This window comes from Terrapene carolina, unplaced genomic scaffold (genome assembly GCF_002925995.2).
Source record: "Terrapene carolina triunguis isolate 2854851 unplaced genomic scaffold, T_m_triunguis-2.0 Scaffold53, whole genome shotgun sequence".
NCBI lineage: Eukaryota > Metazoa > Chordata > Testudines > Emydidae > Terrapene > Terrapene triunguis.
In genome coordinates, this window is record NW_020664404.1 from 4,072,928 (window position 1) to 4,144,208 (window position 71,281).

Here is a 71,281-nt window from a genome sequence, read left to right on the forward strand (position 1 = left end):
CTCTGCACTGCACCTTTTTAACTCCTGCTGGAGAATGTGGGATGATGTGCTCTAGGAATTACATTGAGGGAGTTCTGTGGCCCCTGTTATACAGTAGGTCAGAAGAGTTGATCACAACGGTCCCTTCTGGGCTTGGAATCTATGATGCTGTCCACATTAATTCCAGGAAAGTGGAGAGAGCCTCCGAGCCCACATCAGCAGAGTTTACCATTGAAGCGGCTGCATTTTTCCTTGGTGTGTTCCTCTGATTCTGACATCTGAGTGACAATAAAAGAGTCCTTAATAGAAGGCAGTGCCAGTTGCCCTTTCCCGCCATTGATTAAATCCCACTGAACAGAAGGGTTAGACTAGCTTGCTTATGAAAATTAATGACAATAATACATTTATGAGGGAAGACGCATGGCCTCTCGAGTAGTTAAAATGCAGGGCTGGGTGTCAGGAGGCCTGGCTTTTATTCCTTTGCCACTGACCCACTGAGTAACCATGGGAAAGTTATTTAGGGCTTGATTGTCAGAGGTGCTGAAGACAAAGGGAGCTGCTCATGCACATCTGAAAATCAGACATTTAATTTCCATTTCCAGGGAGAGACCTTCCCTTGGTTGCAGGGACTGAGCTAGCCACGGCTTGCACGGTGTCCGGTAAACACGCTGAGCCCTGCGGAGAGACGCTGCAAGGTACATCTACATACACAAAGCAGATCATCGTCGCCAGGGGCTCATTGGTTGTGTCTGCCTGTGACAATGGGGCAGCAAAGAGGAAGGGTGAAGGGAGTTTGCTACATGTCATGTACAGACCAGTGGTGCCCCCAATTCAGTGACAGTGTAAGTTGCTGGAAGAGCACCTGGCTCATTCCCATCAGTGCTGCAACACTTAAATGTGTAAGCAGATGATGGTGGTGCAACCTGGTTTCCCGAAACAGTAGCTGTTTTAGTGCGGAGGGGGCCCGAATGAATGCTAGAGACTTGAGTTGGTCATTCTGTTTCATGGAGGAGTTTGAAATTTGTTTTGGTTCGGAACAAAAATCAAAAATTTCAGAATTCTCTGAGAGAATTATTGTTCGCTCTACTGGGAGCCCTGGGTCTGGGGCAGCCTGCTCGGGGCACCGTGCTGGAGCAAGGAGCCCAGGCTGCCAGAGATCTGTGACCTTGGAAACTGGGCCTCCAGGTTCCCAACAGCCCACTGAGTGGGCTGCCAAGGATCCAGGCGGGTGAGCTGGCAGGAATCCAGGTAGAACGTCATCAAAATTGACTCAGTCCCACAGAACACTTTGATTCTGACAAACCAGCAACTCTGATGGGGTGAAAAAAAACCCGTAATCCAAACATCACCGTCCAGCGCTACTAGAGATCACAATGCTTGGCTGTTGGAGGTGGTTTAAAAAAAAAAAATCCTGAAACTTGTTTTTGGAAAATGTTCTGGGTTTTCTTTTTCGTTCTTTCTGCCTTTAAAAAAAAAATTCACACTTTTAGAAATAAAAAAATTTCATCCAAGTAGAGTTGGTTTTAAAAAAAAGTTATGTTGAGAATTTTATTGGCTTTTTCCAATTTTCTACAAAATGGTTTGGAAATTAAAAAAAAAATTACACTCATTGAGCGCAAAGCGCTTTACGAAGGAGCAGGAATCATTAGCCCCATTTTACAGCTGGGGAAACTGAACAATAGGAAGGCTAAGTGACTCGGATGAGGCTGCACCATGAGTCAGGAGTAAGGCCTGGAATAGAACCTGTGCTCCCTATGGTTGAAAATGGAGTGTCTCTTCTTCCTCATAGAGATTAAAAAAATGAACATTTGACTTCCTCATAGAAGATGCTTTATTTAATAGTGAGATTAAAGGGATTTGCTTGGAGATCTGTTGTAAGCTTCATTTTAATCAACACTCCCCCCGAATATTTTACTGGTATGGTCCTGCTGGTCAGTTTCCCCCAGTAGACAAGCCCTGAGTGTAAGGAGAGGATTTCTCTCTGTAGATGTCCACATCAAGAAATCAAATTGGCTCCTGTGGGTGTAAGCAGAGGCACTGCTGGATATTTTAACCTCCCATATTACTACAGCTGAGTGTCAGTGTCTGAACACAGCTTTGCTGATACATTCATTCAGTGACTGGTGATTTTGTGAGTGTGGTTTAGCTTTGCCCTCCGCTCCCGAAGCTGAAAAATACAAGAGAAACTCTTCTGAGTGACACAGCCTGGTACCAGCTTATACTGTTCACCACAGTTTAATCAGCTTTTCTGTTCATATTTAGAACCATAACACTAGAACCTTAATGCCCAAATACAGCATCAGCGATTATTTTAGTTTCATCCATAGCATTGACCATAATATATTGAGACATCGGCCCTGTGGGACAACAGGCCTAAGTTAATTTCCTAGTAATTAGATATTTGAGATGGCTGATGTCTCAATATATTATTGAGCTTTAATACTTTGAACTTATAGAACAGGTTTCATCTGACGCTCGCACAGTGTATTGCAAACATTAAGTTAACATAAACCCTTCTATGGTACTCTGTTAACAGATGCCGAAACTGAGAGACAGAGGTTAAAGCTAGGTACCCACATCCAGATAGAGGCATGTCAGGGTATGTCTACCCTGCACATTAAGCTTGGCGCTGTGGGACCCAGGCTTGTGGACTCAATGTTTCCAAGCCCGCGCTTGAGCGTCTACACCGCATTGTAAACCTGAGTTTACAATTGCCAGCCCTGGGTCTCCCACTGTGCACTATACAGACCTGCTGACTTGGGTCTGTGGCTTGAGCTGCATCCACACTGCAGCATGACAGGGCTTGAACCTGCATCACAGCGGGAATAGGGCTCTGGGCAGCATTGCCAACTCTTGCAATTGTATTGCAAGTCTCACATTATTCCGCCTTTCTCTTAAAGCCCCAGCTCCTGGAGGCAAGTGATAAACTGAGAATCTCAGCTTTCGTTAAAAAAGGGAATTTCTGGCACACATGGTTGAGATAAGCTTGAAAAGTGACCCGAGTGTAGCCCAGAAGGTTCAGAACCAGAAGGCAACTAAAAAGAACCCCAAATGCATGTATGATTAAAATTATTTTTAAAGGAGTCTGAGGGTTTTTGAATGCCTGGGGATGGCAATACTGCAGCTAGCAGGTGCCACTGAGGCTGAACTAACATTTCACCCCTTCAAAGCGAACCCTCCAGCTCAAGGTGGGATGGCTTGGGGGGGAGGTTTGCCCTGCTAAGACCCCTGCTGGTTCTGCTTTGTGGATGCATCCAGTACTACAGCTGTCAGGGCCCTCAATCTTGCATCTTCCACCAGGGCTGAATTGGCAGCTGGGGGGAGGGAGGGAACAACTCAACCTTCTGGTGGAGCCAATGGAAAGCTGAAAGGTGACTTGAGAGTAAAGTCAGCCTGGAAGTAAATACAGATGCTGTACAGCAACACTCCATCTCTCTGCTCAGCCTATAGCAGCCACCGTCTCCCCTGTCTGCACTTCCCCAAGGCCTGGATGTCAGCTCAGCTCAAGCTGCAGATTCCAGGGGAGTGTCAGCTAGTTCTGAACCAGCTGTTGGAGGGGAGGGGACAAGCACACCTGCACCTGGACTCCAGGGGCGGAGCTGTGAGCACGGTCCCGCTGCTCAGTGAAGCTTCGGTTTGGTCTCTCTGTGCAGCAAAAGAGCTGCGTGAAAGTATTTCCACAGGCGTTAGTGCCGGCCTCTGGCTTCCTGTTAGGACGGCAGTGACTCTGTCACAGCCCACAAAACCCCAGGAAACGAATACTAACCCCTCGCTCTTACGTAGCGCTTTGCAGCGGTAGATCTCAAGGCACTTTACAAAGAAGGGCAGAATCCAATATCCTTATTTAGATTGAGATTGGACATTAGGAAAAACTTCTAACTATAAGGCTGGTTAAGCACTGGAGCAGGTTACAGAGGGAGGTTTGTGTTATCCCCATCACTGGAGGTTTTAAGGACAGGTTGGACAAACGCCTGTCAGTGATGGTCTAGGTTTGCTTTGTCCTGCCTCAGTGCAGGGGGGCTGGACTTCATGACCTCTGGAGGTCCCTTTCAGCCTGACACTGCTATGTGCTTTTACGGGGCTGATTTTCAGCACGACAGGTATCCAAATGCCTCTTAGATATCAAGTATTTCAAAGGAGCAGCAACTCTCTCTCTCGTTCTCCCCCTTTGGTCCTGAATTTTCCCATTACTTCTGGGATTCTCAGGCCCCTTTTAAAAGAAATTGACCAGAAACACATCCACATTTAAAAAAAAAAAAAAAAGCTCATCAAAACAAGCAAATGTTCTCCACTGCACAAGATGGGGAAATGCAATTAGCCTTTTCCAATTGCATATAGAAAACTATGAACAACTGAAGAAAAAGACGGCTGTATTAAAATCAGAGAGCGAGCCAACCAAGCTGGCTTGGGGAAATGATAAAACTATATTATATTAGCATTGAGAGGACAAACTGAAGTCAACTAGAAAATGGACATACATATAGTAAGAGACAATACCTGACTCGACGAGCTAACAGGCTGCATAGACAAGCCAGGCATTTTTTTGTTTCAGAGTATGAGTGCTGCTATTCAACTGAGGGCATGTCATCACTAGCAACAGCGAAGAGGACCAGCAGGGAAAGAAAGATAGTTCTAATCCATCCAATTTAAGAAATTTTTTCCTATCCCGCAGAACAAGTTCAGGACACCAATGCTACACAAACACACCTCGGCACACAAAGCCCCCATTGCAAGAGGCAGCTTGGAACAAAGAGTCAGTTTATGAAAGGGATTATATGATTGGTTTGCCTGTCATAGCAGGGGTCTGGACTCAAAGATTCAGGAAGCCCAGTCCAGTCCTGTGTTCCTATGACTCCTACATTCTATTCCCAGCTCAGCACCAACCTGGGCAAGTTACTTAGGCCAGAACTTCTAGACACGTGCAAGGTGCTCAACACCGGGGTAGGTCAGCCCACTTAGGGTATGTTTACCCTGCACACTAAGCCCGGGCTCTGACTCAGGTTTGAGCCCAAGTGCCCATTCCATCCACACACATCAGCCTGACTTGGGTCAGCAAACGCTCAGGACACAGGACCTTGCTAGAGGAGTGGGTCAGAGCTAGAGATTCCTGCATTGAGCCCAATAGCTTGTGGTAGAAGCTAGCGTGACTAATCTACAGCAGTGGCTCGCAACTTTTCCAGACAACTGTACCCCCTTCAGGAGTCGGATTTGTCTTGTGTACCCCCAAGTTACACCTCATTTAAAAACTACTTGCTTACAAAACCAGACATCAAAATACAAGTGTCCCAGCACACTATTACTGAAAAATGGCTGACTTTCTCATCTTTACCATATAATTATGAAATAAATCAGTTGGAATATAAATATTGTATTTATATTTCAGTGTATAGTATACAGAGCAGTATAAACAAGTCATTGTCTGTATGACATTTTAGTTTGTACTGACTTCACTAGTGCTTTTTATGTTGTAAAACTAAGCAAATATCTAGATGAGCTGATGTACGCCCTGGAAGACCTCTGTGTACCCCAGGGGAACCCATACCCCTGGTTGAAAACCACTGACCTAAAGAAACGCCCAAGCTAGATGTAAGGACTCCAAGGATGGAGAACAGATGTCCCTTGGCAATCTGATCCCATGGTTAATTACCAGCACGGTTCAAATATTCCACTTTATTCCCAGTTTGAAAATTCTTCAGTTTCTAGTTTATGGAGTTTGGATCTGCCTATGCCTTCGACATGGATTAAGACTCCTGCTCGCTCATTCCAATGATGCATCAAACTGGCGATGACTCCTGATCCCTACAGACCCGTACTGTGTTTGATCTGGAGTGACAACTAGGGTGACCAGATATCCCGATTTTATAGGGACAGTCCCGATTTTTAGGTATTTTTCTTATATGGGCACCTATTGCCCCCCCATCCCAATTTTTCACACTTGCTGTCTGGTCACGCTAGTGACAACTGTGAGACGCAGGTGTGAGAACCCCCAGCCTGGGCAGATCCTTTGGCCCAGACCCTCAAACGTAGCCAGACCCCCTCAGGCCCGGGGCCTTTGTGACTTTCCACCAAGGATTTTCACAAAAGTTTTCTCTCTTTCCCATCACAGCCCCACGCCACCATCGCCAAATGATGTTAGTGCAGCTAGTGCCCCTCCAAACCCACTGCCCCCGTGCGCTGGGCTTTCCAAGACACCCCCGTCCCAGCTCTATCCTCTTTAGCCTCCCGAGGTTTGCAAGCCCAGCCTGGGGGAGGCTCTCCAAGCCAGCCAGCCACCCTCCTCCTCCTCCGTCCGAGGCTGATGACACTCCAAACTCTGGCAGCTGCTGAAGCCACTAACCAGCTGCGCATTGTCGGGGCGGGCCCCGAGGCTCCTCCTCCCTTGTCCCCACCGAGCAGGGGGGCTGGAGACACCAATGAGGCTGCGGAATTGCGCGGACGAGCCGCGGCTATTGGTGCGGGGGGCTCCTATCAGCCGAGGGGGCGTAGGGAGACGGGGAAGCGGGGGAGGGAGGCTGAGAGGAGCAGGCGGTGTCTGCCCTCGCCCCGCGGGCGGCTGATGGAGGCGCGGGGTGGGCGCCCGGAGCGGGCACCGAGCCGGAGCAGCGGGGCGGCTCCCCGGCGGGGCGGCTGCTGATTGCCCGGCCCAGCGCACGGTAAGCGCCGGCCGCTCGCTCTGCAGCCCTGCTAGGGGGGCGCCCGGGTGGGGTGCACGGGTTTGGGGCGGGGGGAGTTGGGTAACAAAGGCGGGCCCTTGTCAGGGGATCCCCGCCCCGGTCCCTGCTCATGGGCTGCAGCCTGCAAAGTTTAGCAGCCGCTTGCAGGGCTGCTCCCACGTTGCAAGAGGCATCCTAGAGCGGCCGGGGGGCTGCTCAAGGCGGATCTCCGTGCGGGAGCGATCGGGGGGATGGGGCGGTGTGGCCTGGAGCCGCGTGCCCGCTGCAGAGCCCTACAGCCCTGGCGCAGTGGATGGAGCAGCCGGCGGGGAGCCAGGATGCCTGGGTTCTGTTCCTGGCTCTGGGGGGCAGGGATGGATGCAGGGGGTCTAGGGATTACAGGAGCAGGCTGGGAGCAAGAGGTCTGGGGTTCTCGTCCCAGCTCAGGGAAGAAGTGGGGTTCAGAAGTCAGGACAAGGCGTGGAGACCCCTGGGGAGTCTTCTCCAACTTTGCTACTTAGTATCTGCTCTGAAGCAAATTGCATCATCTCGGTGCCCTTCTCCTTACCCAACCACCCATGCTGATGGCTAACTCTCCCCCCCCCCCCCCCCCAGCCTGCTTTTATTTACACAGACTCCCAATTCCATTTGGACTCTGCTCTGTGTAGGTCAGGGGGGGAGAAGGATGCTGAAAGAGGAAGAAACTGGTTCCTGGATTTCGAGCGTCTTGTTTTCAGTAGGCACCTAGCAAAGTTCACAAAGCTGTTCAGTGTGTCAGACTTTCTGTTCTAAATTCTGATTTATGGGGAGGTCAATGTGCAATGAGAGGCGTTGGAGGGAGATTAGATCAGGAGCTATTCAGTGGGTGTGCGTATATTGAACTTTTCAAGTATATTTTTCAAGTAAGTTTCCCTGGAGGAGGAAGAGAGGGAAGGACTTATGGGTTTTCACAGATGTGCTCCTCCATCCCAACCCAGTATGAATTCCAGCAGTTGGTTGGGCAAACATTACCACACGGGCCCTCTGAAAATAATAAAACTGCTACAATTGCCATCTTTGAAAGGGGGAGACAGCAGCGGTTTGGAACCTTTTTTTTAAACTATGGAGGGATCTTTATTGGCCCAAATGGTGTGTTTATGTGAAACATGTTCCAGTCGAGAGCCCCCTGAGCCCTGCGAACCTCCACATTTCCCCCTCTCCCCGTAAATAAATTTTTGCAAGTTTGAGACTTGTGTGGGTAAGACAGACTCAGGTGCCTTAACAAAATAAGTGTGACTAAGCACACAAACTGTAAAAAGTCGTTAACTTAATAATTCACAGCTTTTTTTTAAAGTCAGAAGGAGCCATTATGATCATTCAAAGCTCTTGGCTTCCTAACGAACTCCTTAAATGTATTTGTGATTGAGTAATGATAACATGGCTCAGAATAATGACCTGTGTAGTGAGACTGTTAACGAAGAAGCTGCTCAAGTGCTGATTTCACCAGGTCATCGGCACCACTTCAAGATGTAAGAGATGCGCAGGCCTCATGCTGACCCCTTGGACAGGGTTGACTCACCCGAATTGACCTGCGCGTGAGCTGGTTTTAGTGCTCGTGAAAGATGCCGTGTGGGCTGGAGTCCTGTGTTGATTTCCAGAGCAGCTGCTGCCTGGGGAGAAACAATGGGGAGGGGGGTACAGTGGAATGCTTCTCCCCGCTGGCTTGGTGACATCTTAGTTAGGGTGAAAGGGTAGTTCAGTCTGTAGTCCTGGACCTCTGCTGAGATCTCTCATGTGGATGTAGCCCAAGGGAGAGGACTGGACTCAAACCCACCAGCTCATTTCCTGTAGGCCACAAAGAGCCGTTTGATGGCAACTATTTCTAGTCGGGCTGGGTTTGAACCAGTGACCTAGGGGTGAAGAGTTCAATAGACCCTATTGCTCTGACCCATCCCACTTAATTTCCCTGGGTCTCATCTCGAGGCCTTCCTACCCTTTGCCTCTAACTTGTACCTGGCTTCTCTCCATTTCCCCTGAGCAGGATCTTTCTAGGCAATATCCACTTGGGCCTAAGCAGGGGTTTTTAGTGCCCAGTTTCATAACAGGTGGCATGCTTTTCCCTGTCCAGCCGCATTGCAGGGCACAGTACCAGGCTTCCAGTAGGACAGTGGCTTTAGCCTTCTCCCGCTAAATTGGATACTGGGCTCCCGTTATAGGAATTGCCCTGAGGACTTGGGTCAGCAGTGCTTACAACAGCCGGGCTAGAGATACCGCCATTGCCTAGGGCAGCAGTTCTCAAACTGGGGGTTGGGATCCCAAAGTGGGTCCCCCAGGCTTTGGCTCCTGGGCCCAGCAAATCTAAGCCAGCCCTGGTGACCCCATTAAAACCAGGTCGCGACCCACTGTCTGGGGCTGAAGCCTGAGGGCTTCAGCCTTGGGCAGTGGGGCTCAGATTACAGGACCCCCCCCGGGGGGGGGGCAATGGGGCTTTGGCTTTGACACCCCTCCCCAACACCCCAGGGTGGCAGGGCTCGGGTGGGCTCAGGCTTCGGTCCCCCCTCCTGGGGTCGGGTAACAATTTTTGTTGTCAGAAGGGGGTTGCGGTGTGATGGAGTTTGAGAACCCCTGGCCTAGGGCATGTGAGAATTGCTGGAGTGAGCACCTGTTTGTGAGTAAAGCAGCCTTATTTAGGACAAGGATGGAGAGGGCTCCATGTGACCATTTATGTTGCATGGGCCTAAGACCATTTGGGCAGATTGCCCTCACCGGGTTATGGGTCACGGGGTAGGGAGGGAGGTGGACTCAAAGCGCAGAAATATCTGTTGAGTGGGGCATGTGTGGGGATTCACACTCGGGCAGCTTTTAGTGGTGGGGATGTTGTTCTTCCACCCTAAGCTGCTATGCACACGTCTTTCAGACATGCCTGGCCCTCTCCGAAGATCAGAGTGATCTCCCCATAGCCAAGGGAGTACCTCTGGGTGCTTAGCTGTTGGGAACTGGTGCTGAATGTCCCAGCTTTGAGCCCCACTGATGACCCACAACGATGGCTCCTTTTTCACACCGAGACCCAACAGTTTAGGAAGTCAGTCCAGGGCTTCCAATGGTGTTTTGATGCTCTTTCCTGACTCTTAATATCCTGCTTTCCGGCCTGAGGGTGGCCTCTGATGTTTCTGGCTGTCTGCAGATGCAGGAGCATGACCTTGGGGTTAGTTTCACTAGGTTTGTGTTTGGAGGGTTTCCTGCATAGTCATTAGGGGATAGGAACTTTCATTTTAAATAAAAGCTTAGATCTGCACCTAGGAAGGTGTACTGTGTCTGCCCCGAGGAATCGCTCTGATCCAATTCTCCGTGCCCATCAATTAGCATAACTGCACTGGTGCTACACCCTACGTGTAGATGAGCAGGTGCCAGGTTAGCAAACTACAGCAATAGGGCAGTTTACACCAGTTCCCGGCCACTAATGAGAGCTGTTCCTGCCACAAGGGATGAAATCCCTTCTACAGGAAGGGATGAAAAACCCCCAGCTCTCCAGAGAAACGTCACTTCTCGCTGTTGCTCAAGGTTTCTGTCAAGTTCTGGGCTAACTCCCAGAAGCGTCCCCTGCCATCGCAGCCTGTTTCTCCTTTTCTGCCATCACTGTTGCAATGGCTTAGGGTGCCCTTCAGATGGGCAGGCCCAGCAAGAGGCTTACAGGAGCAGCTTTGTTTGAGAGTGGAGCACGTGTGTGTTGTGCTGCCCTGCCCGGGGGCACCCCGGTGCTGCGAGTGGGGAGGGTGTCGGATGAATCTGAACACTGCTGTCTGGGGGCATAGGCTGCCGGAGAGTATGCCATTCCACTGTTCGCCAGCACACAGGGGTGAGTCAAGTGGCTGTGAAGGAACCCAGCAGTCTGGGTTTTGGTAGGGGTGGCTTTGCAGAGCAGATGGGTTTGTCAGGACTTGGACAAAATGGTCTGAAAAAGATTTTTAGGGTAGATTGCATTTTGGTACAGTCAGCCCTGAAAGTGACTTTAGAAACAGATAATGTTGCATGACAAACCTGCTAAATCCTGATATTCCCAACCTTCTGTGTGTAAAGGAGGCATTGAGTTTTCGAATTGGTTCAGGAAACCTCATATAATTTTGCACTTCTATGTAGCCCCCTTCCACTAAAGCTTTGAAAGGACATTGCAAAGAGTAAGGGATTCTTCTAGTATGCATGCGGGCCAAATAGTAATTAAATAGGCTCCATTTTTAATGGTTGGGTATACTGAGGCACGGTGCAGTTACCTGACTTTGCCCAAGGTCACGTACAGACCTGCTGGCACCGTTGATGATAGAACGCTGGCAGCTGAAGATGGTAAAGTTCAAACTGGACAAAAGATTTACGTCTTTCACTGGAAGGGTTAGCCGCTGGTGTGACGGGTTGGATCACAGAAACCCCCTTGGGAGCTGCCACCCAATGTACCAAGACTACCCCTGCTTCTGTTTTCCCTGCCAGCTCAGGACTCCAGCACCCTGTCTTGCTGAACCAGACACTCCCGTCTGGCTCCAGACACAAACCCAGGGTCTGAATCACTTGTCCCAAAGCTGCAAGTTTACCTGAAAACAGCTCACAGAAGTGTGCTTGTCTTTAGCACTCAGATGCCCAACTCCCAATGGGGTCTAAACCCAGATAAATCCGTTTTGCCCTGCATAAAGCTTATGCAGGGCAAACTCATAAATTGTTCACCCTCTATAACACTGATAGAGAGATATGCACAGTTGTTTGCGCCCCCAGGTATTAATACATACTCTGAGTAAATTACTAAATAAAAAGTGATTTTATTAAATACAGACAGTAGGATTTAAGTGGTTCCAAGTAGTAACAGACAGAACAAAGTAAGTCACCAAGCAAAATAAAATAAAATGCGCAAATCTATGTCTAATCAAACTAAATACAGATAATCTCACCCTCAGAGATGCTTCAGTAAGTTTTTCTCAGACTGGACACCTTCCAGGCCTGGGCACAATTCTTTCCCCTGGCACAGCTCTTGTTCCAGCTCAGGTGATAGCTAGGGGATTCTTCATGATGGCTCCTCTCCCCCTCTCTTCTGTTCCACCCCTTTATATATCTTTTGCGTAAGGCGGGAACCCTTTGTCCCTCTGGGTTTCCACCCCCCCTCACTGGAAAAGCACCAGGTTAAAGATGGATTCCAGTTCAGGTGACATGATCACATGTCACTGCAAGACTTCATTACTCACTTGCCAGCACACACATATACAGGGAGACTCACAGGTAAACAGCCATCTGCAGACAATGGGAGTCATCAAGATTCCAAACCATCATTAATGGCCCACACTTTACATAATTACAATAGGCCCTCAGAGTTACATTTTATATTTCTAGGTTTAGATACAAGAGTGGTACATTTATACAAATCAGATGATCATACTCAGTAGATTATAAGCTTTGTAATGATACCTTACAAGAGACCTTTTGCATGAAGCATATCCCAGTTACGTTACATTCACTTGTTACCGTATTTTCTCTAAAACTATCCCAGTTACATTATATTGACTTATTATCAAGTTTTTATAAAACCATATAGACTGCACAACGTCACAGCTGGAACGGCTTAACAAGCGGTGTAACAAATGCTCTCTCTTGGACTCTTTAAATGAAGTTATGCTCTAGTTCAACCTTGACTTACACAGTTTTTACTGCAGGAATCGCTGGGGGAAATTCTGCAGTCTGTGTGGTCTGAGAGGTCAGAGTAGCTCATAATGGTCCCTTCAAGCTTTAAAGTCTATTTTTATGTGAAACCCAGGAGTCCTGACTCTGTCCTGTGCACTAGCCACTACATCCTGCTCCGTCCACAAATTTGTTGATCTCAGCCATCCCCTTGCCTAGATCAGAGGCATCTTGTTTAGCCAGCGTTTCTGAAAATAAAGGAATTGTTGCAGTAATGCAATTCTACCTATATGTATTGCTCGGTAGGGACAGCCTCCGGGATTCCTTGATCAGCTGGAGTTTTCTGTTAGCAGTGTCTGCTCAAAGCTTTAAGTATCAGATCTGACTCCCTTTTAATAATCCAAACTCATGGTATCTCTTGCTGCAATAGTCTTCATTGGTTCCTGTGTCTCCTTTGTCCCATCTACTCCTACACCATACAGGTTTTCTTTATACCTGCAAGTAAAGGCATGGCGTGTGTAACAGCGTGAAAGTGACCCATACTTGTCATCTTTGCGCACTTCAGTTGCTCGTTCAGAACGCTCCATGCTGCTCCGGTGCCATCCGGGTGGCCTGTCGAACTGTGTTAAAGGGAGATGAGCAGAATGGCCATTTGACTCGATGACGCAGCAGCCATAAAGTGATGGAGCAAATCAGGCTTCGTGTAGGGCGCCGAGCATTCTTTCTGGCCATCGGGACTAAAGTCAGGTTTAACATCTGATATGTGTGTGTAACTCTAGACTAGAGTGAAGCTCCTCATGTAGTAATTATATAGCATACGGGGAGGGGGGCATTTTTAACATGTGCCTTTGGGTGCTACAATTCTAGATGTTAATAAAATCATTCTTTATCAGGCTTTGTTCTTCATTGGCAGAAGGTTTGACTCCTTGACTTACTAGGTTTCTTCCTTAAGCTTCTGTGATCCTAAAATCTTGATAAGATAGAAGATCATCTGACTCATTCCAGGCGCCCGCCCCCCCCCCCCCCCCCCCCCCCCCCCCGCACTCCTCTCTCTCTCTCTGAGACCTACAGCAACACTCATTTCTATTGCTTTTGTTTGAATTCCCCAAATGCCACTGTAGTTACTATGGGCTTCTGCCACAAAAGGACTTCACATTCCCAAGTGCCACTTTGATTCCTAGGCCACAGGGTGAGACAGTACTTCTGACCAGGTCTAAATAAGAGCCTTTTTGCTGCACCTCTTGAGGGTTGTTTTGTGCACTGACTTGTCAGGTGTTTGATCTTGTTTACATTGAGCTGCTCAGACCATCTCTCCAAGAGAGTGGTGGCCTGTAAAAGATCTCATGTTTGTATTGTGAGGGCTGGAAGTACTGGTTCACATCTGTGGGTGAGCTCTGGTATTTATAATTTTTAAAAGGAGATCCTTACACATCAAGGAAAGTAAGTCTTGCCTTGGGTGTGAGGTTGTCAGCGTCAGACTGCCAAGCCCCTTTCTAGAAACCCTGCATGAGGAACCTTGAATCTGCACAGCAAACCCCAAAAAAGGAAGAACTGGCAGCTTTTTGTCTTGCTTAGGAAATGGAGATGGTGACAGAGATGAGGGTGTCAGAGAAGGCTTAAGCAGCTTGTCACTTCAGATCTAGCAGCCAGTCGATAAACAGGAAGTTGGAGCTCAATCAAAAGCAAATCTTCCGTCTGAGAAGCTGAAGACACCCTGGCAAGGCTTCTGCACCAGCTCTAAGTTGCTTTCACAAAGGGAGGGCTCTTCCCAGGCATCAACTTTTTTGAATCATAAGGCAGGCAAAATAAATAAGGGTAAGCCCATTTACCTTCTATAAATTCATCCATAATGTAACTTTCAAGAGAAACCATAGGTTTGGGCTCTCCCTCTCCCGTTGTAGATAAATTAAACACCATGTGGCTCAGCTTGGGGACCTTACTAAGCACGTCTGCAGTTAAGATCTCCACAACCTTTTTGCAAGAACCATTTTTTGTGAGGGTGTCCCTGGCCTTAATTTCTCTCCTTTACCCTGACTGCTGCACTCCACCCCAGAGACAGCTGCATTTTATTATTGCTGTTTTACGTATGGCTTCAAACCTTTTAAATTGCAACTACAGTAGCCACTGGGTGCTTCAGGCGCCTACTGCCTGAATTAAAACTTGCAACGTGAGCATAAACAAAGGACTATCCATAAATATATCCACTGCCCCCTATCCTCCTTAACACAGACAGCAGTGTGTGTGTGTGAGAGGGTGTACAGCATGTCAGAAATGCTAATAAATCTGGGCTCCACCGGACCATGATAGGTAGTTCCCAAATCAAAGACCGTTCTCTTTCACAGGTGCTGGAGCTGGGGGTGCTGTGCACCCCTTGGCTTGAAGTGGTTTCCATCATATGCAGGGTTTACAGTTTGGTTCGATGGCTCTCAGCACCCCCGCTATACAAATTGTTCCAGCCCCCCTGCTCTAGTTTATGTTGAGGTTGGTCCAGCTTGAGAGCCTTTGCTGATTTCAGCAGTGGCTGAGTGTTTGAAGGGTGCTGTATAAACTGCTCTAAGAGGCCCCCCCGGCACTTCTTGGCTTAGGCGTGCGGCTGCTAAGGAGCTTCAAGGATGCTCTTCATGTAGACTAGGAAAGATTAGATTTTAATCGTAAACATTGACCTCCCTGTGCACACACAATCCGACACACACCCATTTCCATCGATTAATAATCGACATTTACAGATAGGCCGAGGAAGGAAAATGCTATTTGAGAACTTAGCTGCATTTGATTTGAGGATATGTACTTTCTACATTTTGATGTGGTGTTGACTATCTGTGCTTCAATGGTTCTATAAAGCTTTAACTTTTTGAATCTCGGTGACTACTGTCATTCAATCTGTGAAAATTTAAATCCATGCAAATCTTAAAAGCCTGAAACCCATAATTTTGCACAACAGTGAGAATTTAAATCAGGGGGGAAAAGCTTAAAAATAAATATTATGTGTCAAAAATGACGATAACATAGAAATCGAATTCTGCCAAGCCTATCTATGAGTATATTAAGACAAGTAGACTGCTAAGGGGTGTAAATGGATAGAGGGAAATTCCCTGGCTGATGCAAATTGTCATTGCTGCATTGGTTAGTTCAAGGTAAAAACCTCTAAGTTCCCCAGTATTTTTATAAAGTATTGAGGGCCAACAGGCTTGTTATCTCCATAGAACAGAAACATCAGTCTGGTTGCTTCTTTGCAGCTGTTTGATGCAGCCAGTGCTTATCTCTGTAGCCTTTGGGTAACTCTGATCCTGAGGAGAAGCCCTGACAGGCATAATGCTGTGTGTGTTTTGAGATGGCAAAGGAGTCTAAGGCCTGGTCTACACTAGGCTTTTATGTCGACTTTAGCGCCGTTATATCGAATTAACCCTGCACCCGTCCACACCAGGAAGCCATTTAGTTCGACATAAAGCTCTCTTTAAATCGATTTCTGTAATCCTCCCCAACGAGAGGAGTAGCGCTAAATTCGACATGGCCATATCGAATTAGGCTAGGTGTGGATGGAAATCGACGGTAATAGCTCCGGGAGCTATCCCACAGTGCACCACTCTGTTGACGCTCTGGACAGCAGTCCGAGCTCGGATGCTCTGACCAGCCACTCCCCCGGGAAAATTTGAATTCCTTTTCCTGTCTGGGCAGTTTGAAGCGCAGTTTCTGTTTGGACACCGTGGTGAGCTCAGCAGCAGTGGCAACGATGCAGAGCTCTCCAGCAGAGATGGCCGTGCAATCCAATAGAAAGAGGGCCCCAGCATGGACGGATCGGGAAGTCTTGGATCTCATCGCAGTGTGGGGCGATGAGTCCGTGCTTTCAGAGCTGCACTCCAAAAGACGGAATGCAAAGATCTATGAGAAGATCTCTAAAGCCATGGCAGAGAGAGGCTACAGCCGGGATGCAACGCAGTGCCGCGTGAAAATCAAGGAGCTGAGACAAGGCTACCAGAAGACCAAAGAGGCAAACGGACGCTCTGGATCCCAGCCCCACACATCCCGTTTCTACGAGGCACTGCATTCCATCCTAGGTGCGGCCGCCACCACTACCCCACCAGTGACCGTGGACTCTGAGGATGGGATATTGTCCGCGACCGGTTCCTCAGCGGACGGGGAAGAGGAGGAAGGAGATGAGGAGGACGAGGCAGTAGACAGCGCTTACAACGCTGATTTGCCCGACAGCCAGGAGCTCTTCATCACCCTGACAGAGATCCCCTACCAACCCTCCCCAGCCGTTACCCCAGACACAGATTCAGGGGAAGGATCAAGCTGTAAGTGTTTTAAATATCTAAATATTTATTTACAACATAACTGGCGTATTTAAAATATTAACATTAGCTAAAGTGCTTTAAAACATGTAAACATTTATTTGCAACAAAACAGGAAGATTGAAAATATGAACAGTGGGTAAAGTGCTTCAAAACATGTAAACAGGAAAGTCAAACAAAAGGGGAATCAGTGCAAAGTGTATCATGATTTGTCTTTCTTTGGGCGCCTCAATATATAGTCCGAACCATTTTCAAAAAATTGCACAATGTCCGCTTCATGATTATAGTGCCCAAAACCCTGCAGTCATTTGTCCCTCCAAGGGCACCTAAGCCAGGAACTGGTCAATGTAACCGGGGATAGAGGCGAGATCCTCCGGGGAGAACTCCTCATACACCTCCTGCAGGTGTTTTTCCAGCCTCATCAGCAGGTTCCTGGGCAGGGAGAGCTTATTAGGCCCCCCGTGGTAGGACACGTTTCCCTGCCACAACGCCAGCAGGTACTCCGGGATCATGGCCTTGCACAGCAGTGCAGCAAATGGCCCCGGTTTCTGCAGGCTGTCCCGTAGCATCTTCTCCTTCTGGCTCTCGGAGACCTTCAGGAGGGTGATGTCAGGCATGACTCCCTGCTGTGAATTAGGTAGGGGAAAGTTAGTATTGGGACTGCTTGCCCGTCCCTTTACAGAACTGCAACCGCCGGTTTACAGCCACGCGGTTTACAGCCGCGAGGGGCTGGGACAGGGGCAGAGTTCATGCTTGCAGGATTGCTGCCAGCAGAGACTCGCATTGCTTTCTATGTGAAAGGAGGCCAGTGCCACTCTTAAAGTTTTAAGCGGCCACAAGTCTACGGCTTACCATGTTTGCCATCTAGACAAAGTCCGGTGTCCTGCCCTGCTCCTCAGCTCGCCACAGCAAGACCGCAGGCACTGTAGGCGAGGGCCGAAAATTCGACCTTGTCCTCAGTGCGCGTGTGATAGGTGCTCTGCATGGTCTTGTTCACGGAGCAAGACTATGTTCTCTGTTCACAGATACATTGCTCTGTCTCAGGAATTCACTCCCTTTTTCCAATTCCCACAGCCACATCTGCCCAGAGGCTAGCGCACATTAGGAGGAGGAAGAAGAGGACACGGGAAGACATGTTTGCTGAACTAATGGAATGCTCCCGAGCACAGGCAGCCCAGCAGACACAGTGGAGGGAGAACTTGTCCCAAATGCACCGGGCAAACATGGAACGGGAGGAGAGGTGGCGACAGGAGGACAGGCAGGCTACTCAAACGCTGCTTGGACTAATGAGGGAGCAAACGGACACGCTCCGCCGCCTTGTGGATGTTCTGCAGGACCGGAGGCAGGAGGAGAGAGCCCCGCTGCAGTCTCTCTGTAACTGCCCTGCCCCGCCACCAAGTCCCATACCCCCCTCACCCAAAGTCCAAACACGGAGGGGTGGAAGGGGCCGTGAAAAATTTCACTCCACCCCTGCGGACTGCTCTACCACTAGAAGGCTCTCATTCCCCAAAATTTGAAAAGTCCTTTCCTACCCGCCTCACACAAGACCCCGTCCAAGTTTCACCCCCCCGTTCCATGTGCGGTTGTTAATAAAGAATACGTTTCTGTTCATTTCTGTTTCCATCCTCTTCTTTTGGAGGGGAGTCTGTCTGAAGGGGGGGGAAGGGGCTTGGTCATTGGACAGGACAGTCACCTTTAGCAGGGGGCAGGTGCAGCAGCAGGGCACATATACAGTGCAGTGACTAGTTATCCTGGTTAGTCTGGGAGGTGGTTTTCATGTTTTGTGTGGTGGGGGCGGTGGTGTTGCTCTCTGACTTGGTGGCGGGGGAGGGCAGTTACAGATCTTATGCAGCGGTCCTTACCCTGCATCACAGAGCCGCGCAGCAGGGGATCTGTAACCCTCCTCCCCCTGCAAGACAGTCACATAGCCGACATATACACGCAGTCCCGGCCAGGAGGGCTGGCAGGCTCCGTTGAAACAACCAGTCCACCACCGCGGAGCCTGTCATTCCTGGAGTTTAGAAGCATCATTTGCATCACAACCCTAAACCCGCCCCCCCGCCACAGTCTGCGTCCCAGGTTTAAAACATTCCCGCGAAAACAGTAATAAAGACAACGGTGTCCATGAACAAAACAGAACAGATTTTATTTTTTGGGAAGGGGGCGAAGGGGGTATGTAAGTGGAGAGGATAGTCGACGGCAACTGGGTAAAGAAACGGGGGCAAGTTCTGCCTCTGTGTCCACAAACTTAAAAGTCACTGGGTACCCTGCTCAGCCTTGAAACTGGCTTTCAAAGCCTCCCGGATGCACAGCGCGTCCCGCTGGGCTCTTCTAATCGCCCGGCTGTCTGGCTGGGCGTAATCAGCAGCCAGGCTATTTGCCTCAACCTCCCACCCCGCCATAAAGGTCTCCCCCTTGCTCTCACAGAGATTGTGGAGCACACAGCAAGCTGCAATAACGATGGGGATATTGGTTTCGCTGAGATCACAGCGAGTGAGTAAGCTTCTCCATCTCCCTTTGAGACGGCCAAAAGCACACTCCACCACCATTCTGCACTTGCTCAGCCGGTAGTTGAAGAGTTCTTTTTCTGTGTCCAGGGCGCCAGTATAGGGCTTCATGAGCCAGGGCATTAGCGGGTAGGCTGGGTCCCCGAGGATGACTGTAGGCATCTCCACATCCCCAAGAGTTATTTTGTGGTCTGGGAAGTAAATACCTTCCTGCAGCCGTCTAAACAGACCAGAGTTCCTGAACACGCGAGCGTCATGAACCTTGCCCGGCCATCCGACGTAGATGTTTGTAAACCGTCCCCGATGGTCCACCAGTGCTTGCAGCACCATTGAAAAGTAGCCCTTTCGGTTGATGTACTGGCTGGCCTGGTGGTCCGGTCCCAGGATAGGGATGTGAGTCCCATCGATAGCCCCACCGCAGTTTGGGAATCCCATCGCGGCGAAGCCATCTATGATGGCCTGCGCGTTTCCCAGGGTCACTACCTTTGACAGCAGTACCTTGACGATTGCCTTGGCTACTTGCATGACAACAACCCCCACGGTAGATTTGCCCACACCAAAGTGGTTCGCGACTGACCGGTAGCTGTCCGGCGTTGCAAGCTTCCAGAGGGCTATGGCCACTCGCTTCTGGACAGTCAGGGCTGCTCGCATCCGGGTGTCACTGCGCTTCAGGGCAGGGGACAGCAACTCACAAAGTTCGAGGAAAGTCCCCTTCCGCATGCGAAAGTTTCGCAGCCACTGGGATTCATCCCAGACCTGAAGCACTATACGGTCCCACCAGTCCGTGCTTGTTTCCCGGGCCCAGAATCGCCGTTCAACAAAATCCACATGCCCCATTGCCAACGTCATGTCCTGGGCGCTGGGGCTCGTGGTTTCTGACAGCTCTGTGCCACTCTCCGACTTCAGGCTCTCACGGCGGTGCCGTAGCCTCCTCGCCCGATTTCTCTGCATCTGCCTCAGGGAAAGGTGTATGATAAGCTGCGAGGTGTTGAGAACGGCCACAAGTGCAGCGATGGTCGCAGCGTGATCCATGATCGCAGTGCTGTGGCGTCCGCGCTGTCACTGACCAGAAAAGTGCGCGAACTGATTTCCCGCCGGCGCTTTCATGGAGGGAGGGAGGGCGTTAGTGACGGACGGATGACGACAAATTTTTTTTACCCAGAAGGCATTGGCGGCTCGACCCAGAATTCCGATGGGCAGCGGGGACTGCGGGAACTGTGGGATAGCTGCCCACAGTGCACCGCTTCCAATATCGACGCTCGCCCCGTTAGTGTGGACTCACAAAGTCGAATTACTGTCCTTAGTGTGTCCTTAGTGTGGACACACACGTTCGACTTTGCAATATCGATTCCACATATTCGATTTAAGTAAAATCGAATTACCCTCGTAGTGTAGACATACCCTAAGAGCCCTAAAGAAAAACACACACGCTGCCCATCTGTGTGTGACTCGGGTAACGTTTTTGCATAGGACAAGTAACTGTGTAAATTTTTCTTCCTCTGTGTGGTAATTACTTGGTGGTAACTTCCCCAACGGTTCCTATCTTTTGATGATGATTCAGAATACACTAGTCACGTAGCCTCGGGTTTCGTTAACGGACCCCTCTGAGGAAGGGAGATGGGTGGGTGTAAGGGCTTCTTGGTGGAGCTCTCTGTAGCAGAAGGTAATTATTCCCGTAGCCTCGAGACTCCAACCTAGATTTGGGTCCTGTAGTGCTAGGCTCTATATTGACTTTTAATAAGAGACAGTCCCTGCTCCAAAGAGTGTGGGGTGTGAATTTTCATAAGTGCCTAAGGGAGTTAGGTGGCTAACTCTGTTAAATGCTTTAGAAAAAAAATCTCCCCTTTTAGAATTTAAATAGCGCAAATGGACAAAAGGTGGAAGAAAGCCAGTATTCTCGTTGTCTGAGGCCCACGGAGAGGAAGCGACTTGCCCAAGGTCACCCAACAAGTCTGGCGGAGATGGGAATTGAATCAAGATCCTGTCAGCACCAGGCCAGGGTCTTAATTACATGAACACTGTCCTTTCCTCTCAAAATAATCATAGAATATTAGGGTTGGAAGAGACCTCAGGAGGTCAAAAGACTCCATCCTCAGGGAAGGTCAAATTGAGGTGGTACAAGGTGGCTGGAAACTTTCCCAGGCCAGACATCTTGTTGAAAGGTTGATCTTCAGCCATACTGCTGCGAATCTTGGTTATATGTATTTGCCTCAGCATCAGTCTGTGTGTCTCGGATGCAGCCTTGTCGCCTCTTCCCGACTCGCCTATCAGTCACCTATCCCTCCGGCCCTGCTGTCTTTGTAATAGCAATTGCTCTTGTCTGAGAGATGGATGGATCCCACCCCTCCCCCGCAGCAATGCCGTCTCTGCTCTGTTCCTCCCTTCTGAGCTCGCATAGAATAAGACATAATTTCCTCATTTACGGGTCTCCGAGGGATTTTTCGCCCATCCTGGTTTCAGTTTGGCCTACGGATGCTCATCCATTCTGTTTGGATATCTATGCCGTCCGGCCGGCCCCATTACTCATAGCACCCTCTTGCTCTGTCTTGAATTTTTGCTCTTTCAAAGAGGGCATGAGGAGCTGGTCGCTGGTTCTCTACCCATGTTTCTGCTGAGCGTTCAGGGAGAACTGGGTGTAGAAGTGCATGGCAAGATCTGTCCTGTGAGTATGTTGTTTGTTTCTATAGCAGTAATTCTGTCCACTTAATATCTTACAATTTCATATCACTCTTCATTCAGAGGTCACAGAAATTCTGGTGTGAAGGTCAGTGTTATTCCTGTTTTACTGATGGGGGCAGGGGAGAGAGAGAAGGGGGGAAAAGGTCCGAGTCAGTGGCCGTGCTGGGAATACATCCCTTATCTCTTCAGAGATCAATCTGTGGGCCATGGTCTTTGGCGAGCTGGCTGGGAAGGAGGCTGTTGAGATAGATGTCCAGGCTCCTCGCTGGACAGCCTGATGGCCTTTGAGAACGTCTGTGAGTGAGGAAGAGCCCAGCTGCCTCTACTAGACACCGTTATGTGATCCGCAACGGGCGGGGAATTGGTCCACAAGAGAATCTCTCTGTTAGGATGCGGACTGCACTACGCACCACGACGCTTTTCTTCTGAGGATCTCTTTACGAGCACTGAACTTCTCCACGCTCGCATGAGGTAGAGAAGTGCTGTTCTTGACTTCTGCCATTGATAAATCAGGATTTTTCCCTTTGTAAGTTTCCATTGTTCACCTCCTTGGAGGTGAATAACATTGAGATTGGTTGGTTGTGAAGTTAATTAGTCAGATTACACAGATACATTTCTGCCTATCAAAATGAGCATGTACGTGGAACAAGTCTAAAAAGGGGAGAGGAATGATACAAGACCCAGAGACCACAACACGGATACTAAAACATTGAGAGGCAGTGTCGTCTAGTGGACAGCCCACTGGACTTGGAGTTAGGAGACTTGGTTCTATTCCCAGCTTTGCACTGATCTCTTGTGTGACCTTGGGCAAGTTGCTTCTCTGTCTGTGCCTCAGTTTCCCCTCCCATCCTTTGTCTATCTAAACGGTGTGCCGGATCTGGTTTCAGTTCCTGTCCCTGCCACAGATTTCCTGTGTGACCTTAATTTCTCTGTGCCTAAGTCTCCCCATCTGTAAACTGGAGACAATACTACTTTTCCCCAACTTTTAGACTGTAAAAGCTCTTCAGGGCAAGCACGGTCTTTGCTACGTGTGGGTACATTAGCTAACACAATGGGACCCCAATCACAGCTGCGACTTGTAGGGCTATGTCAGTGCTAATAGTAATAATTGTCCAGAGTTCATAATGTGTCAGTCTAAACATGGCTCATGTTTGCCTGACCAGTAACACACCTCTGGTCAATATTAATGTTTGTTAGTCTCCAATGAAAAAAAAGAGTATTTCCTTCTAATTTTTCTAAGTGAACATTGCCTGCCTCCGTCCAGGCCATTCACAGCTTAACCCAACTATTTCAGCCTTGCTGAGGTGGTTGTGAAACTCAGTAGCATAAGCTAGGAAATGAAAAGCTGAGTTAGTCTTTCCGTCGTTAGTTGCGTTCTTATTTTGAGTTTCTGTTCTCCTTTTTCAGGACAATGCACTGTGGACGGAGTTGTTAGCTGTAGCTTTGAATTTCCTGCCCTTTGTCTGCTTGTGTCTCACGCTCGCTGTTGCTGGGTTTAAATATAGGCTTTTGTGCTTGGGCTGCTGCTGGATTTAGAAGCATGGAGTTGGAATGTAGCTGCAGTTTTGGTCAGGATTGTGCCAGTGTGGGATGGGAGAGGGTATCCTAACTGTGGCCCAGGAGAACTGGGAGCAGGGATTTCTGACCCAGTCATTGGCTCCCGTGTGATTGCGGGCAAGTCACCTCATTGTGCCTTCATTTCCCCTTCTGTAAAATATCCACCTCCTTGCAGTGTGAAGCGAACTAGCTTATTTGTGTGAAGGGCTTTGAGGTCCTGGAGTGACTTCCCTGTGCAGTAGTGCTGTGAAATTCACTCCAGACCCTGCTACAACCACGTGGATCTGCCATCGACTTCAGTGTGATACTGAGCTAGAAGACCCTGTATCTTTAACTTAACACGTGGGCCCTTCTCTTCACGACGAAGAGAAGGACTGAGCAATTTCCTTAGGAAACGAATAACAATAATACCTGGATCTCAGAGTGCTTCTCATCCGCAGAGTTCAAAGCACTTTACAAAGGAGGTCCAATAATAGTATTGCCATTGTACAGCTGAGGAAAGTGCGTGTGTGTTGTGTATAAAGTGGAGGATATTTTTGGCATGAAATCTCATATTTAAGTATCTATTACAGAAGTGTCTGATTTGTGCTGGGGTAGCACCTACAGGTCTCAAACAGGGATCAGGGTCCCCTTGTACTAGACACTTCACAAACACGTAATGAAGAAATGTGCCCTGAAAAGCGTACATCTTTCAAAGTAATGCAATGATTTCTAATTATTTGTTAAGTAATTGAAGTGAGAGTTTAAGTAAAAAATTGTACAAGCACCCAAGTGAGTTAGGAGCCTGTGTTTTCCAAAGTGCCTAAAGCTCTTGGGTGTCTTGGAAAACATCTCATTTTAGTTATGCTTCGTAGCTCTCAATAAATAAATAAAAACGGACATTTTCATGTGGGGACACTTCAGAGGTAAAAAAATGAATGACTTTTTTTTGGCAAGTGTCTGTCTCCACATCTAAACCCATGCAATTGCAATAAATAAATAAATCATTGGACCTCAGTGTAAAAAATCAACTTTGGTGGCAAGGCCATTCTGCATTTGAAAGTTTATAATATGTAGGTTTTTTTTTTTTTTTTTTTTTTTTAGGGCAGTGAAATCAGGCTGAAAACACAACTGGTTTGTTTTTTCCAAGTGTATACAGGGGAAACAGGCAGTTCTTTGTGTGTGAAATGGTGTTGTTCCCTTGCAACTGAAACGAAAGGCAGGACCCAAAATGTTCAGGTGGTCGAGTGTTTCATGTGAAATAGTCACAACAGCTCGACTGAGGCCCCAGCTGATCAAAGACAGTGTTACTTTCCACTGGGGAATTCAAACAAGCTTCTCCTTAGAAGCAGATTCAAATATGATGGCTGGGGATATTTGGTGTTGATACATGGGGGGGAAAATGCATGTCACCTCGGGCTGCTGGTGATTGGTCAAAGGAGAGTCTTGTGTTCAGGCCAACTGTCTTTGTATTTGTTTATTTATCATTTTCCCTACTGGGTTCAACCAAAACACCTCTCCTGATCCAGTGGAGTCGAAAAGCATGTTCCAAATTTTCTTCCTATCTGTAGAATCCAAGGTTGCCTGGCCTCTAGTCTCCCTTTAGAAACACCACTGAACTGGATGGAGGTTTCTGTGTCTGTTGCAGCCATTCTCAAAACAACAGAGGGTATCCTAAGTTGCATCCTGATAAGGAGTGGTAGGATGGAGGGGAACCTTGCTGTGAGCAGGGGTGGGTGAGAACTGACCCAAACTGGAATCTGATCTGAATGATAAATAGTTCTCCTTCCCGCCACCCCCGTCCTATTTGCACCTGTGGGAATCCAGGGAGTGGAAGTGTCAACATACCTTCAGAGGTGCCCCTGGCATTTCCAGCTCAGAAAGTAACTGGCAGCTCCGGGTAACTGATCAGAGCCTGTTAGATTTAAGAGATGTCCCTCCAAACCTTTGGATGTGTGGGTTAAACATGATTATCATTATTAATGCAATAGCACCTAGGAGCGCTCTGGTCATGAACCAGGACCCCGTTCTGCTAGGCACTGTACAAACACAGCACAATAAAATGGTCATTGCCCTAACCTTTGACAATTATCCATCGGTAGAAGGTGGGAGATCAGGACTCCTGGGTTCTATTTCTGCCTCTGCCAAATGGCTCGCTGTGCGACCTACAGCAAGTCAGTGAGTGTTTGTTTTTATGATCACACCTAAAGTTCCCAACGCTCCAGGTGCTGTACATAAAGTAAGAACAGCCCGGAAGTGCTTAGAACCTGAATAGATGAAAGAGAGAGAGAGAGAGGATAATTATCCTCATTCACAGATGAGAAACTGAGGCACAGAGAGTAAGTGAATTGCTTGTAAGTGGGGAGTTTGCAGTAGAACTGGGACTTGAAACCAGAACACTAGAGGCCAAGTGCAAGTGTCGTCTTCTCCTCATCTGTAAAACAGGTATAATATCTGCCTCACGGGCTCAATACCTTCCTATCTGAAAAGGGCTTGGGTGGAAGGGTACAATAGAAATACAAAGTATTCTATTAATTGTGTCTCCCTGGGTCGGCTTAGTATGGTGCACTTGCAGTGATTCTCTTTACTTTCCCCTCACCTGACTTTTCATATTTCCGCTTTTAAGTCCATCATTTGAATTGGAACTTTCTATTTTGCCGTCTGCACCATGGACTGATGTAGCTGACAGATGGATCCAAAGCTCTGAAGTCAGTGGAAAAACTCCCGCTGAGTCGACTGGGCTTTGGATCCGGCCCAATCTGCACATATTAAGATGGAAATGATGCAGTGATTAATGCAAATTTCTCTTGTATTTTTCTCCCTCCACCCCCCCCCCACAATTCAGATCTCTGCTCCTAATGAAAGAAGATTGTGAGGATGGATTACTGCAGCCAGTCATCCCTAGTCCCCTGTGGAAAAGACAAATACATTTCAAAGTAAGATTACAACCAGAGTTTAACACAGAAATATTTTTGGTATTATGATTTATTTATGAAAGGCCCTGGTGACTGGTGGAGGAGGGGCAGATGCAGACACACAAAGAACTTAAAGCTGTGGACAGAGGTGGAAGGGGAGGTGATCTCTCTAGCAATTGATGATGCAAAGCATGGAAAAATCCACAGAGGAGCCATGAGGGGAATAGTAACATTCCATGGCTGAGAAATCATTGAATGGGTTGCAGCCAAGGAGATGAAGATGGAAAGATGCTGGTTATTACCCAGCCCACTAAGTAGGAATAAGCTATAATAACAGATCAGTAGAATTACGTTGGTAAGAAGAAAAAAAAAAATCACCCCCCTAACTGAAATAGTTACCCTGGAACAAAAGTTGCGTAGACCAGGCCCGAATCTCTGCATGTGCCTTAGATTGAGGTGCCCCCAAATCACTGGACAAGTGTTTTGGGAAATTTTTGGCTATAGTCTGTCTGCCTCAGTTTTCCTATCTGTAAAATAGGAATGGTGATAATTATGTATATTTATAAAAACATTGCTCGAGCATGCAGGGGTGTAATCAGAAAGGCCAAGGCACAATTGGAGTTGCAGCTACCAAGGGATGCAAAGGGTAACAAGAAGGGTTTCTACAGGTATGTTAGCAACAAGAAGGTGGTCAGGGAAAGTGTGGGACCCTTACTGAATGGGGGGAGGCAATCTAGTGACAGATGAGAGCGAGGGGGTAGTGAAGCACTGGAATTGGGTTACCTAGGGAGGTGGTGAAATCTCCTTCCTTAGAGGTTTTAAGGCCCAGCTCGACAAAGCCCTGGCTGGGATGATTTAGTTGGCGTTGGTCCTGCTTTGAGCAGGGGGTTGGACGAGACGACCTCCTGAGGTCTCTTCCAACCCTAATCTGCTACGATTCTAACTCCCCCACCTTTGCAGAGTTTGACACCTGCGAATTGGAAGTGTTGTGCAAATGCTAGGTGTCCGTCCTATGGTATTTTAATAGAAACGTTACCCAGGTGATACCTAATAGTCCAGTGATTGGGCAATTTGTGAGATGCCTGGTTGGATGGATCAGACATTTAGTGACCTTTGCATGAGAACAATGTTATTCCCATACTGAAAAAAAAAACGCCTCTAGAGGTCAGGAAAATACTGCACCTGCCGCACTCCGGGCCAAACCGGCCAATGTGCTTTGGCTGCTTTGCATTGTCAGAGTAGTGCCAAGCAGCCAAAGCTACCCAGAGGATCAGGCCCGAGGGCCCTAATTCTTAAACATATTTATGTTCCTAACCTCCATCGAAATCAATGGGACCTAGGTGCCTAAACACCTTCGAGGATCTGGACCTGTGTACCTATGCTAGGTCTCTCTTTTCCCTCCCCTCCTCCATTCGGTATCTACACCTGTGGTGCTGTTTAAACTGTAAGATGGGGGGCTGGTGCAGTGAATAGACATCAGAAATGTGTTGTGATGGGGGCTGTTTTATTATTTTGACAATAAATGCGGTACCAAGTCAAATGACTGTGTGTTCCCTAAGCTGCTTGTCTTGCAGCCTTGAAGTCTGCTTCATCAAGGTCGGTCTGTCTGAGTTTTTTGTTGCAGTGGGTTTTTTGATCATTGGAAGAAAGGCCTCTTGCGAAGCCCAGACAGCATTCCTTCAGGGCAGTGTTGGCTGGCAGGACACAGTCGTTGTGGGGGCGCACTCCTTACTCTTGACTGGAAGATGCAATAAACAAGCATTGATGGCCCCCATATTTGGTGCGAGTGCTTAGAGTGGGGCAAAATCATTGCCCATCTCTAGGGCCGATACGTTGATGCACCCTGCAGATTGTTTTAAGAAGGGGCTTATGGAAACAAAATGGGAAGTGATCACTGGACCTCTAGGATGTGGTTCCGGTTCTCTGGGTATCGGTTTTTCCGCATTTCCAGATGTGCAGCTGGCAGCACAGAGTGGCACAGAGTACTCCTTGTCCCATGTGGTTAAGATCCTGGACTAGGACTCAGAAGTTCGGGACTTTATTCTTGGCTTTATCAAAGACTGTCTTGGTCAAATCAGTTAACTGCTCAGGGCCGCACTTTGCCTTCTATGTGGATAATACTCCCCGCCCCAGTCGTGTCTGTTTAGAGCAGGGACAGTCTCTGACTCTGTGCGGGGTGGGTGGGTGGGTGAGTGAGAGAGAATCTAGGTGCTGCAATAATGCATATACCAAATGGTCACCAGCTCCAGATTCCAGCTTAGTGCTCAGTAACTGCCTGGGAAGAATCCCTACTGGAAAGCATGGGCCGCCTGGCACTCGTTGGTAACAAGGACGGTGGGTGCTCTGTTAAGGTCCATCAAGACAGGCTGAGGTACAGGAGAGGAGAAGGAAAGGAGGTGTATGTGTACAGGGGTAAGGGTGGGGAGTCCTGTTTATGTCAGCCTGTCCTCGCTGCCAGCCCCATATCTGGAGTAGTAGGAGCTACACAGAAGCCTGATGCACCTCTAGGGAGCAGTGAGTTCCCCTCTTCAGATGGCAGCTGTTGTGCGCCACGTCACGAAGGTTGGGAAGAGGGTCTCTGTTTCCACCTCAGCATGCTTGTGCTTTTCCCCAACACGCCCCTTTTCCGTGCAGTGTGAGTGGAAGCTGAGGCAGGGAATGACCAAGGTCTGGTCTCGTAGCCCTCAGTCGTTGAATGCAAGCTCTGGATATGGCTGGATTAAGCTATCAGTGCTACGGACCCACACCCAGGGCCTCGTCTCCCACAGTCAGGAGATCCCGTGGGAATCTCCACTTTCATATCTAAGAGAAAATGTTTTTCCATCCCTTGCCGTTGTAAAGAAAAGCTTGAAAGAGCGACGCGAGCGTAACCACTGCAGTGACTCCTGCAAGAGCCTGCAGACAGTCTCCTGGGCAGATCCCAGGGCTGTACAAGTGGGGTAGCCTGAGCCTGGCCAAAGAGAAGCAGTGCTAAGTCCCTCAGCAGGGCATCAGATGGCTCTGCCGTGGGGAGCCTGCTCCTGCCGTCCCATGTAGATGCAGGGCTGCGTGGTCGTGAGGCATCTTGCCTATAACCCGTTTGCCTTAATCCAGCCCTGGCTCTGGAAAGTCATTCCTGACTCCATCAAACCTGCTTCAGGTCAGCCCCTTCAGGTTACCATTTCAGGCGCTCTGATACCACAGGGCCGGGTGCAGCATAAGAACCTGAGTTTCTCAGGCTTTGGTTCTTTCCTCGTCTCAGTGCGACTCCTTGCCTGCATTAATGTTGTTTATCTTCCAGAAACGAACTGCTGTTGCACTTGAAGACCTACAACTTGTATTATGAAGGTCAGAATTTGCAGCTCCGGTACAGAGAGGTGAGAAATCAATGAGTAAATATCGAGCAGGCTGGTCTTGTGACTTAGATGGAGGAGGCTGCGTGGAAAAACGAGACCGTCTGGGTCAATGCCCACCTTGGAGGTCAAAAAGTGACTGCTGGCAAAGCAAGCTGATTGCTGGTTATTATTGCAAGGAGGAGCTCTACAGCTGTGGGGTCCTGAGTTCCTATTTTACGGAGGGAGACATAAAGATCCAATGTATCTCACTAACTATATTGGTGTCATTAAAGAGACACAACTACCTTTACTGTGTGCAGCCGTATCTCCGTAAAGGTGCTTTCTACCAGTATACTTATTTCCATATGGGAAAGGGAATAAGCTATACCAGTACAAAGTCTCTTTATACTGGTGTAACTGCCTCCGTTCTAGGGCTTTTACCAGTATAACTACATTGGCTTAAAAAAATCATGCCCCTAAGCAAAATATTACTCCTAAAACTTAAGCGTAGACCAGGCCTGGAGTCAGGACTCCTGGTTCTGTTTCCAACATTGCCCAATGGCATGATGTCACACACTGAGTAAATCCAACACCATTTGGCTTTCCATTTCCCTGTCCATACCGTGGAGATGATATGGCCCGTCTCTCACATTGTGAGGCTTTGTTAGTGACGATCAAGTGTTTGGAGAGCCTGGTGGGGGGTAAGGGCAGGACAGGATGGCAGGGCTGTGTGTTTATATCTGCCTTGCTGAGGAGGAGAGGGCTCTGGCCAAGGCAGCGCTCTGAGATGTTGATGTGTGTCTTTGTGTTTGCTGCCCAGGAGGAAGGCGAGTTCATCGTCGAGGGTTTGCTGAACATCTCCTGGGGCTTGCGCAGGCCCATCCGGCTGCAGATGCAGGATGACAACCAACGGATCCGGCCTCCTCCTTCCTCCTCCTCTTGGCACTCTGGCTGCAACCTGGGCGCACAGGGGTCAGTAGATGGTCCGCTCTGCTTAGGGAGGAAGCTGTTGTTAGAACTCCCGGGCATGGATTCATTGTCTTGGTAGAGACATCTATGGGTGTCTGCTGGACCGCACACATGCAACACCGGGACCCAACATGCAGCTCCAGAAACAGGCCGATGAGGTTCTCCTCCCTACTGAGGTTGAATTAGGGCTTATTGCTAGTGTCATCTGCAGTCACTGGGGGAGAGTGTTGAAATGCCTGACCTGGAGAATTGAGTGATGCATGTGTTATTACTTGTATTGCAGTAGCGCCTAGAGGCCACAACCAGGAGCACAGCCCCAGTATGCTAGGTGCTGTACAAACATGTAGGAAGACACGCTCTGCCCTGAAGAGCTTACATGCTAAATAGGGTGGGAGGGGAAACTGAGGCACTGGGCGATGAAGTGACTTTCTCAAGGTCACACAACGGGTTAGTGGCAGAGCCGGGAACAGAACCCAGGTTTCCAAAGTCCTATTCCGGTGCCATCTCCACTAGGCCACACTTCCACCCTACTGGTTGCCTTCAGATTACAACTGTGTGCTAAGCTCTTCCCATCTGAGCTGGTCAACGCTACGGTGATGGTTTGTACAGCCCTATGGGGGAGATTGGGGAACTTCTGTAGCCCTGCTGCTGCTGAGGAGAATCTAGCTAGTTGGCTCATTGCTGAATAGACCAGCGCTACTGGTGTAGGCAGTTGCTGGTGCTCAAAGCCCTCAGTACATCTAAGGTGAGCTTTTCACATCTCCTGCCATCTTGCCCGAGAGGCTTTCTTTTGCCTCACCTAATAAAGCTGCTGTCTGCAGCCACATAAGTCCTTACTCCTGTGATGGGCAGGTCCTGCTACTGGGCTTAGGGCTCTACCAGTGCAGTCTGCTTATTTCAGAGAACCAGTTGGATGGTAGGAACTGAGACACCTGGGGCTTTCTTTCCCAGCTGTACCAGTGACTTAGGTGACCTGTTCAACATCACACAACTCCTGCGTGCTTCAGTTTCCCATCTCTGAACTGGGAACCTCTTGTAAAGCTATTGGAGATCTGTGGATGGAAAAAATCTTCTGTACAATTGCTGGCTGGCGGTATTAATTCTTCGTTGCCAGTTGGTAAACAAACATGAGAGACAGCCTTGTGAATTCCCATCTTGCAGTGCTGCTTTTTGTGTGCGCGTTATCTGGAAGGCAGTGAAAAGCAACCCAATCTACAACAGAAGCTAAGCTTGCTTAGGTTTGCTGTAGAGTGAACTTTCCCCTGGTTTTATTTAGAGTCAGTGTATTTCACTGACTTGGTATTTTAACATATCCCGTAGGAGGTATTCTAACTTCTTGATTTGCCAATAGAATTATTTTCCGCGCTTGGCTCTTGCAACTTCCCTACAAAGAGTATGTAACTTTAATACAGCTTCCTTCTCTCTGGCCCAGCTAGGGTGTGCCTTATGTTCCCACCATCAGATCTGGCTGTTGGCTCAGTTTCCCTGCAGATTGGATAGTTTAGCTCTCTGGCTAACCCAAAAACTACACCTTCCAGAGTAAACAAAAAAGTCAAAAAGGGGGTGTGGTGAGGGGGAAGTGAGACTCCCTGGGCAACAGTCGCTCGTGTTTACCTTGAAGGGCTAACGCAAGTTAAAACTACAACTGCCTTGTCCACGTTTTGTTTTGTTTAAATCACGTGTTAAGGTTTAACCTTTTTTTCCTCTAGTGAAGATGGGGCCTTGTCTTTTGCACCTTGCATTAACTGGTTATCCGATGTTAATTGGCACTTGACATATTTGTAAAGATTAGTTTGGATGTTTTTCCATGGGTATGTTTGTAGCGAATATTTGGACTTTTACCCTAGGCTAATCCTTCACCTAAGGTACAAACGTCCAGTGAAGACAAGGCGACAAAGAGCTGTCTCTGGTATGACAGAGACCCACATGAAGCTCCTTGCAGGATTGGGGCCTTTAATAACAGCGCTTCCTTTAACATAGCCAAATACAAAATTCTACACCAAGGAACGCAGGCCAGACCTACAGAATGGTGGACTAGATCCTGGAAAGCAGCGACTCTGAGGGAGAGTTAGGGGTCCTACGGACAATACATGTCATTGAGGAGAAAGACTGGAGTACTGCATCCTGTTCTGCTGTCAGCGTTCTGCAAAGGACATTGAAACATTTACAGAGGGTGCAGAAAAGAGCCACAACAATGATTGGAGGGCTGGAGAAGATGTCTCACAGTGAGAGACTTTAAGAGCTCAGTCTGTTTAGCTTACCAGACTGAGCAGTGACTTGATACAGTGTAGAAACCACCTTCGTAGGGAGAAAATCGCCGATATTAAAGGGCTCTTTCATTTAGTGGAGAAAGGCAGAACAAGAATGGTTGGAAGCTAAAACCAGACCCATTCAAATTGGGAATAAGGCACCATTTTAAAGTTTTATTTATTTATTTTTAAACAGTGAGGGTGATTAATCATTAGAACAAACTACCCAGAGAAGTGGTGGATTCCCTGTCTTTGTCTTTAACTCAAGACTCCGTGCTGTTCTGGAAGATGAGCTTTAGCCAAACACACGTTATGGGGCTCAACAGAGGGGTAACTGGGTGAAATTTTAGGGGCTGTGATATACAGAAGATGAGACTAGATTATCTGATAGTCGCTTCTGGCCTTAAACTCTATGAAAGTGTCTATAAATGTGACCGGGAGAAAGTAATGTGAAGACTGGGATGGGAAAATTAACGTTGCCTCCACCTACGTGGTTTAGAATATCCCAGAAAGGAAATGAGTGCTAATGAGCCTCTTGCAAACGAATGAATTTAGTCTCCTAGCCCCTACGGTGAAGTAAGCTAGTATTATCACTGCTTTACGTCTAGGTAAACTGAGGCACACAGAGGTTATGCTGTCAGGCTGTGGCAGAGCTGGGAGAAGTCCCAGTTCACTGTCTTGAACTGTAAATCTCATCGGTCCTGTCTCCCTCGCCTCCCTTCCTGTCCTTGTGATTTTTCCATCATTTCATTGTTGAGTGAACTCTCCTTATGTCTTGTCTTGCATCATGCGACCCTTGGAATCATTGTGTTGCTGCCTGTCTTACTTCACGGTACTTTCTTCACATCATTCTGGTATGACCACATTATTTTTTATGACCAGGGTGTGTGTGTGGGCGGGGGGACCCACCGTGGGTGTCGTACAAACATATTCCATGGGATCTATCTCTGAAGGAAAATCATCCTATATTTTGAAACATTTGATATAACCCAGTATTTGTTACGAGATCCTCTCTTCAGCCGTGAAGCCCAACAAAAACTTACTGTTCAAAACATCCAACTTAAGTAAAGTTGGCTGGGGGGGAATAAAAGGGGAAGGGAATTTGGGGGAAAACTTCATCAATTTTTTTCCCCTATAAAAATCAGTTTGGATGAAAATCATAGCTGGAAAATCGACATCCAGAACATTTCCATTGGCCGAGTAGTTTGATATTAAGAGCTGAGATGGGGACACAGTTATAGGGCATTAATCCTGCGCAACACATTGTTTTTTGCTTTGCTATGTTATCAAAAGGCATCATTACACTTCCCTTAAATCTCCAGAAATGTGGGCAATCTCCTTTAGAAAGCCACCTGATCTTTCCAACTGCATAAAGTCCTTACTGATTTGCTGATATTACAGCTAATGAATTGGACTTGTCAAATGATAAACTTTTGATTGAACTAATAGATTGACTTTTCATTGACTGTCTTACCAGGACCAATGCATTCCATTTAGCTGTGTGTGAAGATGTGGGGTGCATTGAAAAACAATACTTAAAATCATCATGTAGGCACTGAATTCCATGGCACTGGGACACACTGTTGTGTTTTTTGCCATAGCATCTAGAGACCCAACCAGTCTACGCTGGGTACTGTATGGTCTCACAGTACAACAGTCCCTGTCCCAAAGAGCTTACAATTTTAATACACAAGACATGAGTGGCGGAACAGAGAGAAGCGAGCTCTCCCATGTCATCCAGCAGGTTAGAGCCAGGAATAGAACCCAGTTTCCTGACTTCTAGCCCTGAATGCGATCTCCTGGACCCACTACCTCTGCATAGCTATTGAGAGCAGAATGTGACTTGGTGCAAGTGCCAGCTACTAAGAGGACTGAAGTCATGCGGTGGCATTGCACGTCACTGCAGAGGGGTGTACATCACCTGCAGTGTCTTAGCCAAGCTAAATCTGAGGGTCACTTCAGCGTTCTCCCCAGGTATTAGACTTTGTGGGACTAAAAGCCCAAAATCTCTCCCTGCTGTAGTGTGGAGAAGTAAATAGTGTATTGAAAACTAGGGTGGCAGAAATTCTCTGCTACGTCCAACAGCGGACACTGTCTTTGAATTACTTTACAGACTAATGGCAGTAGAAATGAAACCTAGCAAGCTTTTGCCTTGTCAAATAGGGGGCCCACTCTTGCCTCTGATCCAAAATTTCAGTCCCAGCCTTCTTGGCTTCCAGTGTGTGAGTGTGCACGGGTGTATGTACCTCAGTCCGGTATAAAACCGGAAAGTGTCCAGGGATGAAATTCACCCCTGTGTGGAGGACCAGCAAAAGTGGGCTGGCCCTTTTGCACAAGGGGTGAATTTCCACCTTGCTTGTATTTGTGTAGGGGTTATCTGGCCTGGCTACATACTCTGAGATACGACTCTTACTTGGGTGTGTGTTAGTGTTTTAAAAAAAAAAAAAGTCCATTAGATGAGGCACCCACATCTGACATTCCATTATGTGTGAGAAAGTGAGCTCGGTGTATTGGCTGGTGACTTTGATCTTGTATTGTAACAGTATGTCTGTCTCTTCATTAGGTCTGCAGTGAAGCCAAGTATCATACCCGATATTCAGATTACAGATGTTGACACCCCCACGGATGCTGATGACTCAGAGAGTGGAACAGGTGAGACCAGGATGGTGGGTTTGCTAACTGATCTGTTTTATTTCAGTAGGCTGTTCCAGTATAAACCAAAGGGGTGATGCCCCATGCCTAAAACTTTTGCTTTCTTTTATTCCAATCTCTTTGATTCAGTGGAATCACTCTGTCAGAAATTATTCTTGCATGTGTCTCGCATGAAATGGTTTATCTATCTGTATTATAAGTAGCAATGCCTTTAGCTATGGTCGCTCAAGAGTTTCCCAGCACGTTTAAACGGTGTACAGTAATTAAGACCAAGGTCCACACATTGAATAACAAGGATAAGAAGAAACAATCAATAGCTGCTTGTTCAGTGAGCACTGTCCATCCTATGCATTGAATGAGTCAGGGTTTGTTTTTTTTAACATTGCCTATTCCTGTATCTTCCTCTCCAACCTCTCTGGCCCTATCGCATTCAGATTCCCCGGGAAGGGAGTTGTTGCTATGTTAACCTGTTGAGTTCTTTAAGCCTAACCCAAAATATCCACCGCAGAAATCTCGGGGAGCATGTTCGTGTGGGACCAGCGTAGCCTTTGCCGTTTGCCCAGAAGCTATGCAGGTGTCATAGAAGCTACTCCGAAAGCCCAGAGTGAAACCCCAGAGGAAAGCAAGGGTTGTTGAGTAACAGTCTCCACTTGTCCCCATGCTTCCCTTTCCTTTGGCAGTCCCCCTGCGCCCCTGATGCTTGGGTTGCTCCCGGGTTGCAAGAGGAAGAATAGGAGCCATTGTTTAGTAGCGTTACCATGGAGAAGTAAACATTTCTAAGAAGTTCCTGCCCCCCCCCCCTTTCAGCTGTGTGTGCACACAGAGTTGAGTCTGAAGGGCCTTTCCTGTGTAAAGAGCAGAGGGAGATTTGTCTCTGCTCCAGGCATGCTTTAGTATAGTAACCCTTACCATGCTGGTGTTGTGCCGTCCTGTTGCCTTGAGCTCTGATCCTGCCTGATCTTCCACCCTAAGCAGGGTTAGGTTGGGTTGCTGCTTGGATGGGAGACTGCCCAAATGCTGTAGGGAATGGGGTTGTTCTTCACTAGGTTGTTATTTATATTCCAGTTGGGATGGGGAACTAGTTCCTGCTATGAATAGAGGCACAGGGGAAGGATCTGACTGGCCAAGGTCTCTGTGGTAGAGCTGGGAATAGAATCCAGGTCCCCTTTCTCCAGATCCTATATCCTATTCCTGGGACCAAACTACCCCCGATGCTCCTTTTTGTGTCTTGGTGCTTAATGGGTGCCCCAGAATGGCATTAACAGGTGGTGCTGCCAAAGCTGTCCTCTTGAGACAGAGAAACAGAAAACCAGATCATTTCGGATCATTGAAGACCCCCATGGCCCATCTTCCAAGGGTGTGGATAGAGAAGTCCCGAGGACAAGGCAATCTGTAATCACAGTTTGCCTGTCTGGATCTTCCTGCAGTTCTGGCTGGCTGATCAGCTTCCCCTCCTTGACTGCTATGCAGTGTCCCAAGACACTGTTAAAGACCCACCGTGTTGCTCTCTGGAGATGGCTGCTTTTCAGCAGTAGATGAAGCCGTTCCTGTATAGCCATGGCAATGTGCTTTGGGAGCTATTGGGAGGGAAAGTGCTATCTAAATGTTAATTCTCTAAAAGGCTAATGTATAGTTGGGAAATCTTCTCCATCGTGGGTAAGTAGCTCTCAGTGCGTTTAACGAGTGTGCCTGTCTTAGGACTCCTTCTAATGCCTTCTTTACCGGGGCAATCTGACCATATCAGAGGAAGCTGCGTGTGGGTCTGTAAAAACAGGAAGTCTACATCCTTTCTGCAACGGCTCCCTTGTTAATGTAGCTTCGTTCCATTATGTTCTTGCTCGGGGACTGGCTGGTGGGGTAGAGAGATGGAATTGTAATCTGGGTTGGGCCTGAAAGTGCAGTTGCAACCCTATGTGGTTTATATCATGGCTTCTTACGGATGTGCCTTTTCTCGGTTACATTTTGTTTTCCCACCCTGCCCCTTAAGACTCCTGGACGCTTTTCTGCTGTTACAGAAATGGCGTCTGGCATTTGGGCGTTGGGAGCCACATGATCCTGACTCAGCTACTCGCTCACTCTGTGGCCAAGTCGCTTGTCTGAGGCGCTGAGCACATGTAGCTCCCATTAGCACTTCAGATGGTAGGTGCTCAGAATCTCTGAAAGAAGGGCTCTGACCCTGTCTCCCTTAGCTTCCCTAGTGTCAAAGTGCCTGATACGTCCCTCCCTGGCAGCTGCGTCGAGCACCAACTACCTGGTATGTGCGAGGCACTTGGAACGTAGCAATCGCCCATCTCAGTGTTTGGTTATTATTACTTGTCTGAGGTACCTTGAGAGGTGTCTTCTATTAATAGCATGGCATTGCAAAAACCTTTATTGTGGTTGTCATATATGCCCATAAAACTGCTACATAATGTACAGCTAGGACTCCTCGTGAATGTTGGCTCACTGTTGCCTGTCTGTGGGGGGAATGGAACGTGCAAGAGATTCTGTTGGCACGGACGTGCTTTGAATTAAATTTTTTTTTTTTTTTTTTAAGTCCTAGCTCAAGTGGTTCATTAAAAATGGATGAACTGCTATTTCATTATAATCTGGATATGGGCCAGTTTTTATTCAGAGATGTTAAGTATTGCCTTGCATCTCCTGTTCTCATTTTTAAAAAATGTTAAAATATGACAAGAAGAGTAAGATGCTTAACTTCATAAAAGAAGAGATTGTAGCCAAGTAGTTGCATGGATTTACACTGCAATTGTGAATTAATAGCCTCCATTGATAGATGAAAAAGATGATGTGGATTAATTAGGGTGACCAGACAGCAAGTGTGAAAAATCGGGACAGCGGGTGTGGAGTAATAGGAGCCTATATAAGAAAAAGACCCAAAAGTCAGGACTGTCCCTATAAAATCGGGACATCTGGTCACCCTAGGGTTAATATATAAACCAGCAGCTAAGATTATATTGCACTAGCTCTAATTGGTTTCAGGCTAAAAAATGCAGAACTTTGCATCACTTTAAACCAGGAGTGGGGGATCTTTTTTCTATCAGGGGCCACTGACCCACAGAAAAAAATCAGTCGTGGACCACACACAGCCCCATGAGGGAGGTGGGGGCTGCGGAGGCTCGGGGCTTCCCCTAGGCTCCAGGCAGGGGATTGGGGTGCGGGAGGGGGTGAGAGCTCCGGTGTGGGGTCTGGGGTGGGGCTGGGGATGAGGGGTTTGGGGTGAAGGAGGGAGCTCTGGGTCAGGGCCAGGGGGTTTGGAGTGCGGGAGCGGACTCAGGGCTGGGGCAGGGGGTTGGGGTATGGGAGGAGATGTGGGGTCTGTGAGGGAGTTAAGGTGCGGGAGGGGGTTCCGACCTGGGGCAGGGGGCTCAAGGTGCAGGCTCTGGCCAGTCAGCGCTTACCTCAGGCGGCTCCCCGATGGTGGCGCAGCGGGGCTAAGGCAGGGTCCCTGCCTGCCCTGGCTCCACACTGCTCCCAGAAGTGGCCACCATGTCCAGCCCCTAGGTTGAAGGGCCAGGGGACTCTGCGCAGTGCGCGCTGCCTGCATCTGCAGGCCCCGCCCCCGCAGCTCCCATTGGCCACGGGTCCCGGCCAGTGGGAGCTGCGGTGCCGGCGCTGGGGGCAGGGGCAGCACGTGGAGCTTCCCTGATCACCCCTGCTCCTAGGGGCCGCAGGGACATGCTGGTCGCTTCCGGTTGCTGCATGGAGCGGACTTTTAACGACCTGGCAACCCTCCTCCCGCAGTGGGGCGAGCTGGTGCTTGCGGCTCCAGCCCTGTGGCAGGAGTGGTAACGGGGCTTGGAGCTTCTGGGCCATGGCGTGGACACTTGTCACGGGCCGGATGAAATGAAGCAGGGGGCCAGATCCAGCCTGTGGGCCGGAGGTTCCCCCCCCCACTTTAAACCTTCTTATAAGCAGTTGTTTTCTGGAACTGTCATTTTGTACAATTAGTGTTAATATCGAATAATGATAGAGACAGTGTTATTATAGTGGTTCACAAATTGAAGATGAGCCAACGACGTGATGCAGTTGCAAAAAAGGCTAGTATCATTCTGGAGTATATTAGTGGGAGTGTCATATCTAAGACAGGGGATGTAATTATCTCACTCTGCTTGGCATTGGTGAGGCCTCAGCTGGAGTACTGTGTCTGGCTTTGGGTGCCACAGTTCAGGAAAGATGTGGACAGACTAGAGGGAGTCCAGACGAGAGCAACAAAAATGATCAAAGGTTTAGAAAACCTGACCTGTGAGGAAAGGTTAAAAAAACTGGGCACATTTAGTTTTGAGAGAAGAAGACTGAGGGGGGACCTGCTAAGTCTTCAAATATGTTAAGGACTATTAGGAGGAGGAAGGTGATCAATTGTTCTCCATGTCCACTGATGGTGGGACAAGAACTAATGGGCTTAATCTGCAGCAAGGGAGACTAAGGTTAGATATTTGGAAAAACTCTCTAGCTATAAGAGTAGTTGAGTACTGAAACAGGCTAGCAAAGGAGGCTGTGGAATTCTTAACAGCTTCCAGTGATGGGAACAAGTCTGCTTGTCCGGGAAGATCTAGATTTATTTGGTCCTGCCACAGTGTAGGGTCAAGATGGACTAGATGACCTCTTGAGGTCTTTGTTTTGTGGCAGTGCCTAGTAGCCCCAGTCACAGACCAGGACCCCATTGTGCTGGGTGCTGGACAAACACAGAACAAGGAGATGGTCCCTCCCCCAAAGAGCTGACCATGTAAGTAGTAATGACACATGTTTCTCCAGTGGTATCTCCTTTTACACATGTGAGTCTCTTGTTTTAAAGCCATTCCTACTCTTAATCTCAGATGTCGGAGACTTAAAACCCCAGCAAGAGGAAACTCCACAGCTGATGCGAACTCGGAGTGACGTGGGAGTCCGTCGCAGGGGGAATTTCCGTACTCCAAGTGAACAGCGGCGGATCAAACGCCATCGGTTTTCCATCAACGGGCATTTCTACAATCACAAAGTAAGGACCCGGAGTCCAGACAGAGCATTTAGTTACACTTTTGAAGTGCCAGAAAATAACTTGAATAGCAGATTAAAAAGAAAGTATCACTATTCAAATGTCAGCACTGATTATGTGGCTGAAGAGTAGCTCTGTAGTGTGTTCCTACTTTTGGTGACCTTGGCTGGGTCCCCAAAACCCATCCATGTGCAGTAAGCCTGGGATCCCCTGAATTCTTCAAAATAGGGTTTAAATGGGACTTGAAAGGTGCCTAGACCTTGGGCTGAGGAGAGCATTGGAGTGAACTTTGCCCGGGTGGGGGAGGGGAAGTGTTTGTGAGGAAAATTACCGATGCATATTGTGCTTATTGTAATCCAAATCCGTTGTCTTTTCCATTCCTAGACATCTGTGTTCACACCAGCCTATGGCTCAGTCACTAATGTCAGGATAAACAGCACAATGACCACTTCTCAAGCTCTCAAACTGCTGCTCAATAAATTTAAGGCAAGTTTTATCCCAATTTACTCTCTCTATTAAACCTTCTCATTAAACCCGTATAATTTAAGATGCTTTTTTAGTTCAACAGGGTCTTTGTATCAGAGAATCCTGGGCAACTGCTTGGTTCAGACCAAGCAAAGTCAGAAGTGAACCATTGCTTGGACCAAGCGGTGTTTCTTGTGCCTAAAGCAGGGAGGTGGATTCTGCTTCCCACTTTTGGGAGGGGTTTTGTCCGGAGCAGGGCAGCCTAGTGAACAGAGCACTGGAGTGGGGAGTCAGGAAACCAGAACTCTATTTTTGGGTCAGCTACTGACCTTTCTGACCCATTGTCTGTGTCTCTGTTTCCCCTGGAACCCTTTGTCTACTTAGACTGTAAGCTTTCTGGGGCAGAGACGCTACTTATATGTATGTACAGAGCCTAGCACAATGGGGCCCTATTCACTAGGTGTTACCATAATAAAGCTAAAGCAGGGGTGGGCAATAATTTTTCGCAGGGCGACCACTCCACGGTTTCTGGTAAGTTGTCAAGGGCCGCACGTTTTTACTATATTAATGGAGGGGGTGTGGGTTCTGGGAGGGAGTTTGGTGCAGGAGGGCGCTCCAGGCTGGGGCAGGGGATTGGGGTGTAGGAGAGGGTGAAGGATCTGGGATGGAGTTTGGGTGCAGGAGGGGGTTCTGACCGGGGGTTGAGGTGCGGGAGGGGGTGTGAGGTGTAGGCTCTAGCTGGGAGGCGCTTACCACAGGTGGCTCCCCACTGGCAGCGCAGCAGGGCTCAGGCAGGTTGCTTGCCTGCCATGGCGGGAGCTGCAGCCGGCTGCTGCTGGCACATCTCTGCGCACCCCTTGCGGGGAAGGAGGCAGCAGGTCTCTGTGTGTTGCCTGCGCCTGCAAGCACCACCCCCACAGCCAATGGGAGCTGTGAGGATGGCCTTTGAGGCGGGGGCAGTGTGGAGAGCCGCCTCCCGCCAGGGTGCGCAGAGACATGCCAGCAGTAGCTGGCGGCTTTTGGGAGCGGCGTGGGGCCACAGCAGGCAGGCATCCTGCCTGAGCACCCCGCTGCGCCGTGGGACATTTAGCACCCCGGAGATTGTGAGGGGGCAGCCAAAGAGCCTGGCGGGCTGGACAGAAATGTTAAACGGGCTGGATCCAGTCCGCGGGCAGTATTTTGCCCACCCCTGAGCTAAAGGAATACTAGGCTCTGTTCCCAGCTCTACCCTATTTTTTTAACCCATCTGCTAAATGGCTAGAATTCTTGCCTGAAGCCAAAAGCGCATTGTGGAGAATTGTCTCTTATCCAAGGACTTGCAAGTCCTTGGATGCAAGGTGTTATGAAAGTGCAAAGTGTTTCTTTTTTCAAAAAGTAATCTAGCTGCCTTTTGATACTTTGACATCTTTCTTTTTTCCTGGGTTCAGATTGAAAACTCGGCTGACGAATTTGCATTGTATATTGTCCACACCAGCGGAGGTAAGTCTGGAAGAAATCCTCAAGCTGTAATGGTTTAGAGTAACTTAGCTTAATTGGCGACCTCTGCTACGTATCTTTAAGGCAGTGGTTCTTAACCAGGGGTACACATGCCCCTGCAGGTACACGGAGGTCTTCCGGGGGGGGTACATTACCTCATCTAGATATTTGCCTAGTTTTAGAACAAGCTATGTAAAAAGCACTAGCAAAGTCAGTACAAACTAAAACTTCATACAGACAATGACTTGTTTGTACTGCTCTATAGACTATACACTGCAATGTAAGTACAATATTTATATTCCAATTGATTTATTTTATAATTGTATGGTGAAAATGAGAAAGTCAGCCATTTTTCAGTAATAGTGCGCTCTGACCCTTTGTTGTGTATTTATGTCTGATTTTTGTAAGCAAATTGTTTTTAAGTGAGGTGAAACTTGGGGATACGCAAGACAAATCAGACTCCTGAAAGGGGTACAGTCGTCTGGAAAGGTTGTGAGCCACTACTTTAAGGGATACTGCCAAGATTAAAAATAGTATCTTCTGCTTTGACTGTATGGTCTGTTTTCTAATTACTGTCCTATATATTGGGGGGGCCCGTTGCAGAAAAACAGAAATTGAAGGCTACAGATTATCCACTGATTGCCCGCATTCTGCAAGGGCCGTGTGAACAGGTCTCCAAGGTCTTCCTGATGGAGAAGGACCAAGTTGAAGAAGTCACCTATGATGTGAGTGTCTTTGAGTGGAGCACCAAAGGCTGTTAAGCTTTAAGAGTCTGTGTGACGATACAGAACTATTTTGCTGACTCACCCTGGAGGCAGGTTAAATGCATCTCATAATAGCCAGCTCAGGAATATAAAAAACAGGAGGTATCTCTGAAAGAAGAGGGAGGGACAGGCGGTCTTGCAGGGAGAAGATGTAAAACAGCTAGTTTGAGTGAGAAGGCTTATGTTCCCAAGTACAGTCCTGCTTCGGGGATATGCTATTTAAATAAGTGGGTGTGGGAATATTCATATATATTGTCATTGTAGGCATGTGCTGTGTTAGGAGTAGAGTGGCAATCCTCCCACTGCGGGCACTTAACCAGGTGAAACTGGCTAGCATTGCAATTAAGCCATACTTGTAGCATGAGTGCAAATGCTAAAAGTGCATAACTTGTTCAGCGGAAAATGCAGAGCCAGTGTTCAGCTGTGCTTGAAGTTCGCCATCTCTCTTCCCTCTAGCATGCGTGCCTGCAATTTTCATGCTGCTGCCTCTGGATTGGAACATGGTGTTACTCTTAGGAGGAAATAGAGGACCCCATAATCTATAACTGAGAGTGGTGGGGAGGGGGATTAGGAAAGCAGAAAGTTATTACCAACTGGAATCTGGCCAAGATGCTACATAAAGTGCTCTTGCGAAAAGCGCTGTGAGATCTCAAGTGTTCTGGCCTTGTTTTGAATTTTGGCACTGATGAGGTAGGACAGGGAAATAATGCTCTTGCATTATTAGGAGAAAAGATCACTTCCTGCTTGGCTCAACAAACATTGAACGCATTGCTAATAAGTCTACAGAGAAGACCTATAGAATTTTAAAACTAAAGTATGCTAATAGCTTATAGCCGGGGGATAGTTTGCAAGTTTGCTTTAAAAATGCAACAGAGAATCTTTCTTTATGGGAATATCTAGGGTTTCTTCAAGGGTAACTGCTGTTCAACCTTATTGTCTGTTTCAATTGTGGGATGAGCTTAAGGGACCCAAATATGATGGTAGTTGGGTGTTGTAGGGTAAAACTTTAATTTGGGGACTTTTTCAGTGGGTGTGACATTTCCTGGGTTGCTCAGGGCTGAGAGACACCTCACTATCACCTGCCCTTAGCTTGAGGGAGCCTTGTCTGGGCCTGCTCCCCAACTCCACCAGCCTCTGCAACACAAGCAGTCCTCTCTAAGCCTCCGCAGGCCTTGCTTGCGCTCTCTCTCTATGGGGTAGCGATGGGCACACTCCAACCACCCAGCCCTGAAAGCATCTCCCTGGAGCATCCAGCCCCTGGTCTGCTGAACATTCGCAGTATTCCCAGAGTTCCAAAGAAGTAGTAACCCCCATCTTACCAGTTTCACCTCCGAGCACCACTCTGTGTTACTCACAGCACTTAGACATGTTGGTAGTGAAAACCGGTACAAAAGTCAGAGTAACAAAGCATACGAATTCAAGTGGAAGTGTTGGAATCAAATGGTTACCTATAAATAAAATCGTAACATGCATTCTAGAGCCTGGACTTAATTAACAAGATACTTTCATGTCTAAAGCATTGCTTGCCAGTGCTATGCAGCCAGGGGTGGCTGTGATCTTTCATTGTGAAGTGGACAATATGCCGTACAAGTAGTGTTACCATCTGGCCGGTATTTGACCGGCATGGCTGGGTTTTTTTTTTTTTTTGTTTTTTTTTTTTTTTATGGATTTGCCAGTTGCTAGGAAAATAATTTAATCTGCCAGGGCTTTTTTATTTTTTTATTTTATTTTTACATAGATATAAAAATTTGCATTATTAAGTGTCTGTGTCCAGCTAAAGATGCTGCAGTGTCCCCCATTCCGCGATAACAGATCAAAACTGTTGATAATACAGCAGCTGTCTGCCCACCAACATGCAAGCGCACCGTGCATGTGCACGAGAGAGGGTTTGAGTCCCACAGGAGTGAGGAGACATGAGATATTCTCAGTCTTATCTATATATGATGTCTCTCTAGATACTATAAGTGGCTGTTGGGGAACCGGGGGTGTGTGTGGAGTTGCCTTGTGGCTGGGGAGGCAGTGGGCTTGCCTTTGTGTGTGGGGTGCCATTTTTTTGCATTTCAAAGGTGGTAACCCTAAGTACACCTAGGACCAGACAAAGAGATCGCATGTTCCTTTTAGGCAGGAAGTAGATGCTTATCTCCTCGTGACCTTACGAGCATAATTTTTAGCATAGATGCATAACTTCTTAAATATCTTTCTTGCGTACATTTTGTAAGGATTATAATGAGCAGTGGGCTACTGGCTCTTGGTAGAGACATCACATGACACCTTTTGGTGAGCTCTACTACATGTCCATAGGGATCCCTGTAAAATGATGTACCCTGAGTGTCCGCAGCCAGTTGGCATCAAGAGGCCCATAGGTCATAGTGGGTCTTGGGAGACTAAATCCAATTAGGTGGTTCTGAAAATTTTACCTTAAGTCCCTTTTAAGATACATTTTGAAGATTCAGCCTTCATCTCTCTCTCGGCCTTTTTTGATAAGGGGTGAAGTTACAATTCCCAAATAATAGCCAAACCTGATTAATCTATATTCATCGCTGTAGTGGATGATGGCCGAGTCCATGCAGAAGGTTTACCAAGTTGAGTTCCCTTATCAATACCCCATCTCTACAGTATCCAACTCCTTAGTGATTGGGTTGTAGGGCTGGTTGGGAATGTTTTGAGGAAGCGTTTTTTGTCCCAAAACGCAGATTCATCAGAATTCAAAACTGTTCGTGGGAAAGGGTCGATTTTTTTGATAAATTTCCCACTTGGAAAAATTTTTGAACAGTTTTGAAATTGCTGAAATTTCCCATTTTGACATTTTTTGAAATGAAAAAGCTGTTTTTAATTCAGAAGACTTTTTGTTTAAAAAATTGACTTAAATAGTAATAAAAATATTATAAAAATATATAAGTTGAAAACTAAACATTTTGAAATGTAACTTTTTGACCTGATCGCAGAGTTTTTGGATGTCTTTTTTTATTGGGTTTGGTTTTTAATTTTTCGTTCATAATCATTTTTGAGACTTGAAGTTCTTATCCCTGTTCAGGATGGGAACATTTCGGGATGGTAAAAACAGGCACTCTTTGGATTAATAAATCACCTGGATCTGCCTGGCTATGCCACTGACTTCTGTCACTTACCCTAGTTTTATAGCATCAAGAGCCAGATCATGTGATCAGATTTTAGCTCTTCTACTTTTGATCAACAATCATTACAACCTCTCATTTCTAACATGTCCCTTGCCATAATCCATTGTTTCAAAGGAGAGAAATTAATGCTCATAGCCAATAGCTATTTTCTGCCATCTGGTGGATAATAGAGTGTAATCCTATTGCAACTGGATTCCCTGTTTGTCCTCACATTTAATTTCAGCAAACAAGACAGAAAGTCAGCAGAGTTCAGGGTACAGTGTTCTATATCAATTGATGGAACTTAGCAGGTTTCATTCCCTCAGTAGACACACATACCCTAGGATCTGTGCACATGTACTGGAGAGAGGTTAGAGTTCACTCCAGAATTGAGACCAGCTTGTACAGACAAAATGATTATTGGAGGTCTCTTCGCTAACTGATTTATAGTGATTTGTATTAGCAGAAAGTAAGTGGTATGGATATAAAAGATATTTTCATTTAGAGTTACTGGGATCTGTTCTGCTCTGTTACACCAGTGTAAACCTGGAGTAACTTGTCTGACTTCAGTGAAGTTACACTGGTGTAACAAACCAGAATACTGGCCCCTATGGTTCAGAAAAACCAGGAATTTCTGTTTTTGCCTTCAGCTTCAGTAATGGTTGAGTAAACGTATTGAATCATCTTGTTTAAGGAAACTGCCATTGTTTGTCTAGATTTCCTCTTGCATCGTACTATAGGATCATTCTAGTCTTGAAATATTTTGTGGCCAATTGCAAAGATCCTTCAGTGAGGTGTTCCCAAATGTCAACGTTTCCCCAACATTGGTGTTGCTGCCTTTTTTGCAAATGCGCAAACAGCTACTGCATTGAGTTACATTGTATAGAATGGAAGGAAACTCGCATCACAAGGCAGCATCCCGTGAAAGGAGAACAGTTAAACCCGTGAGCAGCGGTTTATAAGAAGAAGCTATAGACTCACTGGCCTGTGGTGCCCGGATGTAATAGAGGGCAAGAGGTGTTTTGCCTAAGCAGTTACACTGGGGGCCTGTGATTTGCTCTCTTCGGGTGGGGCTTTTGGAGGTACTCAGAGTTGAGCCAACGCTCCTGCTACTGACGTCACTGGAAGTGTGATCTATTGTAAAGCCGGTCACTCCCTGTGCATAGGGCCAGCACAACGGCTATATGCCACTTAAGCCCTGCTTTTTGAGGGCTTAAGTGATAGACTTGTGCTGGCTCTCTCTGCATCGGGGGCGGGGGGGACTTCACCATCCATGCCTCAGTTTATCAACCTTGTACTGGGGGAATGCTGCCCCCGGTGGTGGTGGGGGGCAGTATGGTAGGAGGTTTAAATGCCCTTAAAGCACTTTCAGATCTGCCGATGACAGGAATTTGTTTGGTAGTGCTCCGTCCATTGTGTTCTCTTATTTTTCCTTTCAACGCAGGTTGCTCAGTACATCAAATTTGAAATGCCAGTTCTTAAAAGCTTCATCCAGAAGCTCCAAGAAGAAGAAGACCGTGAAGTGAAGAAACTTATGCACAAGTAGGTGCTTCCTTCTCAACTTAAAATAGTCCCGTGGGCTTCTTCCACGAATGCCTGAGGCCAAGATTTGTCACAAGCAGGTGCTTAAAGATATCGTCACATTAGGAGCCTGTGGGTTGTCAGGCTTGGTTGTTGGAGCACGGGTCAGAGTCAGACACCAGAAGTCAAGCGGAAGGTCGGAATCAGGATTCTAATTGGAAATTGTAACCATAGTCGGGAGACGAGCCAAGGAACGGAGCCTGGGTGCGAAGCAGGGAACAAGAGCACGGTCTGTGAAGCAACAGGCCAGGCAGTGTCAAGTTGGACAGACAACTTCCTGAAACTTCAGCTGTGCTTAAATAGCATGCCTGGACCAATCAGAGGTCATGAGGGGTGCTGCCAGTCGGGTCTTCTGTGGGTGGACTTCCTGTGGTGTTTACTCTCCCAGGATTTGCAGTGTGTTGATTATGGCTGTGCTGTGGCTGCTGGATGGTAGAACAGAAGCATCAGTAGCCCAGACCCGGGGTTTAGTCCTCTGGATCCGTATACCTAAATCCATACTTGTGCACCTAAATAAGTGGCCCAATGTGCAGAGGTTCTGAACTGCTTTCTTCTCCCTTTCAATTTAAAGGGAGTTACTGGTCGGCGAGTACTTGGGGAGGGAAAAGGCGAGCCACACATCCAGGTGCCTATCTGGGCGTAGCTGCCTAAAGTTAGGCACCTGCTTTCGAAAAGCTTGGTCCCCCTTTTCCCCCCCCCCCAATATTCAACCTTCTCTGTGCAATTCTGTGGGGAAGCAGAAGACACTGATATTGCATATAGCCCATTCTTGAATTGTGGCAACAGGGGCTTTCTGGCAATGGGACCCATTTTAATAATGATGATGCTGATAAATGGTTTTGACAATATTCTGCACCTTTTTCTTATCCCAGTGCTCCTCAGCTATTAGCGGGGATTGCTTTACCCCACTTCAGATGCAGCCACTGCTGGGCTGGAATGCAGAGACAGGATACCAGAGTAGATGGTCTGTTCCAATGTAGCATTTCCTCTGTCTTTATAATGAATTATTTCACAGCGCTTCCAAGTGTGCCGGGTGCTTCAGAGAGCTGACAATGTGATAGTCTGTCTGTCTATCCTCAGTGGATGCGAACATGCCAGTTCAGTTGGTTTCAGGCTTCGAACACGCTACCTTTTTAGCTGCTGCCTTGGGGCAAATCTACAGTATGGCGCTACATCGGCGCAGCTGCATTGACTTAAACAGTAGTGTAGACCAGCCCGAAGTGTGTCTAGGAAGGTGAATTCTAGGTTATTCTTTGTGTCCTTTGACGTCCCAGCAGTGCTGCTAGTTCTCTTGTGGGGACCCAACCAGTGTCAAACCCCTGGCAGCATGAATTTGTGAACTGTGAGGCGTGAAGGTACGATTGTTCCCTGGCTGAGAACCTGGCCCGTGATGACTTGCAGTGGGAATGGTTCGCTGCTATTCCTGCAGAGAAATTAACAGAGATGAAAATGCTCCATTTCTGGCAGTATTTCAACTAGAGGCATCATTTGTACATGTCCCCATAAAGAATGCAGGGTGGGTGTAGGAGGAAGCGTTCTTTCTTCTATTTTCATGATGTGGCTAAATGTGCTGGCTAAGTCATGTGTTTAAAAAGTCCCTGGCAAGCTCAACCTTCCTTGTTTCCAGTGGTTAAACAGATGGGACCTTGGGAGAGGTCTGTCTGGTTAGACATAGAGCTTGGGTCAAGGTTTGTTGTGAAGCTCAAAGCAGGCTTGTCTGAGGTTCCCAAACTCTTGGTTTGAGCATTGGTCTTCTGAGCCCATAGTTGTGAGTTCAATTCTTGAGGGGGCCATTTGGGGATTTGGGGCAAAGATCTGTCTGGGGATTGGTCCTGCTTTGAGCAGGGGGTTGGACTAGATGACCTCCTGAGGTCCCTTCCAACCCTGATATTCTATGATTCTATGAAGTTTGGGCTGACACATGGCTTCATATGGCTTTGGTTTGTGGCTCTGGCTACCTCAGAGGCCTGTGCCTCTTCTCACGCTTAGCAGACAATTGAGAATATCTTGGGCTGTTGGCCCATAGATTTACAAGAACATGAGAACGGCCATACTGGGTGAGACCATTGGTCCATCTAGCCCAGTGTCCTGTCTTCCGACAGTGGCCAATGCCAGGTGCCCCAGAGGGAATGAACAGAACAGGTAATCATCAAGTGATTCATCTCCTGTCGCCCATTCCCAGCTTCTGGCAAACAGAGTCTAGGGACACCATCCCTATCCATCCAAGCTAATAGCCATTGATGGACCTATCCTCCATGAATTTATCTAGTTCTTTTTTTAACATCCTGCTCACAACTATACAAAGACTGTGACTGGGTTAGAGGTAGAAGGCCCTTGACTCATGGAAATGGGCTCCTCCACTCCCTTGCCCGGTCAGAGTCTAAGTTCAAAGACCTTCAGGGCCTATTGTGAAGTTCATATGAGTGAGGAGTTATAGTATTGTTGACAATTTGTCAAGGTACCTAGATTTTTGGGGCTCGGCTCTAACAAGGCTCTTCCTTTCTTCCTTCCTTCCTTCCTTTAGATACACAGTCCTCCGGTTAATGATAGAACGAAGACTAGAAGAGATTTCCGAGAGCCCGGCAATGATCTAAAGTTCTCCTCAGCGCTGTGCTGCAGCCTTGTATCGGCGATTGGTCTCTCTAAGAATCCCTGTTTACATGAAGAACAGAATGAAAAGAAGATGCACTCCATCCTGGGAACCAAACCTGAATGCAAAACCCTGCGGAGATTGAATGTGTGTCCTGTACCTGCTCAGCAGACATGGATGTGTGAGAGTCAATGGACTCCTTCTGCAGAAGGAAAATCTTCCAGTAATTTTCTTTTTCCCCCTCTTAAAGGAAATGATTTACAGAAGGCAAGCCCAGCACTCACAAAGAGGAGAGTTAACCTTGCTGGCATGGGATATGCCCACCAAGGCTGGTGTGGCATGCCTGTGCGCCTTGACCTGCAGTGTCTGTACTGAAGAAGCAGTTGCATTGAGAGGAGTGGATCATGCTCCTTTGCTTCTCGCCTACTGCCATTCTGAGAAGCTTATCCATGCTTGAGTGCTGATGTTACTGTGCATATGTTCTCATGTCTGTACGCAAAGAAGAGAACAAAACTCATGCTCACTAAAGCTAGTAAACCAGCTTCTGCCGTGCCCGCACACTTAGAAAATACTAGTCCGTGTAAATGCTCCAGACCAATCCCAGTACTGGTAGCCACTTTGCTGCAATAACTCCTGCCAACCTCCGCTCGTGCCAGAATGTCGTGCGTTATGAAGTGTGTTTTGATGGCAAGATATATGTTATGTGTAGCTTTTTTCCCGTACAGGACAGTCCTCTTTGTTCTTTATTTTTCCTGTTCAGAGGGTTCTCAGAGTGCAGCCACAAAAGATATACTTTTTTTCCCCCCTGCATGGTACGGGTGGGAGATCCATCTTGTTATCCCCTGGTGCTCGACCCCTCCTGCCTTGTTCTGCCCCTATTGCTTCCCTGACTGATGCTTGGCGCCTCGCTTTCATGTGTGGGGTCACCAAACGTATGTCTGCACTGCAGCTAGAGGTGTCATTCCCAGCTCGGGGAGATGTACATGTGCTACATTTGATTGAGCTAGCATGCCAAAAGTAGCAGCAGAGGTAGCAGGCCATGCTAGCCACCTGAGTACAATCCCATCCAAGACCCTAGGTAAGGACTCAGTTCTGCTAGCTCGTGCCACCGCTTGTACCACTGTAGCTGCACCATTCTATTTAGCGCACTAGCTTGATCAGAGCTAGCGTGTGTATATCTGCCTGAGCTGGAAATCAGTGTATATCTTCCCAAAGTGAGGAGGAGACAGAAGACTAGCGTGAGCAGGAAGTGGAGCCCCCAGAGGGCTTGTGGGAGACAGACAGCAGCTGGAAAGGAAGAGATGCACCTGCCTAGGTTGGGAGCCTTGACAGCTGTATCCTCCAACATAAATGCTGGCACGAGATCTCTTGGGAGGACTGATGGGTGGGGGCAGATGTTCCGGAAGTTGTTACAATTATAACCATCACCTGTTGGTGGTTTGGGCAGCTCTGTCCTTGAGAGCTTGGAGTCTGTGGGTCGTGGTGTGGAGTTAGACCAGGGCGGCTTCTGGGGGTGGGGGCAGAGGAGTGTTAAGTGACTGGTTTCTAGAGTGAGGCTTGTGGGCCTGATCCTGCAAGGTGCAAAGTTCTCTCAACATGTGATAGGCCTGATTCTCCCCTCTCTGGTGTAAATCAGGAGTAACTCTGAAGTCAGTGGAGCCCTGCTTCAGTAGCCGTTGGTTGGTAGGTATGGTGTATGGGTGGTGTTGGTGGCCTGTGATATACAGAATATAGAGGATGTGGTGGTCCCATCTGGCCTTAAACTCGATGACTCTGTGACCAGCCTAAAAAATGGTATCAAGAGGCAAATTGACGGGTGCGTTGCTGAGCTAAGCACCTTGCAAGGACAGGCTGTCAAAGTCAACAGGGACTGGGAGTGTCCATGAGATACTCCAGTTGTGTGATACTCACGTGGTTGTCACAAGGAATAAAGGGAGCCAAGATGTGACAGTTCCATGTAGCTTGACATCAAATATTATGTAGATTCTGATGCATCTGCCAGAGGAATGTTTTGAGATGGGGGGGGGGGGGACAATTTTTTTTTTCCAAAAGTGCCTCAGAGACTTAGGAGCTTCTGGAAAATTTGCCTCAGAACCTTGATTTGTCCACACCTGTGATTAAAGACTCTTGATCCATAAACCCTTCCTCAAGCAAGGGAAACCGACTCCCACCAGCTTACTGTCTTTGCCTAGAGTTATACCGAGCGATTCCTCAGTTGCAGAACATGAGTTGGGTTGGGGCTGTTGATTGGAGAGTGGCTAGTTGTCAGTGGATTTTTAATCTCTGCAAGCAACAACAATATCACCATTAGCTTCACACTCCAGCTAGTTTGACAGGGACAACGTGGAAGTAGCCCTTCAACTCCTGGTGTCTTAAATTCAGCTGACTGTCTCTAAGTAGTGTTTACCGTCTCCACTGTGTGTGTGTTTTGTTGTGGTTTTTTTTGTATGATGGGTGTAAAGCACAATGGAGCTTGTAAGGCTCCCAGGTTAGTTGTAAGTGGCATCCTTCCATTTGGCTCAACAGCTAGAACTGCTTCCTACAGACTAGCAGGCCCTTGGTTCAAAGCCTAGCTGGGATGACATGGGACACTTATTCTCTGAATCCAACCCAAATTTGATCTTCAGTCCTTCATATCTGCATTGGCAGAGCCCATAACAGGAAGGCCTGCTTGTAAATGATGACCTCAAAGATTAATCTAATGCTGGTTTTCAGTGAACAGAGAAACTGGCAGTGGGGTTAGCGGACTTCCAAGCATGCTCTAAATTAACTAAGTCTCTGTTTTCCTTGATTGGCTTAGGACCAGAGCTCTATGGGGCCTTTATTTCCTTTAAGATGTGCAGTATATTGCTAGCATTTCTCAGTTGAAAGTTGAGCCCTAAGGTGTTCAGCTGTCCCTAGATGCCCTGGGGAAATAGCTTCCAGCAGGTCAATTGCAGAGGATGACATTGCTTCTGATACTGCTAAGGAGAACAGGTTTGGTTTCCTTTTAAATGGGACTCGGATACAATGGTGTCTGTCTCTTTACTTTCTTTGCTCTTGGGGTTCATGGCTGTGGTGTGATCTGTACGATGTGGTTCACTCCTGTCTCTCTTGGCTCCTGTAATGCCCTCAAGAGGGTCACACAAGGAATAGGAGCCAAGCCGAGTTTCCAGATGGGCGACAGGAGCATCTCCATCGCGCGGGCTCTGCGTTGCTGTGACGAGCTGCCTGCTGGTGGCTTTACACTGTGTGTCTTTATATAGAATAGGTTTCAATCTGTGGGCAAATAGTGTTTTAATATTTTAGAGCTTCTGTAGCAGAAAGCGCTCAATCTACGTAAAGCGTGTAACAAAACCAGAGAGAGAGAGAGAGAAGGGGAGTGGATGTCCCAGAACACTGGGATAAGGAGCCTTTCATCCCTGCACTGCTGTTTTGTTTTTTGGTTTTTAAAGCTGGTGAAATTTTTTTTCTAATTTTTGCTGAAAACTTTCACAGAAACGTCTGGGTTTTTTTTTTTACTTACTTCTTGCAATTCCCCCCGCCCCATTCTTTAAGCAGCTCTAGTTAGCTCAGATCTAAGTCAGGATGGAAGCTGTTGTACGCTGATGGCTAGCGAACTGGTGCTGATGGCAGGAAACCCAACGCCAGAGTGGGTGCTAACGACCCTCTCTTGCTGGGAGACTCAGCAGGGAAGCTAAGTGCTGTCAGGCCCCAGAGCCAGAACCCTGTTCCCTTGCTTGGAAGAGGGCAGCCCGGAGGGCATGGTTTTGAGGCATGTAGCCACGGCAGCCTTGGGGAAGCTTATACTGCCCCTGTTTATGCCGTGTCTGTTTAACCAGTCTCCAGGGTTGTCACATGGGCGGTGATTCAGCGAAACATTTAAGCATGTGCGTGAGGTAGGGTGACCAGATAGCAAGTGTGAAAAATCAGGATGGAGGTAATAGGCACCTATACAAGACACAGCCCCAAATATCAGGACTGTTCCTATAAAATCGGGACATCTGGTCACCCTAGCTTGAGGCTCACTTACCTCAACCTTCAAAGTTAAACCTGTGCTTTGCTGAACTGAGGCCTCTAGCATTTTTTACCAGGGCTCAGTTCACACACGCAGTGTTAAGAGGCAACCTTGCCCACCCCCACACATAATTAGAGGCGCAAAACAGTAACATGCAACAAAATGACTTGATTAAATAAAAGCACATTTCTATTGTAATAATTAAAAAGGGAGGGGAGACTTTTTAGGTTGGTTTCAATTACTTTGGAAATAAATATTCGCCTTCGATTGCATGGCCTCTGCTGAAAATAAAAGAAGCTGCAGTTGAGTGTCCATTGGGCTTTTTATGGGAGAACTGTCTATTCATGTGGTTTTCTTCTTTTCCACTTATATCTGGCCGTGTAACCCTTCTTTTTCCCCCCTCCCCCGCTTCTCATTTGCACTAGTTCTATTGTGGAATGAAAAAAAAAAATGATGTGAATCTCTCTGATCTACACAACATGCCAAATATCGCCCAGGGAAATAGTTTCCAAGAACGAGTTTCTCTTGGAAGACATTGTTATAAAGAAACTCAAGCCAGCACAATGACCGTATGAAGAGTTGCAACTCGAGGTTCCGATCAGCGTGGTTTCGGGAAGTTACTCCACACCTGTTTCGGGATCATGTAGCACAGAACCAACTATTTGTGAATTTGTTGTCTCTTTTTTTAGTTTTTTTGAGTCAGCGTGTACATTTTTTGGTTAATGAATAAGTCTAGTCTAACTTTGCCCTTGTGTATAGGGTGAAGAGAGATCTTTGTAAGACCTTTTGCTAATGTCTGTCTAGATTAGGGGCTTGCACTAAGGCATATTTCTCTATCTTTAGACACGTGGCCATAGTGCCCAGTGGTGCTTACCCCACTGCAGCTTTTTCTAGTACCAGCATCATTTTGCGCTGCCGCAGTGTTTTGGGGGTGCAAATTGCCCTAACTTAGACGGGCCCTTACATTGCTCCTCATTGAAGGCAATGGGAGTCTTTTCAAGGCCTTCAGTGTACACAGGTTCCGACTCTGATCGCCATTGCGAACATGGATGCTGGGCTTCTCCTGCTTCCTTGCCAGCAAAACTGAAGAGCTCCAGTTCTTCATTGCCCTGCACCTCACGTGGTTGCTCTCCCCAGCACGGTTCTGACATGGCGTGGGGAAATAAATTCTGATCACCAAGATCGGTTTGCAAAAGGGGAACGAATGGGCAATAGTGCATCCTTGTTACTAAGAGAATGAGCAGCAATTGGGATTATGCCAGTGACAGATGTGTAGCGACCAGGGCAATGCTGGAACCATTTTCCCAACCCCCTCTGAGCTTTAGAAATTCATATAAACGTGAACCCAGATCCAAATCTAAAACCACTACTGGGTTTGCCCCCACGTGCCTAGCTGAGCTGCAGTTTATGAGCCTCACTTACCACCTGCAATATCTGCTTTATCATTGACATATGTAGAACATCTGTGTAAATCTCTCTCATTCTGGAGCTAAACTAGCAATATCTCTTTGTATGTCGTTAACGCTAACTAAAATTTGTGGCGATTTTCTTCCTCTTGAGTTTTTGTAGTGTAACTTGGTAGGCTTTTTTTAAATGGTACCTTTTTTTTTCTTTTTTTTTTTTTATAAAGGTTTGTCTATCATTTTTGTTACTTAAAGTATTGTAATGTGACAAATGCTTTTTATGTATTTTGACCATGACTTTGACAATGCCTCATTTATTAACGAGAAAAGCTTATGTAACAATTCAATACGTTATCAAAGCACACGAGTTAGATCCTTTTTTGTTTTTTAAATAAAGCACTTTGCGGATAGAAATGCTACTGAGATTGCTGAGTTTGTGTGTATTTGTTTTCTTAGAGCTGATGGCGAAGAGGAGACAAGACTAAGTTGAATAAGCAAGTGTTAAAGCAGGGGAAAGGTTTCACAGGGTGAGAATAACTCCGGTTTGGAGTGCCAGTGGAGCTTCCTTACACCAGCTAACCATCTGGTGCATTATGCCTCAGTTGGGCTCATGAGGGTTGCATCCCAAAAATTTCCCCACTGGCACACACCAAAAGCCCATTTCATAGTGACATACAGCACTTGATCTTAATTGTCTCTTGTTGGCCTTTTGGCTATCTAGCCTGATAGCCTATCTGTCTTACTCCTCAGTGCTGGACTCTTCAGATGTTTATCTTCCAGATGGCAAAATTCATCCCTTTGTAGAGGTGGCAGCAGAATGTCTGTGCAGCACTTAAGTCCCACTTTAAAACTTACTTTTGAGGTCTTATCTGAGACTACGCCCTTTACCTGGGGCTGTATTTCCTCCATGGAGGACTGAACTGTGCTGTGTGGTACCAAGTGGGGGGGAAATTCCTTCCTGACCCCGATATCAGTTTATGCCCTGAAGCATGAGGCTTGGTCTTCTGGGGGAAGGTTATCCTGCTTAGTGTCTCTGCAGATGCTGCTGTTAATCATATACAAGTTTTAACCTGTTAAATGGACATCTTCCTTCATAACCTTGTCCAGCACCTGTGTGGTGGATTCCATCCTCTTCCCAGTGGCGAAGCATCTGCACTGAAATCTGCCTGTCTGACACCACCCCTCTGGAAAGTAAGGCTGCATCCTACAAAGCCAGCCTGCAACCCCTCATGTGAAGGCCACAAGTGAATGACTGAAGCCCTAGCAGAGAGTCTGCAGAGTGTCTCTAATAGTAACCATTCCAAAGAGAGCACGTGGCTTTAACATGTTCCTCATTGGGCAGGATGTGATGAGTGATGTCAGCTCCATTTGTTAGTCATAGTTAGCTGATGGGGAATCCTAATCCTGTGGAGTAGCTGATGCTTTATCACCAGCACACATGCAGAATGCGGCACTTTGGAAGTCCTCCCTCAGCAGATTATTTCCCTGCAGGGAATCAAGCTCTCTCTTACTGCCCCAGCAACAAGTAAGTGAAGCCATTTTCTTTGATCTAACATGTATTTTCACATGCTCCTGGTTTGATTGCATTTCCTGGATTGCCTCCTTTTACATACAGGAAGGTCTAAGTCTTGGTTAAAAGAACAGGAGTACTTGTGGCACCTTAGAGACTAACAAATTTATTTGAGCATAAGGTGCCAGAAGTACTCCTCGTTCTTTTTGCTGATACAGATTAACACGGCTGCCACTCTGAAATAAGTCTTGGTTATTGTTCTTGTCTTCCAACCTGGTGGGCAGACATGCTAACCTGTTTGTATCTATTACTTCCTAAGCATTCAAAGTAAAGAGCATGTGAAGGAAAGATTGCAGCAGATGATTGGGTTTAAATGCCTTCCAATAGCAGAAATAAAGGGGACTGGGTGGGGAAGGATAGAACTGAGGAACTATGCTGGTGGGGTCCCTAGAAACAGCAGAGATAGGGTAGATAAAGTGAGGATTGCAAAGCTGTAGCATCCCAAGATTCGCCTATAGCAGTGGTTCCCAAACTTTAACAACCTGTGAACCCCTGTCACTAAAATGTCAAGTCTCGCGAACCCCCTCCTAAAAATGAATATTTCCAGGGATTTTCTCCTTTACCTGGGCATAAATTATAAAAGCCGTGATCTTGGAAATATAAAATTTGTTTTTATGACATGCTTATTACATACTATTTATTATTAATTATTAGTTATCATTACAGTATTTTTATTACATTATGAAAACGGCAACACTCTTCCAAGATCTCACTTTCGTAGCTTGTATCACTTTGAATAAGCCTGTTATAAGACAAGGCTCCTATGTTTCATCAAGGAGTATCCGATGTGAAACAGCATGAAGGCATTTAAGAAGCCAACTCAAAGAGTTCCTCCTACACAAGCATTCAGGTCTTGAGCAGTCCAGGCAAACAATGCACATTACAACAAAGCTTAAAATTGTTCATAATAATTTTAAAAACAATACTAGCTGCCTATTTAATTTTAAAAATAGCAAAAAATATCCACCTTCCTTTCCATTTCTTATAAGGAGTCTTGAAGTTTAAATCTCCTCAGTGTGATAGCTATGTTTGCTTTGATCTGCTTAGCTCTTGGAAGTCCAGCGGCTCCAGGCTGCTGGCCCCCTGCTGCCCAGGATCCCTAGGGACGGCTCTGACCGCCATTAGTGAATTTTTTCCCGAGAACCCCCTGTAACATTTCGCGAACCCCCAGGGGTTCACGAACCCCAGTTTGGGAACCACTGGCCTATAGGAACACATGCAACTCAGCCTGGATCTTATGATGTGAAGAGTACAGAGCCCTGCTCGGACTTGGATACACTTGAGTGTTTTCTCATGAGATGAGCCACTCACCTTTATTCTGTATGCTCAGTGTCTGAAATGATGTCTGGCATGGGGAGCCGGCAGTAGATGGGAAATAAACCATTTGCCTTAATGTCGGCATTGTTTGTCTGTCCAAGAACTGCATCTGTTGTTTACTGCAATTCTGTTCAGATGCTATGGGGATGGGCATGGCACAAACCCCCAGTTGGACCCTCTGCTGAGCTAGATCTGTAAGTGCAGGTCGACAGGCACTCAGCAGAGCCCTGGTGCTGCTCAAAAAATGTTTAGCTGTGCTCGGTTGTTTGCAGGATCAGCATCTATAATATACACTAAATAAAGCAGATCTCTTTCCCCCCCCACCCCCTCCCAAATCTGCTCTATATGAGCTTTTATACTTTGTTTTTCATCCCCTATATTTTTTTTTAAAGGGCTATTTGATGGCTGTCATCCAGCAGATATTTGCACCCAAATTTCTGCCTTAAATGCGATGTCTGCTCTTCCATTGAAATGGAATCTCCAGCTATGGAACCATGTCAGCATGTGGCTTTTCAAAAGTGCTTTGTAAACCTTGAGGGTGGGGCCAGGGGTAGCGCTTGGCTGGTGATGGCTCAGCAGATTACATACAACAGTTTTTGTTTGGTCAGCTCCCGGGGAGAAGGTTCTGCTGTGTCACGGGGGCTATGCAAGTTACTGCAGCTCACCCTGTGAACAGCGGGATGACGAGTGGTTCTGGTGATTTTAATACTCGAAGGGCGTGGTCCAAATAACAAGTCAATGGGAATCTCTTGATTGATCCCAGTTGTCCTTTCATTGACTCACTGGTTCGGATGGTCCCAGTTTCAGGCCAGCTATAACCAGACCTCCCCTTTTAAATAATTGTGGGCACAGCTTTGCTCTGAAATTTTTGTCCATCTGTGTTGTAGGTCATCAACAAATGAAATCTTATATAGCACTGAAGTGCACATAAACTTTATCTCCCCTTTAAGAGGACCCCCTAGGTAGCAAATCTAGTCAATATTATTTGTATTAAGGGTTTGCACCGAGGGGCCTCACCAGAGATTGGATCCTTGTTGTGTTAGGTGCTGTACTATACCAGAGGCCCTTCCTGGAGGAGCTAGATGGATGGGACAGACAAAGAGTGGGAGGGGAAAGAGAGGCACCAAGCCTAAGGTCACACAGCAGCGTGGCTGCAGCGCTAGGAACAGTACTCGGGTCTTTTGAATCCTAAGTACAGACCGGTGGGCTAGGTATCAATGCGCCATTCTTTGTAGAATTCCCTGTGGCGAATCCAGGGCTCACTTCCCTCCCTCGTGTACCTGTTGCAGGTGTGGCAGGATGAGGAGAACCCTGAAGGCCTGGTACTGGATAATAATGCTAGTGCTCGCTGTCTTCGGTGAGGCTGCGTTTTGTCGAAGAGGAGGAAGAAGAAGCGGAGGAGGAAGCGGGAAAAATGGAGGAGGAAGCGGAGGGAGGCGCGGAGGGTTCCAGGCCCTACCAAAGAGCAGCAGCAGCCAGAGCAAAGAGAGCAGCTCCAGTGGTGGCGTGAAGATGGCCGGAGCAGCTGCCGCCGGGGCTGCCATTGGATACGGCCTGGGCGCTCTTGGGAGGTCTCGCCACTCCCGCGTAGGACATGGCGCTTCAGGAGGAAGGCAGGTGCCACCGAGTGGCCAGGGCTATTCCAACTGGTCATACCCCTCCACTGAAGGGGAGTTCTACAACCGGGCCCCGAAGGATGCTGAAGGCCTCACTGCCCTGCTTCTGTCTCCAATTGGGTGCTGCCTTAGTATTATCCTTAGGGGCTGAACAGTGCCCCCCCACGTGAGTTAAAACAAGCAATGAGGAAAAGAGAGAGTCCATAGCTGTGCACCTCCTTCATGCCGAACTAGTCTAATCTGTGTGTAGATAAACCCAGGGGGCCGTGTCGAGAGCTGTGCAAACCCCTTTCGAGGCTGGGCCACAAGGGGTTTGCTATTTTTATTATTTTTTGTTATCTTATAGCTGGCTTGCAGGAGTAGAACTACAGCGAGGCACAGGGGTCAGATGGAACCAACTTTCCACCCCGGTCTGTTATAACTTAACCCTCTAGGCAAGGCAGAGGTCTAATGGGTTTGGGAGTATTCACATGCAGTTGAAGCTAGACACATACCCAATCCCAGTAAGTCTGGAGCGAGCAGGGTGAAAATCAGTGAGTTTGGTCACAAATACTCTGACCCTGACCAACCTATGTACCTACGCCCACCTCTTGCAAACACATAAGCACATGAGATGGTGTAAATCTACTTAATCCTGCCTCTTGAGAGTCCTTCCAGTCCTATGTTTCTATAATGCTACTGCGGTGAACCATGCCCCTGGAGTCTCTGGGACTGCTCCAGTCAGTGATGTTAAGGGTTTGCATGATCAGGGCATTGGTGGTGAATGGTGCAACAATGTATGAGGCTCTTCGTCTTTGCCTGTGGAGATCTGAAACAAAAATTCCTGTTCTGAAGCTGCTGCCTGATAGGGTGAATTGGAAGAAAATCCACTGAAATCCATTGAATTACACCACAGGGGTATGTCAGGGTGAAAGCAGGCCCCTCCAAGCCCTGTGCATCTAGTGTGATGATAGATCTGAGCCCCAGTTCTAGCCCAGGACCCTATTGTGCTAGGCACTGAACAAAAAGCTGGTCCCTGCCCCAAAGAGCTTACAATCTAAGTATAGAACAAGAGACAGTATAGAACAGCTGGAGACAGAAAGACATCTAACACTGTTCACTTTCTCTCTCAGATGCTCTCCTTAGTCTTGCTCTAAGGCAAAGAGATGGACTTCATGAAGCAGGGTCACTTTCCCACTCTCAATAACCCTATAGTCTTTTGGAAGAACAGGACCACAACACCATCGCAAAGGAGCAAGCTGAGGGCTGCTGCTGATTTTTGTAAGCCTTTTTAGATCAGCTTTTGGCTTGACAAAATCCAAGCCAGCTGTTGGGTTTTTTGGGGGGGGGATCTGGATCCAAGTATCCAACCTCTTGCTCTTCAAAGTTCAGCTTAATTACTCAAATTAAAACCCACTCATGACACATCCTGATGTTGTTAGAGGCTGGATTTAATAGGACTAGGGCTTCCAAACTCCATAGGACCCCTAAAAAATTCAGCCATGGTTCTTGAAACCCCCTAGTGCCTTCTAATTCTAATAAACAGAGCTCATTATAGACACTGGGCCTTTTGTGCCACTTATTCCATTATCTTTTATTAACTTGCTTTGTTTCAATAAAGCTCTAAAAACTAGACCTCAGCTGATTAATTGAAAACTGTCAGGAATTCTCTAACAGCACTGTCAGCCAGGGCACCATGCCAGGATCCAAGGGCCTGTTCATAGCTTCCATAGGTATAACTACTCCCAAGCATCTGAGAATCTCAGTTAAGGATCAGGGCCCCAGAGAGCTAAGTGTAGCACAGACAGGTTAAGCCTCACAAGCTCCACAAAAGATAGCAGTGGATGAAACAGCCGCAGTGGGTGGGGGGTGGGTTAGCAGGATAAGATAATAATAAAAGTGAATTTAGCGCACAACAAAAAGCGAAAGTCCCAGCTCCCCACTCTGCCAGTCTAATAAACATTGGAGCTGGCTGCCATCGTTCAAAATTTCTGTGAACATTTTCAAAAGTCTTCATGAAACTTTTCAAGTTTGTTGAACCAGCTCTAGTTAATAAATATACAATTCAAGAAAAATGCGTAACCCACTGAACACTGCATCTTCCCTCTCCAGGTCTGGCTGAGCCCCACAGGACATGCGTTAATTACAGCTCTCCACAGGCAAGGATGGTTTTGGGGTTTTTTTAGCTCGTGCTGCAGCCATTCATGCTTTGAACACCAGAGGTCCCTAGTTGAATTCCCAGTGTCCTCCAAGATGGCGATTAGCACAACTGTGCATAGCTGTTCTAGGTGCTGCTCTTTTCTTTGACATGATTAGAACTTGCTTGGTTTTTTTCTTGCCCCTCATCCTGCACTTCCGTAATTTTACAAGGCTCTATAAGTAGAGCCCTACCAAATTCACGGCCATGAAAAACGTGTCACAGAGTGTGAAATCTGGTCTTTTGTGTGCTTTTACCCTATACTATACAGATTTCATTGGGGAGACCAGTGTTTCTCAAATTGGGGGTCCTGACCCAAAAGGGAGTTGCAGGGGGGTTGCGGGATTGCCACCCTTACCTCTGTGCTGACTTCAGAGCTGGGTGGCTGGAGAGCAGTGGCTGTTGGCCAGGCACCTAGCTCTGAAGGCAGTACCCCTCCAGCAGCAGTGCAGAAGTAAGGTGGCAATACCATACCCACCATAACACCCTTACTTCTGGGCTGCTGCCTTCAGAGCTGGGCGGCCGGAGAGTGGCGGCTGCTGACTGGAGGCCCAGCTCTGTATGCAGAAGTAAGGGTGGCAATACCATACCATGCTATCCTTACTTCTGTGCTGCTGCTGGCAGTGGCGTTGCCTTCAGAGCTGGGCTCCCGGCCAGCAGCTGCCGCTCTCCAGCTGCCCAGCTCTGCAGGCAGTGCCACTACCAGCAGCAGCACCACAACCCCCCCCCCCACAATAAACTTGTGACCCCCCCACAACTTCTTTATGGGTCAGGACTCGTACAATTGCAACACTGTGAAATTTCAGATTTAAATAGCTGAAATCATGACATTTACTGTTTTTAAAATCCCATGACCGAAATTGACCAGAATGGACCTTGAATTTGGTAGCGCCCTATATATAAGCCACATTCAGCTCCCAGGGAATGCTATGGCACCTCTAGTCTTTAAGGGTGAAGATCAGCCCAATGGAGTCCATAGGGCCCAGGAGTGTCTTTCACCCAGTTGTTAGTAAAGCAATGTCCAGGCACGCAGGTCAGAGAACTTCCACTCAAAAGTTGCTCGCATCTTAAGGAATGGTTTGCACAAAGGAAGGACTCTGTTGTGGTACAAGTGCGCATCCCTTTTTTTGCATTAGCTGGGCAAAAACCTAGGCTCCTTCAAAGAATGTGCATCGATCCCATTCAGCGAGAGGCAATTTTTTCCCCTCCCCAAGAAGTGAAACGCTAGTTGGACTCAAGCCTATGTGGCCTATGAGCATGTTGCAGTGATGGCTTTGAGGCCCTGCCAGGGTGGGGCTGTGCTGACTTAGGATGAGGCAGCCTATTGCCTACCAAAGCAGTGTCACAACTGGAACATCACAACCAATACGTCACCTCAATTATTCTGTATCTCTCTCTGCGTTTACTCTGTGTCAATACCTCCCAGCTCTTTGTGATTGGGAACTATTGTGCTAGAGTGATCGACACAAAGGACTGATCTGATAGCTAGAAAAGTAGGGCAGTAGATAAATTGGACTTTTTGTATGACTCCACTCTCAAAAATGTACACGGGATTATGGTGGGGGAGGACATTACTGCTTTTAATCCATTGCTCAATACCAAAAAGTACTATCAAGAGCTGCATGATGTGGGAGGCGGGAACCTTCAAGATAGAGTCCTGGCTCACTCCTTGACTACTTCTATGAGCTGGGGCAATTCACGTCACCTTGCTGTGCCTCCATTTTCCCATCTGTAAAATGGGGACAATAAGATTGCCCCACTTTGCAGAGGTACTTGGGAGGATTATTTTTAAAAGTGCTTTGAAGAGGAAAAAACCCTTCATAAGGGCTATGTATGTGTATTACTGCTTTCCACCAGCCTTAGTATTTGGCCATAGCTGAGCAAACAATTACAATGATGGTTCTGGAAAATTATAAACTGGGTGAGAAACATTAACCTGTAAGATAGATAGTGCAATCCAGAGGACTGGGAGCCAGGCCAGCCTCGGGTTCAAATCCTGCCTTGTCCATGACTCACTGCCTGGCCTCAGGTGAGTCATATCTCCATTTGTAAAATGGGGTAATAATACCTCAGCACCTATCTCACAGGGCTGTTATGAGGATTAATTAGTTAATGGTTAAATAGTGCTTTCAATAGACCTGGTGCTCTCAAGGCACCGATTTGCCGTACCGTTGTAGGTTTGGTGCGCTGACTTGTGTCGTGCCATTAGATTTTACATTTTAAAAAAATGTGGTGAGAGCTTCCACTGTAAACACATGCGGGGGTTCAAAGACATGTAAGAGAAAAGCCCTGAGCTGCAACCTGTAATAAAGTTTTGCCTTGAGATTCTCTGTCACTTACTTTTACTGTTCTAACCTCATCTCTTCCCCATCCCACCATATTCTACTTTTCTGGTGTTGTGGAACAGAACTTCTGCATTGAGGGTTTGCTGCTGACTTAGAATATTAGGGTTGGAAGAGACCTCAGGAGGTCATCTAGCCCAATCCCCTGCTCAAAGCAGGACTAACACCAACTAAATCAGAGACTTCTTTGCATTCGGCTGTTGGCAGATGCCTCTGTTTGGCATGCGCACACACACACCCGGGGCCAAGCATGAGGTTAATGGACCACTGAAGTCCCTAAAGCAATGGTATGTGGGATTTGAATCAGTTATGCTGGCTGAATGCGAACAGAAGGCATCTGGCCACAAACCTGACATCTCCCTGCCTGTTTTCAACCACTGTGTTCAAATACATCAAGCACCAAGTTATACAAATCTTTTAACTTACATACCTAGGAGCAAGCCCCCTTACAAGCAGCTGTCTCTTATCTCTTCTCATTAGTCAGTGATTTGATGGTTCCAGGTGAAACTTGTTAGCTGTCTCCAGCCAAAGCCTTCCCTGACATTTTCCCTCTAACAGCTTAGCAGAAGAAGGCGAACAACTCCCAGGCAGCAAATTCAACTTCTGTCTGTCCTTCCTTTTAGAAAGGGCTAACCTGAGGCTTCCTGAGAAGTCCTTCTAAATAAGCCATTCATAATAATGTTAGTTCTTGAGTTCTCTATTATCTCCCCATCTGGGTTATCCAGGCACTGGGAGGAAAGAGCCATTCAGAAATCCTTGGTTAGCCAAGGTCTAAGATCCATCCCTGCTAGAAGCAAAGAGGGGGGGAAAAACAAAGCACACAAAAGCCCTGGCTAAATCCGAGAAGACATGCACTCAGAGCTGGTCATCTTCCTCCAGGAGGTAAGTCTCATCTCATGATTTTTAAGCTGAGTTTTGTAGGCAAGCTGATGCCTTTGCCACTTACCACTTTCCCCTCTATTATAGTGTTCAGAAACTGTCTGGAAGACATAATGAGGCATTTACCACTGTTATAGAGGTAGAGACTTATTGAAAGTGCATCTGCTTAATGTGTAGCACAAATCAGTGTTTATTTTCTATTAACTCTGGCACGAGGCTGAGAGGTGACTGCAAAGAGGGGTGGTTAATGTGTTTGGGTTGAGGAAATCTAGCCTGGAGTTCTGGACCCTGATTTTTCAACATACCATAAGTAACAACTCCCTGTCTAAGTCACTGGGGTTTTGTGCAGGGGTCTGCCTATGCTTTGTGACTAACAGGGTTAGGGTTGTGGTCAGGTACATCACTTGCTGGTGGAATCTTGACTCTATACAGCATGTAGAGCTGCGGAGAGGTGCTTTCTAAGCTAAAATATAGGCCTAATTCAGCTGTGGAAGAGTGAGTTAGATTACGTTCTGCATTGAACAGGGCCAGCAAAATTCTGACTGAAGCAGCTTCCTCCTTGGTGAAGAGGGCTGGTTAATACTTGGAACCTGAGCTGGGTTTGTAGCAATGGCTTTTAGAAAATGGAGCCTTGCATTGCCATCTTCCAAATGCTTTCAGTCATAAATTAGTGAGCCATCATGCAATCCCTTAGAGATACAGGTATGCTACTTCACGAAAAAGGGAAGCTGAGGCCGAGAGGCATAGGTGGGAGCTTTGTATAGCTGTAACAGTATGAATGTGGGATTTGCTCATTCCTAGTCCTACGTTCAGACCACTGCATGATTCCAAAAACGTGTGAACTGCCCAGATCTGTGGTTTGATCCTGCAACCTAGGCAGGTGCAGTATAACTTCTTCAGCCAATATGATACCACATGAAATGCTGCTTGAACTGAGCCCATGGTATGAATGTCAGAGTGAGAATAAATGTGGAACTCCAAGATTGCCCTCTTTCAGTCCCTGGGATGCTTAGAACTACACTCTGAAGCAGCAGAGAAATTTTTAGGTTAAATAAATATTGCTGGGCTGTGGTGTGTAGCCAAGAGTCATAGATGGAAAAATTGACACACATGTTGAGTGTCCAGCTGGAGATACCTTAAAAGGGCTTGATTTTCAGAGGGCTGGTGCGCATCAGACCCTGAAAATTATGCCCCTTCAAGGTGTTTCAATTTTGGCACCCAGAAGTGAATGACCCAAAATTGCTTGTCACTTCTGACAATCTTGTGGAGTGTGAGGAGCTGGGGGTAAGGCGAGAAATGCACAGAGCTTTTCTTAAAAGCTGCAAAGACCAGATTTTAAACAACTACTTGGTGATGTGAATAACAATAGAAAAGCTTTTCTTTGGATTTCACTGACTCACTTGTAATTGCTCGGGCACGCCGCCCTACCTGACACGTTACCGCGGCGGGTAGCTCTCACTAAGCACTTGTATTTCTGTCTTGAAAATTTGACTCTTCCTGCAAACAATATGGATTAAAATCCCAACAGTCTGTTTTGACGTATTCCTCCTGCTTTCCTCCTTGTGGCTTGATGGCTGCCGATGTGACACTGTATTGAAAGAGTTCTTTAAAAAACAAACAAATTATAAAACAAAACAAAAACCCTGACAACCCCTCTCACTAGTTTTGCCAGAAGCTGGGAATGGGCGATGGGATGGATCACTTGATGATTACCTGTTCTGTTCATTCCCTCTGGGGCATCTTGCATTAGCTACTGTCAAAGACAGGATACTGGGCTAGATGGACCTTTGGTCTGACCCAGTATGGCTATTCTTATGTTCTTACGTAGTAGTACTAGTTACCATTACCAACTGCTGTTTATTTTAGAGGGCAGCCCGGTGGATCAATAGGCAGTGTTAATCATAGCAGCATTTCACCTGTTCTCTATAAATGTGGGATCAAGTACTTTAGTGATCGTCGCTTGCATTGCACTGTCATGATGAGCTAGTGGAGGGGTATTCGGCACAGTGAGCAATTCTCACAGGGCAGGATCTGGAGAGAGAGTTTTTTCTAGGAACAGAATAATATCTCCTGCTGGTGACTTCAGGAGTGGGGACAGTCATGTCTCAAAGGCGTGGAGAGAAAAGTACATGTCCTTACCTGGGGTAATTGCGTATATGGTACTAGGGAATGTGCCTTCAAGGGCTGAGCTTCCGAGACAAGTTTGTGTGCCAGCTCCTTAAGCACTGAGCGATCAGTGAACACCCCAGACTGAACTGGAGGGCTCCGCCCAGCCCCGTATGGGATGCAGTGAGGTCCGTTATTGCTCATATATGAAAGTTTCATTCCCTGGTGCTCCTCTCCTCCCAAGTATCCCTGGTCTCCAGCTGAGCCTCACCACTGCTGAACAAAGTAGTGCCGGCTCTAATTTTAAGGGTACGTCTATGTAGCTGGGAGGTGCAGTTCCCAGCTTGGGTCATCCTATTCCTGTGGCTAGAGTCTAAAAAGAGCAGTGGCAGCTTGGGCGGTGTGTCGGACTAGCTGTCTGAATACAACCCTGCCTGACTCTCTGGGTACGTGCTCCGGTGGCTAACCCAAGGCACCATGGCTACTCTGCTAGTTTTAGGGGCTAGCTTGACCAGAACTAGGGCACGTCTGGCTCCTCTAGCTGGCAACGACGCGTCCCCGTTGCTGCGTAGGCAGAACCCTTAGGCCTTGGAACATTCAGGGTCTATCACTTTAGGATGGGCCAGCAGTTAGGGCGACTAGTCTAAGACTTGCAGAGCAGGGAGTGGGTTATTTCACTTAGCCTCTCCGGTCCCCCTCTGCAAAATAGGGTCACAGAACTGCCCCAGCTGTTGAGAATAAATACATTAAAGGTTGTGAGACTTTGATACTGCGCTGATGAGGGGCCACATAAGTACCTTTGATATTCTTTCTGGGGGAGAACGTCCCTCAGTCTCATTAGCTTCGTTCGGGATTTCTTTCTAGTGTAAATTCTCCATTCTGTGATTCCAGAATGCCAGCTCCAGGTCCTCCCGTAAGTCATTTATCACCTCAGAGCGGCTGTTTACAACCTTAATACACTTTAGTCAGTAGAATTGGTCAAATTGGGGATCTGCCAAATTTTTTTTTGTCCCCCCTCTTTTTTTTTTTTTTTTTCATCCAATTTCAAAATTTCTCTGAAATTTGGGGTGGGGGAAGTGACCAGCTCTATCGTCCAAGAAATAGGAAAACAAATCCCCCTCCTCCTCCATTTTTTTCCAGTTAAACTTTGATGAAATTTTCAGTCAACGCTTCAAAATTCAAAAATGTAACCATGTCTATTTTTGACCTGTCCCCATCTCTTCCCTCTCCTCCTCCTTTGCTCTTCTCTGAACTCCCTCCAAGCTGTCAATCGCTCTAGTATGGCAATCCCCAGAACTGAATGCAACACCCACTGGAAATTGTTGAATCCACAGTCATTACCAGAAACCTCCCAGAATGTCTGTAATTTTTTTTTTTTTTTTTTTTGGGGAGAGGGGGAAGAGAGGGAGTCTCGTGAACTCTTGTCCACTGGCTGGGGTGGGGAGGAGGTGAGTTGAGAATCTTTCCCAGGTCCTGAAAAAATGTTCTCTGCTACCAAAGCAGCAGCAAAGAGGATGCTAAAAATGAAGAGAGAATGAGGGGGAAAGGTACAGAGAGCAAAGGAAAAGTGAGTGTCAGGCATGGAATCACAGTCTCTTTTAAACAAGAGGTGTTTCTAAAACAGCAACAACTACAGAGAAATGGGCTTCCACACAACTTGAGTTCCAGCTTTGTCTCCCTTGTTTCCGAGGGACCATGCTCTGTTAATGCTGTACTGCACACAGAGAGCTGACTAGTGTACTGTAAGAGAACATCATTACAGTGAGGAGTAATGGATCTGAGCACGTCTGGTGGCATTTATCCCAAAGACACTATTTTCAGTAAAAGTTTGCTAGAAAGAGGCCGGGGTTGGATGCCCTGTAGAATCCTTTGCTAACTCTGTTTTAACAGGCATTTGTAAGTTACTTTCTAGTGCTTGTTTATTGCCTTTCTCCTGTTTAAATAATTAAATGTTAGTGAAAATGACAGGGAACCAAGAGGTGACACTTGTCAGGCCAATGTGGTGCTGTTATTTTGCAGTGGAGGGGAATGCAGTGAGAAGGTGACTCATGGCTTAACGAAGAGCTGTATCAGGCCCTCTGAAAGCAGGAAAGGCTGTTTCTCCAATGATGCTTACCATTGATTACAGATTCAGATGTGCCAGGATTCTGACGAGAGTTGGGATTCATTCACGTGACGCTTTCACTTACAGGAATTTCTTTAATCCATATCCAAGATCTAGATGCCTTCAGAAAAATATTTTCTTGCTGGCAGGCACATTCTGTTTCACTCACATAAACGTGCATGCATGAACACATGCAGCTACATCATAACTTGACCCTCAACAACAACTCCCTAGAATTCCCACTGGGTTGTGTCTTTGATTTCTGGTCCCTTGATGATGACCATATTATTATGGTGGTAGTTGTGGGCCCCAAACAAGATTGGGCTCTGTTGTTCTAGGTGCTGTACATAGGCATAGCAAGAGACAGTCCGTGCCTTGAAGAAATTGCAATCCCAATAAAGATGACTGGTAAAGAGGGGAAACTGAGGCACAGAGTGTGGCAGTAACTTGTCCAAGATGACAAAGCAGGTGGGTGGCAGAGCTGGGACTAGAATCCAGGTCTCCTGAGTCCCAGTCCAGTGCCTTATTGACTGGATCATGCGCTTTGTAGTTTCACATTTCTAAAGTGATCAGATTTCCAAACTGGCAAACAGGGACCCCTGTCGTGTGGAAGGGGGCACGGCGGGGAATTCTATTTCTGGGATATGCCCTGGCGGATGCTGGGAATGGGTGAGGGAGAGAGAAAATGGTGCTGACTTCTCCCTCTCTTCAGGGAGAAGGCAACTACCTGTTCCCCACTCCTTTCCAGGCATGGGGGAGGAGGGATGGCTTGAGGACTTGTGCAAAAGTGAAGGCTTATTAAGGGGAGTGAGGGAAGAGGAGAAGTGAGACATATGGCAGGCCTGGTGAGGGATGGCTTGTCCATCTAGCTATTTATGCTACCCTCGATGCCATGGTTCTGCAGTGCCGTGAGCAGTGCTGTTTGTCCTTGAGAAGATGCATAGCTGCTCACTGAGCCTGTTCATTTAAGAGCTGGACTGGCGCGCTCTAATGGATTATTATACAGTGCTGTACTATGGGGCATCTCTTTTACAGCCAAAGGGGAATCTCCTGCTTACCGTCTAAGTGCAATGTGGTACTTATCGTCTAAGGCCTTGTCTCTACAAACCCTTAGGTTCCTGGGTAACTTTGTGTTTGTGCTCAATGAAGTTCACAGGCTGCCCGGACAAATGACGAACGAGCTTCTTTAACAATGCTCCATATTAACAATCCTGACACCACCTCCTTCCAGAAAGCCCATTCCCTCCCCAAACCTCTGAGGCAAAAGTAGGCTTTACAGCATGCCCAGCAGGTTGGATCCAGGCTCTGGAAAAGGAATGGGGAACAAACTCCAAGCCCATGAAGTTCTCACAAAGAGCGTTTTGCCAGCAGCACCCCCTTTTCTATACTGAGTAGTGTCTAGCTCAGGGATTGGCAACCTTTGGCACTCGG

General features: G+C 47.3%; 1 protein-coding gene across 1 annotated transcript; it reads left to right on the plus strand.

The window, feature by feature from the left end:
- The first annotated feature begins 26,127 nt into the window (after positions 1-26,127).
- On the plus strand, positions 26,128-52,766 carry RASSF2 (Ras association domain family member 2). Its single transcript, XM_029912851.1, has 10 exons — positions 26,128-26,213; positions 29,473-29,548; positions 30,327-30,478; positions 35,288-35,376; positions 40,191-40,351; positions 40,733-40,834; positions 42,241-42,292; positions 42,893-43,014; positions 47,614-47,711; positions 50,275-52,766. The coding sequence occupies exons 1-10, from the start codon at positions 26,155-26,157 to the stop codon at positions 50,342-50,344; spliced, it is 981 nt and encodes a 326-aa protein (XP_029768711.1). The 5' UTR covers positions 26,128-26,154; the 3' UTR covers positions 50,345-52,766.
- The last annotated feature ends 18,515 nt before the right edge of the window (positions 52,767-71,281 follow it).

Coding starts and splice junctions, on each gene's coding strand:
- RASSF2 (XM_029912851.1), top strand. CDS start 26,155: ATGGATTACTGCAGCCAGTCATCCCTAGTCCCCTGTGGAAAAGACAAA. Junction 30,479..35,287: donor TGCAACCTGGGCGCACAGGG/GTCAGTAGATGG, acceptor TCTCTTCATTAG/GTCTGCAGTGAAGCCAAGTA. Junction 43,015..47,613: donor TTGAAGAAGTCACCTATGAT/GTGAGTGTCTTT, acceptor CTTTCAACGCAG/GTTGCTCAGTACATCAAATT.